The 72,089-nt window shown below is 32.8% G+C and overlaps 6 protein-coding genes and 1 pseudogene across 7 annotated transcripts; 3 read left to right on the top strand and 4 right to left on the bottom strand.

The window, feature by feature from the left end:
* Positions 1 to 26,084: 26,084 nt before the first annotated feature.
* LOC144575596 (protein BUD31 homolog 2) lies at positions 26,085 to 28,243 on the top strand. The gene is made up of 3 exons (XM_078325793.1): positions 26,085 to 26,195; positions 27,505 to 27,643; positions 27,720 to 28,243. The coding sequence occupies exons 2-3, from the start codon at positions 27,550 to 27,552 to the stop codon at positions 28,061 to 28,063; spliced, it is 438 nt and encodes a 145-aa protein (XP_078181919.1). The 5' UTR covers positions 26,085 to 26,195; positions 27,505 to 27,549; the 3' UTR covers positions 28,064 to 28,243.
* Positions 28,244 to 33,273: 5,030 nt separating this feature from the next.
* LOC144575574 (transcriptional regulator ATRX) lies at positions 33,274 to 39,026 on the top strand. The gene is made up of 5 exons (XM_078325766.1): positions 33,274 to 33,523; positions 33,932 to 34,089; positions 34,178 to 34,689; positions 36,951 to 37,212; positions 37,810 to 39,026. Exons 2-5 carry the CDS (start codon positions 33,979 to 33,981, stop codon positions 38,881 to 38,883), a joined length of 1,959 nt encoding a protein of 652 aa, XP_078181892.1. The 5' UTR covers positions 33,274 to 33,523; positions 33,932 to 33,978; the 3' UTR covers positions 38,884 to 39,026.
* Positions 39,027 to 41,493: 2,467 nt separating this feature from the next.
* Positions 41,494 to 43,563, top strand: EDA31 (Homeodomain-like superfamily protein). Its single transcript, XM_078325866.1, has 2 exons — positions 41,494 to 41,905; positions 42,767 to 43,563. Exons 1-2 carry the CDS (start codon positions 41,550 to 41,552, stop codon positions 43,434 to 43,436), a joined length of 1,026 nt encoding a protein of 341 aa, XP_078181992.1. The 5' UTR covers positions 41,494 to 41,549; the 3' UTR covers positions 43,437 to 43,563.
* Positions 43,564 to 44,897: 1,334 nt separating this feature from the next.
* Positions 44,898 to 46,891, bottom strand: LOC144575867 (uncharacterized). Its single transcript, XM_078326117.1, has 4 exons — positions 46,735 to 46,891; positions 46,470 to 46,584; positions 45,801 to 45,915; positions 44,898 to 45,696 (listed from the first exon to the last, which is right to left on the bottom strand). The coding sequence occupies exons 1-4, from the start codon at positions 46,833 to 46,835 to the stop codon at positions 45,101 to 45,103; spliced, it is 927 nt and encodes a 308-aa protein (XP_078182243.1). The 5' UTR covers positions 46,836 to 46,891; the 3' UTR covers positions 44,898 to 45,100.
* A 2,569-nt stretch (positions 46,892 to 49,460) lies between these two features.
* On the bottom strand, positions 49,461 to 50,238 carry LOC144575260 (cysteine proteinase inhibitor 8-like). The gene is made up of 2 exons (XM_078325358.1): positions 49,923 to 50,238; positions 49,461 to 49,465 (listed from the first exon to the last, which is right to left on the bottom strand). The coding sequence occupies exons 1-2, from the start codon at positions 50,236 to 50,238 to the stop codon at positions 49,461 to 49,463; spliced, it is 321 nt and encodes a 106-aa protein (XP_078181484.1).
* A 3,269-nt stretch (positions 50,239 to 53,507) lies between these two features.
* On the bottom strand, positions 53,508 to 56,613 carry LOC144575389 (small COPII coat GTPase SAR1A). Its single transcript, XM_078325502.1, has 3 exons — positions 56,216 to 56,613; positions 55,975 to 56,106; positions 53,508 to 54,023 (listed from the first exon to the last, which is right to left on the bottom strand). The coding sequence occupies exons 1-3, from the start codon at positions 56,342 to 56,344 to the stop codon at positions 53,703 to 53,705; spliced, it is 582 nt and encodes a 193-aa protein (XP_078181628.1). The 5' UTR covers positions 56,345 to 56,613; the 3' UTR covers positions 53,508 to 53,702.
* A 4,741-nt stretch (positions 56,614 to 61,354) lies between these two features.
* LOC144575710 (arogenate dehydratase/prephenate dehydratase 6, chloroplastic pseudogene) lies at positions 61,355 to 62,931 on the bottom strand (annotated as a pseudogene). The gene has a single exon (XR_013518508.1). The product of XR_013518508.1 is annotated as an arogenate dehydratase/prephenate dehydratase 6, chloroplastic pseudogene (transcript).
* Between the last annotated feature and the right edge of the window lie 9,158 nt (positions 62,932 to 72,089).

Genomic DNA, 72,089 nt, shown 5'->3' with positions numbered 1-72,089 from the left:
CAATTTAACACCTTTCGCTTTAATTACTCATAGTGCAATTTTTTGTTTTTATAAAATTAATTAGAAGGAATTTAATAGTACCAACTCGCATGTGGCAAATGATAGACTTTTTCGGTTGTGCCAAACTGCTCCAACAGTTTGACCTTACTTTTGTCTAACTTCTGCTCTCCAATGAGCAACGACGGCTTGGGATTTAAACAAAATACTCTGAGTATTTATTTATTTATTAATTAGAAAGTTTGACGTAATAGACCACCAAATTGGATATAAGCATCAGAATTTTAGGTCTATCTCTCAAAAAAAAAAATCGAAATTATTTATTTCTTCTTAAATTTTAAAATTTTACAAATATACCTAATTTAGTATTTTTTTTTATATAATTTATAAAATTCTCATTTATCCTTAATTAAAAAGTAAATTATATATTGTGTGTAAAAGAAATTCAGTCTTCTAATGATCGGTTTTCAAAATCTGTATGAAAAAACTTTGCATTCCAACGCCTAATTGTTATAAACATTAGAGAGCCGCAGAAGTAATAACCCAAGTCATTAGTAACTAATTAACTAACTTCTAGTTTTAAAACATGGACGAATTGAGAGAGATAGATAAGCAAGGACACAAAATTAAAAATAAACATATTTTTTTCCTCTTTAGATCTTTAAGTATATGTAGATAGATTTAACATAATGTATTAATTCATTTAATCTTAAAAAAATATAGCAATTAATAATTGTATTAAATATTATGAGTCTGATAATTGTATCCCAAACAAAATCTCCGAGCGCGTCCCCCAAATAGTTTAACAGAAAAAACTTTCAATGTTATCTAACTTCCATTTCCAGCATTAATATCCGAACATTTAAAACTATATTTATAACATTTTACAATGCTACTCGCAAGCATTTAAAACCCTATATGCAAGCATTAAAATTCTAAATCTGTATAGTTTTAACTCCTAATTATTTTTATTTTCAAGCCAAAAACGGAAAGATTTATTCTCATCAATTTTCTCGACGATCCATGATGAATTTTGCAAATCTAAAAATACAAACATTTTTATCCGATTTTCTCTTTCAAATGAGATCCATGAAGAATAACTTTTGAGTTATATTTGTGTCGTAATTTTTTTTCACCACTTTAAATCTCTGTCTCTTTCAATTTTTTTTTTTTTGCTTCAAAATAATTTAAACATTTGTTTACAAGCATATAAACCTCATTAATAACACTTTAAATCTCTAGAATAAAACATAAACCTCGTGTACAAAAAATTTAAACCTCAACAATAACACCTCAAAGCGTATAAACCTCAACAATAACACTACATTTACAAAGCTCATGTACAAAGTCTTGAAAATTTTTAATGGTTGTAGACTGAGATTTAAACACTTAAAAATTTAAAGTGCTCATGAGTTTTACTTTAAAAAAACAAATGACTTCAAAAATTACTCAAAAGTATTTATTTATGGATCTTGTTTGAAAGATAAAATTGAATATAAAACGTTCGTATTTTTATATTCGTAAAATTTATCACTAATCATCGGAAAAAATAAATTAGAATGATCAGAGAAAAAATAAAAAAGAATGGGTGAAAAGAATATTTCATTTTTTTGGCTTGAAGACAAAAGTAGTTGAGAGTTAAAACTATCTAGAAATGCTTTTAGACAGATGTTTATATGCTTGCGAGTAACATTTTAAAATGTTATAAACGTAGCCTTACATATTTGGATATTAGCGCTGGAAATGAAAGTGGAAGATTTTTTGTTAAACTACTTGGAGGACTCGCTCAGGTATGATGGCTCGGGGAACCAGAACATTTCTCTAAATATTAAGCATGAACATTTATATATGTCGGCATGTCTCTTAATTGACAAAAGGAATGGGTAAAGCTTAATTTCTTTTAAACTAATTAATTCACTTATTTATATATTTATTATGGTTGAGAACCTGAGAGAGAGCAGGTGATTTTAAATATCTCCATTCTATTATTAAGCACGTTGGGTGTCCGATCTGCCAACGGCTACGATTGAAAGATGAAACTTCGGATTTGATCTCAGCCCTCCAATTACATAATTTGTCTTCTTTTGATTAAATGCATCTGTTTTATGTATAGAAGTCTAAATTTAGTTAAAAACATACTCACCAAATATGCTGCCACACGATACGTTACAATTAAAATTGAACAAATTCTGAATTTTAGCGATATATTTATCTGTTTCCTTATTTCTTTGTTTCCATATTTCTCCTCTTCAATTGAGAAGACTCCACATTCTATTTTTTTATTTCTTTGTTTCCTTACTTCTTCTTCATTTCTATACGGATCACAATGAAATTTTTTTTTTTTTATTTTCTTATTTCTCTTTCTTTGTTTCTATACATATTGGTGTGGGCAATTTAGAATATATCAATGTGTGTGTGTTCTAAACTGAAAACAAAGAAGAAAAAGAATATAAATTGGAACGTGTGTGTGAATATATATTTCTCTTATAATATGTGTGTATATATATATATATATATATCCTATACGTGTGTGTGTATATATATATATCTTATAATATGTGTGTGTATATATATATCCTATACATAACACTTTTTATTTATGTTTTTTGATATCATATTATATGTCGATATTGAATTGTTGTATGATATTTAATATTATATTCGAATTAAGCTATTATTTGATATCATTGGTACTTAAAAATAAAGAATCATCACATCATCAAATTGTTATCAGAGATCACGATTAAAGTTAATTAAAAATACAGAATCATATAAATTTTCTATTAATATGTGTCTTAATTTTTAGATAATTATTATTTTCATTGATATATTTGTTTCTTATAATATGTCCCGTTGCAACGCACCACTGACAAGCCATGCGGCACATAGGCCTTTAGTATTGTATTTTGAGTAAGATGCTTCGGTGCGGCTCAGAGGCTAGCAGGAGAGATAGCTCGGTGAAATAGACATGTCTGTGAAGATGCGATCATATTTAATTATAACGGATGTCATGTTATGCTAGCATAATAAGGACAAAACTTTTGTTTCCATAATAAAAAAAGAAGACAAATACTGTAATTACAATTATTGGTCCACTTGGAGGGTCAGCATCAGAAACTTGATAAATCTTAATGATTTAATCCACACAAAAATTTCTAAAGATGAAACCAATCGTCTCCTCAAATAAAAATAATAATAAATTTAACAATGTATCAGTGAATTTGGCAACTGTTTAGAAATGACGCGTGCAAGTAGCTTGAGAAAAAAACGGAAAGAAATTTTTGATTGGGACCTAATTAATTAATTATTTAATGTTGGACAGATGCATAAGATGCTTTTTGACTCATTATCAATTACCAACAATATCCTTTTAGTATCCATATATATATATATATATCCTAGCTAAGGCCTAGTTAGTGCCAGTCGCCATGTGTAGATTCACTTCCAAATCTTAATTTCAATCATACGCCAATGCTCATGATTGATTTCTTCATACTTCTACAGTCTTCTAGGAAAATGTTCTACTTTCCTCATTTGTTTTTAAAACTAAGCAGCTGAATTGGCTGCCCAATTCTGTTAAATTTTTTTTTTATTGAAAAAAGACAAAAATATCCGTTTCATTGATTAAAACATCTGATTACAACAGATTATAAAAGAAGAAAAGAAAAATACTACCTCTATATTAGCCAGCTCTTTATCATCTAACTCCCCAAAAACACAAAATTCGACACATTTTTGTCCATCACTTCTATTGATCATAATAAATATTTCTGAGCTATGAATTTAACTTCTGATTTTAAAAATTAACAAATTAATCCGAACCGATTAATATAAGCTCTACTGTATAAAAACTATATTCGGATATTAAGTTATATATATTTTTTTTAACTATTTACTATTTTTTAGGTACTATCGAAGGAAATAGTTTCAAAATTTAAACTGTTCGGCAACTCTTTCTTAAAACTCCTTAGACTTCCTTTAGATTCCTTAGAAACTTAATCCGTCCGAACAATCTCTTCTTAATGAAGATTAACTTTTGCTCTTTTTTTCCAAATTCCTAAACTTAAGTCCCTCTTGCTTCAATTTTTAAGGCATCATTTCTCTTGGATTAAGCCTCCTTAGCATCTTTTTAGTCTACTTAGCATCTTTTTTTTTAATCCGATTCTACCAAAAAAGTGCTTCTTAACTCCACTTAAAATTTATTTCCTCATGTAGTGCCGAACACCACCTAAGTATATTTTTGTATAAAGATCATGATAAATAATTTGAATCGTTTTTTTTTTTAACATAAAAACAGCTACAAAAAAAATGTCAGATAAAGAAATGCTACGTGTGTTAGCTTTTTTCTCACATTGAAAAATGCTAGCACATGTATCATTTTGCTAAGATTCGAGATTTCACTAATTGCGTGCTAAGTTTTTATTTTAAAAATGATAAAACTAATAAGAAATCATATTAGCATTATTAGTCATCATTGGGCACCGAGATTTATGACATTTCACGTGGCCAAGGTTGTCACTAACCATCCAACTACATTATGATATCTACAAATAGTCAATAAATATTATGAACACCATTAAGCTTTATGATATCATAATCAGGCCACTAATTGAAGACATTATGAAGCAACTATACTTCTATTATTGTTTTTGTGGAATTTCTTGTACTTATTTACTTTTCCTTTTTCATTTTCTAGAAGTCATTTTTGTCTGTTCGTATTATATTTGATTAAGCATTTATCCCACGCATCTCTATTAATTTCTACCTACACATGACATAATCTCTATTAATTTCTACCTACACATGACATAAAACAACTAAACTTATGGTGTATTTTCAATTAATTAAATAGAATGTGTACCAAATTTGAGTTTTTTAAAAAAAAATTGATTGATCATCCATGATAAAATTATTAAAACTGTTACATACATACATACATACATACATACATACATACATATATAGAGGTTAGCTACTTTACTTACATAAGCATATGAGAGTATATTCTTATAAGTTATTTTTTCGTTTTCAAAACCCAAAAAGTCGATCTGAACCGTTAGATGTGATTCGATATTGAAATGTGCTTGGAGACCAAATTTTACATTTTTCTAAATTTTTTTACTATTTATTAAGCCACTTTGAAAATCGCTGATCCAACGATGGCTTAACAAAACAGTAAAATTAGAAGCCACCGTTGGATCAGTGATTTTCAAAGTGGCTTAACAAACAGTAATTTTTTTTAGAAAAATATAAAATTTGGTCTCCAAGCACATTTCAATATAAAGATCATATCTAACGGTTCAGATCAACTTTTTGGATTTTGAAAACAAAAAATGACTTATAAGCATATACCCCCATATGCTTATGAAAGTAGAGTAGCCAACCTCTACGCTACTCCATGGAGTAAAACGCGTTGGTGCTCCATAGCACTATATTTTTATTTTGAAAATCCAAACGACCGATCCCAACCACTCAACGTGATCTCCATATTGAAATGTGCTTGGAGACCAAATTTAACATTTTTTGAAATTTTTTTACTATTTATTAAGCAATTTTAAAAATCGGTCGTTTCACAGAAAAAAATTCCAAGCCTAGTGCGGACGCACTCACCTCCAGTGCAGCCCGCAGCATCTGTACTGGACTCGCAGACAGCCATAAATACTCATTTTTGACAATTTTTCTATTTCTGATGCAACAAGGACGCGTTTTTACAGCCAAACTTGAACAAGACAGCCTGGGAAACAATTCAAAAATAGCACCCACTAACCCCACTCACCACCAACTATGCCTCTTAATTGGGCATAGTCTTTGGCTATAAAATGGGGGATTCATTCTCATTCAAGATGACTCTCATCTCTCTTTTTCCCCTAGGTGCATGTTCATTTCCATAAATCACACACTTAGCGTAAAATTTTGCAGCCAAGGAAGCTTTTCAAGGAAGGAGAAGAAGAAGATCCGAGCAAAAAGTCGGCAAGATTAAGGGTTTTGATCCAAGAAAGGGTGTAATCATTTCTTTATTTCATTTCTTCTTATTTTTGTCAACTTTTGTAATGGATCTCTCCAAGAGAGAGTAGATCTCTCTCTAGGGGTCTAGGTCAATGCATGAACTTGTTTAATTATATTTTATTTGGATATTTGTTTTTGTTATGATTGTTTTATGGGATTTGATTGTTAATTTCTGTGAATTATCATTTGTGTTAATTACATAATTAGTGCTTGAATTGTAGTTATCCCGTTTTGGATTCGAAAGAACCAAAATTGACTAGGATCAATAGGATAGTATCAAATTATGAATGCAAATACCCTAGGTTTGGATTATGATCTAACCAATTTGAAATATAAGCCGGGACTACAAAAATTAAAGTTAGGGACTTGGTGAATGACCTAACCGTGAAGTCAAACCCTAATTAGGACATCTCAAATCGAATCAGATATTGGTATGATAGACTTAATTGTGAAGTACCAATATTTGAGGAGATGAGAGACTAACAAGAGCTTATGGTCTAGGTAGCTAGGGTGAAGGACCTAACCGTGAAGTCTGAATTACTTAGGCACGTTATTAATTCACGAAAGTGACCCTTAATGGCATATTAGGTTAGAAACCTCATCAAATCATACATGAACTTAAACAAATACCGAATAGATGGAATTATCAAGGGATTGTAGACCGAATACCCCTAGATCTCCTAAACTTGAAAGCAAACCAATCTTTTTTTCTTTGTTTTATTTTCATCTATTGTTTAAATCTCCTTTCTTTCCGGTATTGAACCCAAACTTAGGATTATTAGAACAAACCCCCCAATTCTACTTTATTGCACTTTACTCTCTTTCATTTTCTGAAATTAATTAATAAAGTTTAAGCTAAGTATTTAAACATACTCCCTGTGGTTCGACACCTAAATACTACAATGGTAGGTTGTGCGCTTGCAACTAACTTTTCTTTGAGTGTTGAGGTTAATAAATTTAAAGGCATAAAGAGTATAAAATAATCACAATTCCATATACCAAAAATACTCATCACTCCACAATAAAATGTGCTTCCATATCAAATTTTACATTTTTTGGAATTTTTTTACTATTTATTAAGATGGGTACAAAATTCAATGGTATGAATTTGACTAGTTTTTGTACCCATCTTAATAAATATCAAGGTTCTAAATAGCGTTTAGTGCGTCATAGCAGGAAGCCTACAAAAAAAGCTATAGCGAATAGCATCGCTATAGCGAAAGCTATGCTACATAGCATTTTTTTTTATAAAAATTATATCATATATTTGTACTAAATATCAACATTATCTAAATCTCATAGAACAATAAATAATATCAAATTGATTAAAAAATTATAATATTCATATTGAACCAATACAAAGTCCAAATTGTGACTCAAAATATCCATAGTAATACTAATATCATAAACTATCAATCTTTTTCTATTCAAAATATATTCAGCATCATGACATAATATATCTTTTTTCTATTTAAATTTCAAAATAACCTAGACATCATGACATAATTAACTATCTTAATATATTCAAAATATTCAAACTACTGTATAGTAAGTATCATTTTGTTACTTCAAGAAATATCTTAATATATTCAATCTAAGCCTTTATTTTAAACCCATATAAATTGAAAAAAAAACTCATGTTGCACAGCGCGTTGTAGCTTCCTTATTTTGATTTCGTTTGATGGATCTCTCATTAAATATTTAATAGTTTAATATAAAACTTAGTATGTCAATTGCAAAAAAAAAATTACGGTTAAAATCCAATCTGAGCCTTTATTTAAAGCTCGTATAAATTAAAAAAAAAACATCAAATGTTGCATAGCGGGTGCTATTTGCGTTACACGCTATGCGCTATAGCGGACCGTTATTACCGCTATAGCGTCCGTAGCTCAAATAGCGCATTATTATGCCATAGCTTAGCGTTTAGGGTCCAAAAATGCTATAGCGCGCTATTTAGAACACTGATAAATAGTAAAAAAATTCTAAAAAATGTAAAATTTGGTCTCCAAGCACATTTTATTGTAGAGATCACATCTAACAATTTGGATCGACGATTTGGACTATGAAAATGTAGAAAATAGTTGTGGTAACTTGTTGTAACTTGATCCCTCCTCATAAAATATTTATCATTATGTTTGAGAAGTATTTATTATTGATGTTTTACTGAAAGTTACAATAATGTTTGAGAAGTATTTATCCATGCAGCATAAAGTATTTATTCATATAACATAAAGTATTTATCATTATGTCTGAGAAGTATTTATCACTGGGTGAGGGAATTATTTATTTAATGGTCCCTAGTTGTGCGGGGACAATCCAAAAAAAGAGAAAATTGTGTGCGGGGATAACTGACAAGTATTTATAAGGGAATTGGTTATTTAATGGTCCCCAGTTGTGGGGAACGATTAAAAAAAATGAAATCTTGTGCGGGGACAATTGATGGATTGATTTATTCTTTCATAAATAGAGATCATTGCATAGGAATTAATACTTTGCAATTGAAGATAAATACTTTGATGCTTCAAGTTAAATACTAACAGTTTACGAAACGCTTATTAATGACTGAGCGGTCCCCCCATGATATTTTTGGCAGTTTGTGCGGGATTTTTTTGCGGGAATAAAGCTGCGGAGATTGTTATCAGGATCCTTATTAATTGCAATAGATACAAATATGAATTTACATCGTATAAATTAGGGGTGTCAATGGGTACGATACGGGTAGGGTGGAACTATTTTCATACCCATACCCGCTAAGAATTGACTTTATCCATATCCTACCCATACCCGTTAAGAATTTTCTTTACCCTACCCTACTCATACATGTTAAAATTAGCGGGTAACAAAATGGTAGTGGACGAATAACAAATAATACAAATATAATAGTTTTATTATTTTTACAAATAAACTATCAAAACTTATCATGTCATACATATGCAATCACAATTACTAATATATAAAATTAAAATACAAATATACAATGAATTCTAACTAATAATTTTTTTTAAAGTAAAACAAATCAAAATCACAAATAACTCTTCTAAGAAATTCAATTCATTAACTAAATAACAAAACATTCAAATAAAAAAAATAACATTTTAGCATAATATTCTTCTTATAGTAACATGCATACATTTTCTCATGATGTAATTGATTTTATACAATTGTCTGTTATCTAACGGATATGAAATAACATTTATCTATACTCATACCCGTTTATTTAACGAAAAAAAATATCCTTATTCATATACCTACATACCGAATAAGCTAATTAATGAAAAAAAAAATATTAGTCATACTTATCTTATCGAATGTGATACGGGTAGGGTAAACGGGTATCATTGACACCCCTATTATAAATGTTTCATGGATTCATATCTCCGTAGAATCCGATGTGGATTTGGATGTATAATCAGATGATTAGTGAAAACGCGGTGTATGTGGATCCCTTAATGGGGGCAGCTATTAGTAAATGGGCTAAAGCAGGAGACATTAGTAGAGCCCAGGAAACAAATAAAGACCGCAAGGAAAGATAAAGGGGTCATTTGGTGCAAGGATTGAGACATGCAACTTGTTTAGACATGGACACCAACGTGATCAACCACTGATCACTGATCACCGATCACTGGTAGAGTGGTAGTTGTGTTTCTGTAATCTGTCATTTTTTGCTCCCCATTTTAGATATGTCCCTTTATTTGCTATCTTCTCTTATCTGGCACCGAAAGGCAAAAGAAAGGAAAAATATATATTTGATACAACTTCCACAGTAGTGTTGGTTTATTAATGCTTAGCATTAAATGACGTGCATGATAAGCATTAAAATTGTTAGATTTCTAATAGAGGAAAAAGGGGATCCGTATCCTCCCAGGTACCTGACTCAACATAATTGAGACGGACGGTTCAGATTTACTCTCAGCCGGTAGGGATTAGGGATGACAAAGGGGCAGGATTATTTGTGCTTTGAGATTCGTGCCAAGTTAAATAGAACAATTTTGGGCCATCTGATTCAATTGTACTCAGTCCGGTAAGGGGATGTGAATTCGGAAAAAGGTCGCAAAGGATACAAATAATACAATTGCAAAAGAAGGCATGTTCTCCTATTAATTTTATGAATAATTATTTCAATCCCCACACTTCAGTACCCGCATTGTACTCCCATCTCTTAAATAGATTTTAACTTCCTATAAACTAACTTAACTAACTAGTTTAATTAAATTTATTCACAACACTGTGATCTTCCAAATTTAATTAAATTCATGGGTATAAATACTTGGAAGATAATAAATTAATACTTACAAATTAACATATTAATACTTGTATGTCTAACTTGATATAACTATATAGAGGAACCACTCAAACTACATGGGAGAAGAATCATACACGTTTTTAGAGGTGGGTTTTTTTTTTCAATATCTTCCACATTTCTCACGTTCTATGAGGAATTTTGCGAATCTAAAACCATGAACATATTCTACGCAATTTTATCTTTCAAATGAGATCCATAATGACGTACTTTCGGATTCATCGTCACACAAGTATTTATACCTCATTGTGCAAGTATTTATACCTATATTTGTAAGTATTTTATCCTAATCGTGGACCCCGCATCTCCGCATCACATTTCTCTAATCGTCCCTGCGTCAACCTTTCTCTAACAAAAATAGTTGACCACATAGGTATAAATACTTCCGTGCATAGGTATAAATACTTGATATTAATACTTTTAAATGTCAGCAGTGTCATATGTGAAAAATACTAGGTATAAATACTTAAATGACGAGGTATAAATACTTGTGTGATGACGAGCTCGAAAGTATGTCATCATGGATCTTATTTGAAAGATAAAATTGTGTAGAAGACGTTCTTGGTTTTAGATTCGCAAAATTCCTTATAGATCATGAGAAATGTGGATGAAATTGAACAAATAAAATTGAGAGAATAATAGAGGGATGAGAGTGCGGGTACTCATATCACGTCCCTAATTTTATTAATTTGCACATGAAGCAATCCCTGAAAAAGATGGTGCTTACCTACAGGATACAGAAGAGAAGCTCACTCTGACACAACATCAAGAGGCATCACATTAGCAGAGATACTGTTAACTGTAACTGATGAGTGTGACTAATGTCAGTTTTTATTTAATGGAAAAATAATGGTACATAATATAATTTTTCTCGATAAAATATGATAATATATGTCCATCTAATGTACTTTCTAACACAAAGAAGAAAACATTTGTCTACTATGTTTATTATGTCAAGGGGGGAAATTAAAATTGATCTGTGAAGGAAACAAGTTATTTACCATGTTTTATAAAATTGATTTAGTATCAATGAAATATGATTTAAAGTGAAAACGGAGCGAATAGTGGTAAAATCATATCTATATCTCTTTTTCTTTCTCCGGATACGGATACGGATCGAATATTTATTAAAATAATATAAAAAATATTAAAAAAAATACTAAAGTTCGTAATATTTATTTAATTATAATGGTAAATAACGTAATTTTTTATAATATATATTAAAATATATGTTATACGTTTACTATTCAGATACAGATAATTGAAACGTAAAACTATATCAATATTCTTATCCATACGGATATTTAAATATCGGATATCTACATCTACTTTTTCAAATATAGATCGAATACGGATTGAATATTATCCATACCGTTTTCACCCCTTAATATGAAACAATTAATTTTTGTTCGTTTATTCAACAAACATGTGTACTGTTCAAACTGCCAAATGCCGATCTCTTAACTTTTTATATAAAGCAACTAACTGTTAAACTTTATAGAATGGTAGTACCATGCTGCACATATAGTACGTAGAAGCATGTGTTGATTCCTGATATTACCAAAACCACGAGAATCGATCATGTGAACTCTCTCCTTTTTCTCTTACACATTTCCTAAGAGAGACACGTGAACCTGCATCTTTCGGGTGCCTTGTACGAATCTGACAAGGATCCAGATATTAACTTATCGGTAAGTGGGTCTACATCTTGTTAAAAATGTCTACGGTACCGACAGCCAACCGATAAATCTTTTTTTTCTTTTTTTTTAATGATGAAATGCCCTTAACCAACCGATAAATCCGTACCAACGCATAAGTGATAAACAGTCGTGCAACATGTTTTTTCTTGTTTTTTTTTGGAAAGAGAGAGAGAGGTAGCTCAGTTGGTAAGAAAAAAGTCTTCTAATTATTGGTTATTTAGAAGTTGAGAGTTAAAGTGTTTTTTTACACTTTTTTGAAAGAAAGACCGGTCCTATGAAACGTTTTTAACACAATACAAAAAATGAGGGTCAAAAGTATGGATCTATATATTATAGTCAAACTTACTATGAGGGTCAAAAGTAAAAAAAGGGTTAATCATATTAAATTTTTATGCTGTGAACAGAGATCAATTGAATAGATCTACAACATTAACTCAAAAATAACTATAAAATTATGTATAAATATAAAAAATTAGAAATAAATTAGGGTCATTTAACCCCTTAAACCTTGATTATCTTTCTGCCTCTGGATCTATATCTCTAGTTTCAAATAGTTAATCTGAATTGTTTAACATGATCTTCATATGAAAATTTATTTGCATACAAAAATTTATATTTTTTAAGACATTTGTATAATTTTTTTAGTTAGGTAGAAAAGCAGTGCTTTGAATGGTCCATATTTTTTAAATCAAGTGATTTTCTATCTATTTAGAAAATAATAAATAAATTTAAAAAATATGATATGCATGTACATTTTCATATGATATATTCATATTGAATGGTTCATATTGAATGTTTGAATTTTAAAAATAGAGATATAAATCTATATATAGCACGAATCATTATGTAATATTCATATTACATATTCTTGCTCTTTATTTATTATTTCATAAAAAAATAGAGTCCACGGGTATATATTTTTCAACTTCTAAATACAGAATGAAATCGGATGCGATTTTTTTGGAAAAAAAATGTTTCTGTTTTTTGCTAACCATTAATTTTTATCGAAATTCGCATATAAAAAAAATTGCTAAAAGAGGAAAAACTGTTTCTTGTTTTACAAAAGAATCACAGCAGACTCTTCGAATATATCTATAGATGTAGAGACGGAAACACTTGGTTTATCGTATATCACGGTTTAATTATAAAGTTTAATCATAAAAATAAAATAAAAGTATAAACTATACTCGCCAGAAATCAATGTCATACATCAAACAAAACTCTGGAGGGTTAAAATGCATTAATATTGATTTTGTGTCTCAACTATATTTCATATCTTTATTTATATTTTCAAAATTCAAACAGTTGATTCAATCTGCTTAACATGATATACATATTATAATATATTTAGAGATCAAATTTTATAACTTTTGAAAAAATTTTACTTTTTTTTAGATAAGTACAAAATCACTGCTTCTTACCATCCAAAAAATAATAATTTTGCACCTGTATATAAACAAATAGTAAAAAAAATTCTGAAAAATATAAAATTTGATCACTAAGCACATTTTAATATGGATATTATGTTCAACAGTTCAGATTGAAAAATATGACTGAGACACAAAACCAATGTTGTATCTTAATCCTACTCAATAAAGTTACTTTAATTTTAATTTTAAATGCCACAAAACCTGAAATTTGTAAGGTTTTTGAAGAAAAATAATAGCCTTTGACCGATACGTAATTTTCTTTTTACTGAAATACAGTTATCAATAAAACATAAATATGACTAATTCATCGCACAAGTCATAAATAATAAACAAACTTCGAAATTATTAGTAAACCAACGATCAAACTAGAGAAATGCAACTTTTTTTTTTTCCCATAACAATGCATCTTAAATACTAATAAAATTGCAAGGTCCTTTTTCTCAAATGACTTGGTACCTCGCGATCTTCTCACTGCTCGGGTGACTGACTCTCTTTGATAATAGTTTTTCTGACCAGCGGGTTAAATGTTATATGTCGCCAACTTTAATTTTTATTTGGTGGTTTCACAGCTTTTGACATCGTCCTGCTAGTGCTAGTGTGAACATAGATTAAGTGTGAACACTGAGCATGAGACCATGAGTTCAATAAATGTGAACACTATTTTTTTTTTTGCAAATATGAAACGGACACCAACAAAATGAACAGAGGTATTGTTTTCAAGGCTCATGCTAATTTCAGATTTGAGTGTCACATACCAAATGCGGTCAGTCAATCTGAACAGTGCAGGTTTCAAATTATTTATTATTGTTCTTTAATTCACCTATATTAAGCAGAAAGAAAATCAAGTGGTCCGCTTAATTAGTTTATATGTTGTTAATGTGTATTTTTACTTCTTCTTTTTTCTGTATATATAAATATATATACACTATATCGTTGTTTGAATAAAAGTTTACGGGATAGTTTTACCAAAAATAAAAAATGGTAGAAGCATAAACGATTCTTTTATATCTATTGTACGGTGAATATCAAATCTGACATCATAGAATTTCTCATTTTCCCAAATAGATTAGGTCCGATAGTTCGAAACGCGAACATTTCTTTATTAATTGTTCGGTGTTTAGAATTATATAATCAAGTGCTTATATCCGATACCTATTAATTATCAAGTAGGGCTAAAAACATTATATCTTATACGTCCTTATTATATTCTGCATCTTTATTTTTATTTTTAAAATCAAAATAATTAATTAGAACTGCTCAAAATAATCTCTTTATTAAAATATTCTTGAAAGATAAGATTTTGTATTTTTAATTTTTCTTTACTAATTTCTTAGATAGGTATGAAATAATTGATTTTTATGATTCATAATCATGTAGTTTTGTTCTTATCTAAATTCTTTTTTTCCAAAAACATATATATAAAATTTAGTCTTGAAACACATATTAATTATATGGAGATCATGTTAAACGGTTAAAATTGATTGTTTGAATCTTGAAAATAAAGATAATGATATGAAACATGATTGGAACAAGAAACAATGGAGCATTTTAACCATACTCTAATTATCCTATCCAATCACTTAATAGTGTAATGCTAGATAATTAAGTGTCTGTACCTTAATCGTCTGGTGATTAAACTAGACTAGCCTGATTAAAATTGTTGGATTAATTAAATAATACGCCCGTTATAGGAAACCCGAATCCAAAACCTGACCTGTTATGAAAAGGTGCTGATCCATAATGAAGAGGTGCATTGGTTTTTACTTTATATATAAACCCAATCCCTCTCTCTCTCTCTCTCTCTCTCTGTTACTTAACATAAATAATAGAACCACTATTTTTGTAATACACCAAGAAGTACTCTGTTAATACAAGAAGGTCTTAGGTCGTGGAAAACGCAGGGCTTCCGGCTTCGGCTTGTGATTCCTTGCAGAACCAGTGATACTGCTATGCTCGCAAGATCCGCACGAATATTAACGGAGTAATTTGTAAGTTCTATCTGTTAATTAACATTGGTATCAGAGCTTTTATAGCATGTGTTCTGGTTTTAATAAATAACACGAATTGTTCCGAAAATTAATTTCATGTTTCAGAAAAAGCGCATAATTTGAAATTATAAAATTATTTTTTCTGTATCATGATTCATTTTCAGATTTAATTTACAATTTTTTTTTGTAAATTTGATAGATATAAATACGATTTTTAGTTTTATAAAACGTATTTAATTGAGTGAGATTCATTGTTTTGGAGATTTTTTAAATGTATCTTTTGGAGATGCATTGCAAAACAATAATCTTATATAGTGGAAATGGGAGATGCAAAGCAAAACCATGCATCTTTAATTGATTACGGATCTTATACAACTGGGTTGGACAGTTGTTTATCCAAATGAATCACAACAATTCAAAGAACTATTTTTTCGGATTTGATGGTTCATGATCGGTGTGCACAATTTTTATACTTCTGAATTGTACAGAATCCATTTTTAGTTCAAACGGCGCTAATGGATGTGTCCATTACAGTGAGAAATGGAGAGGTCTGTCGCACCGGTTCAGACTAAATGAACTTGGTCCATATATTCCTCATGAACCCCGAAAAAAATAGATTTTGTGGATACTGGGGCTTAAACCCGCACCTCTTGAGTCACACCCAAATATACTTATCACTACACTAAATCAATTTCATGTTCTTCTCTTGTTTTTTTTATATATAAACTAGTACTTGACTGTTTTTCTGAAAAGTACTATATATGTTCTATATACTTTGTACAATTAGTTCTATATATTTTCTGGAAATTATATTACTTTGCTGTTATTCTGGAAATTCAGTTCTTATATTTTTTGATGAAATTAATGAATTTTTTTTCAGTACGGTACATAAGTATTAAAAAAAAATTATATATTTTTTTAAAATTATGAATTTTAAGTGGGAGTTTTGCACAGTGAAATAATTAATAATAATAAGAGTTATAGAATTAAATGATGACTGTGAAACTTAGTGATCTTTCGATTTTAATCTATAGGTACTGTTATTATTAAATTATTTCACAGTTGTTGTAAAACTAGAAGTGTTATGCTAGGTATTAAATAATTTATATTAAGCCATCAAAACTGTGATATGTCCTAACTTAGTTTAATTGTAAATTCTTAGTGAAATGGCATCTGCATCTAGGAATATTGTGGCAGAACTCAATAAGGGTGAAAAACTGAATGACGATAATTATGAGATTTGGGCCATGAAAATTCAGTATGTCCTGGAAGAACAAGAGGTTCTTTCGGTCCTGGATCATATTTTAACCGAACCAGAAAAATGTACAACTGAAAAACACATTGCTGATAGTGCTGCATATGAGTCCTGGAAAAAGTAGAACTTCATTGCTCGTATTACATTGCTGAGCAGTATGGATAATGATGTGATGCGTGAGTTTAGACAATATGAGATTGCAAAAGAGATGTGGCTTGCTTTGAAGCAGAAGTTTGGTGGAACTTCTGTTACAAAACTGAGATAACTCATCATCAAGTTTGACACTTACAAGAAGCATCCTAATCATAGCATGCGGCAACATCTCAGGGAGATGTCAAATATGATTAGTGAGTTGAAGGACGCTGGCCATGTTTTGACTGATGAGCAACAACTTCAAGTAGTGATTCATTAACTTCCTCATACTTGGGAACACATGAAGGTGAATCTGACCCACAATGAGAGTATTACAACCCTCAATGATGCAGCAAGGCATCTGGAACTTGAGGAAGATCGTATAGAGGCATCAAAGCCTCAAGAAACTGAATTTGCTGTGCATTTGGCTAGTTCAAGCTCTTATGGAGGGCAAGGCCAGAAGCGTAAGTCAAATTTTGGTCACAAGGGCAAACAAGAGAAAAAGCATAAGGGGCAGGATCGTGGTAAGGGAAAGGCTTCTCAGAATAATTTTAAGAAGCATAATAAAGCCAAGATCAAGTGTTTTAATTGTGGCGAGAAGGGTCACTATGCTTGTGAATGCAAAGAGCCCCGCAAGGTACAAATTATAGAAAAACTATCATATTTTTTATATGTTTCCAGTTCTGTTTTTATTGTTGATTCTCATCGTTTGTGGACTGTAAACTCAGGGGCAAGAGACTATGTAGACAAAGACCGTGATTTGTTTGTGGATTTTTGTTGAATTCCGCAAGGTTCAAAATGGCTTTATGTAGGAAACAACTCTCGTGTACCAGTCAAGGGTATAGGCACATGCAAGTTGGATATGCGTGATGGTCGAACCCTCCTCTTACATAATGTTCTCTTTGCACCTAACATTCGACGAAATCTTGTATCTGTAGTAGTTCTTCTTAGATTTGGATTTACTTTGAACATGTGTGGTACTAGTATTAAGTTGTATCTGGATGATGTGTGTTATGGTTATGGATATGTATCGAATGGTTTTATTATTCTGGATGTTATTAATGTGATGACTTCTTCTAATACCCATTTTTCTTTAATTACATCATATGCTGATGAAAATGTTGATGTGAATGTATGGCATATGAGATTAGGCCATATTGGACAGTAACAGATGGATAGATTAGCCAAGGAAGGCATGTTAGGCCAAATTGAAAGGGTTAGTCTACCAACATGTGAAAATTGTTTAAAAGGAAAAATGGCAAGAAAACCATTTGGAATAGGAACCAGATCTGAATTTCCATTGCAATTAATTCATTCTGACATTTGTGGACCAATAAATGTGAGGGCACGACATGGAGGTAGATACTTTATCACCTTCATTGATGATTATACGAGATATGGTCATGTCTATTTTATATCTCATAAATCTGAAGCTCTTGCTTGTTTCACGAAATTTATAACTTTATGTGAAAATCAATTAGACAGAAAGGTTAAGGCCTTAAGAACGGATCGCGGTCGCGAATATTTGTCTAATGAGTTCAAACAAATGTGCGAAGAAAAAAGAATACTAAGGCAACTAAACATGTCATATACTCCACAGCAAAACAGAGTGGCTGAAAGGAGAAATCAGACTATTTTGGAAATGGTTAGGTCAATGATGACTCAAGCAAATCTGCTAATTAATTTTTGGGGTGATGCATTATTGAATGCTGCCTATATTCTAAATCGTGTACATTCTAAATCTGTTTCTTCAACTCCATACGAACTTTGGACTAATAGAAAACCAGATCTTAGTAATCTGAGACCTTGGGGATGCGCTGTCTTTGTTCATGATTCGTCTCATCAACATGGTAAATTGGGTCCACGAGGTAAAAAGAGTATATTTATACGATACTCCGAAATTCCAAAGGTTATGTATTTATTGGTGAACAATCGAGTGGGAGTGTAACAGAATTTGAGTCCCGAGATGTCATTTTCTTAGAAAATGAATTTCCAAGAAAGGGTGAGATAGGTCAGGAATTTTCTCTATATGAAGTAGAGGAGCAAGATGATTTGATTGTTGCAAATCGTTTGGTGCATATTCCTGAACCTCCAACAGTATCTCATCCAAGTGGGAGCAAGTCAGTAGATGATGCTGAGCCAAGTTCAGCACAATCACAAATTAGGCATAGCAATCGTGCTAGAGTTCCTAAACATCATTTTCCAATCGAAAATGAATCTTACATGATTGTCATGCAAGATGAAGAAGAGCCAAGAAATATTCGAGAGGCTCTCACTTGTCCTGCTAAAGAGAAATGAATGAAAGCAATGGAAGAATAAATGGAGTCAATGAGATCAAATAATGTTTGGAAATTAGTTGATCTCCCTGAAGGACGCAAGGCAATTGGGAACAAATGGGTTCTCAAGATTAAACGTCTAGCTGACGGCTCAATTGAGAGGTATAAGGCACGACTTGTTGCTAAGGGGTATACACAGCAAGAAGTGATAGACTACGAAGAGACTTTCTCTCATGTTGTAAGATTTACTTCCATATGGTTGATACTAGCTATCGTTGCCAGTTTAGATCTGGAATTGCATCAAATGGATGCTAAAACTGCATTTCTAAATGGCAATCTGGAAGAAGAGATATATATGGAACAACCTGTCGGTTTTGTTTCCGAAGGACAAGAGCACAAAGTGTGCAAATTGTTGAGATCCATTTATGGTCTCAAGCAATCTTCCAGACAATGGTACATTCGATTTCATCAAGCAATCATATCATTTGATTTTGGAATGATTGATGAAGACCATTGTGTGTATGTCAAAAGGTCCAAAGACAAATTTGTGATTCTATCGCTTTATGTGGATGACATACTGTTGGCTAGTAACAATAAAGAGTATGTACAAATCATTAAAGAATGATTATCCTCCAATTTTGATATGAAGGATATGGGTGAAGCAGCATACATTCTTGGAGTGAAGATTGAAAGAGATTGTTCCAAGAAGATGTTAGCTTTATCGCAAGAGCATTACATCAAGAAAGTACTTGAAAAATTCCATATGCAAGATTGTAAACCCATTGATACTCCTATAGCAAAAGGCGAAGGTCTTAGTTTAAGAATGTGTCCAAAGACTCCAGATGAAAAAGCTCAAATGGAAAAAGTTCCTTACTCAAGTGCAGTTGGCAGCATCATGTATGTTATGATGTGTACTAGGCCGGATATCAGTTTCGCCGTTGGGATGGTGAGTAGATATCAAGCCAATCCATGACAGTCACATTGGAAAGCAGTAAAAAGAATACTTAGATATCTGAAAGGTACTGCAGATTATTCATTGTGTTTTCAAGGAGAAAATCTGCAACTCATGGGTTACGCAGATGCTGATTGGGGAGGAGATTTAGATGAAAGAAAATCTACTTCAGGCTATGTTTTCTTACTTAGTAATGGAGCTATCTCTTGGAGTAGTAAGAAACAGAGTTGCATATCTTTATCCACAATGGAAACTGAATTTGTAGCATTTTCAGCAGCAATACAAGAAGCAGTTTGGCTTAAAAGATTTTTGAATCACTTGGGTTTCGGTGAGAATGAAACTAACTCAGTGTTGGTATACAGCGATAGTCAAGCAGCAATCGCTTATACTAAAGATACCAAGTATCACTCAAAGACCAAACACATTGATACTAAGTATAACTTCGTTAGAGACATGGTGGCGAGAAAGCAAGTTTGCATGCAGTACATATCTACACACAAAATGATGGCAGATCCTTTTACAAAGGCAATACCTAGAGATGTGTTTATTGGCCATGTGAAATCTCTAGGGTTACATAGATTGTAGTTATATTTTTAATTGAACAATATATATTATGTATATTTGTATTTGTGGGATAAATGCAATGAATATTTTTTACTTATACATTTATGTTATAATTGTTACAAATTATTTAATACCATTATATTTAGCATAACACATGAGATATAAAATGAAAGGTATGTCAGACAGTTGATTGGCCTTCTTACACAGGCAATCGCTTCTATGTCTTGGTAGGACATAGAAATGAGATTGATTTTAAGCTAGACATGATACAAAATGTGAGAGCAAGTGCTTAAAATATACATCGCCTTGATAGAGAATCAAGATGAGGTCATATGAATATATTATTATCAAGGTTCTAAATAGCGATTATAGCGGCATAGCGGGGAGACAAAAAAAAAAGCAATTGCGAATAGCATAGCTATAGCGGAAGCTATCACACATAGCGATTTTCCCTTTTCAAACTTTATATTCTATATTTCTACTAATTATCAACATAATCAATATTAGAGAATTTATGTAACAACTAAATGACAACTAATCTAAGTTTATACTTTTTATCAATTACGCAAATAAGAATGAAAAAAAATCTAAAAAGTAACATTATTTAATAGTTTATACTTCATGGTATTACATATTATAATAGACAAAGAGCAATTAATTTTATAAGGTAAATGAAGTCAATATACATATTTAAACATTTTATAATTATAATAATAATCAAAATCAGCTTTCAATTGAAACGAACGATAATAATTTTACAAACGAATATTATAAAAAGAGTAATCAAAATGAATAATTAGTATTTGAATATTTCTCGATATAGAATGATAGAATAAATCACAAATAAAAATAGAAGCATATAGTTTGGTTTAGTATACTTATTGTAGAAGACCATGTAGCATTAGAAATAAGAATAGAAGTACAGAAGTCCATATAAATTGCAAAAAAAAAACCATGTAGCATAGCGGTAGCTATAGCGGGTCTCATATAGCGGTAATAGCGGTCAGCTATTATAGCTATAGCGGTCGTAGCTGAGTTAGCGCAATTTTATCTCATGGCTTAGCGTTTATGGTCCGGAAAAGCTATAGCTAGCTATTTAGAAGCCTGATTATTATGACTGAAGGTGAGATACCCACTATTCACCTTAACTGTCTTATGCCAAGTGGGAGTCCTGTTATTGAATTTATATGATAAGTAGAGTTGTGGACTCAAGTTAGATATTATGTATATCTGAACTATCACTTGTACGGTATTGGATTTTATTTTAGACATACTCTCCATAGGAAATGGAGAATAATACCGTAACATATGTTTCATACCATATGTGCAATTGACCAACAGGGTAACAGAAGATGTGATCTCTTCTTCTTTGTTGTGTGAGACCCGCGAGATCAAAAGGATCTCAGAGTACTCTTTGATTTTTTTACTAAATACTTGAAGTTTCTTTTCAATTAGTTATTTTGGAATGCTACCAATGATCATGTATGATACGATCTAATGGAACATATCTGAATAGCAATTGATTTGGAATGAAGAGATTCTAGATAAAAGAAAAAGATTATTTGAGTGTTACATTAGGTTATATTCACTGGTGCACCAATTATGTTTATGTAACATAATTGTGAATATATAAGTATGGTTGTATCAATAATTAAAAGAGATCCCGTAATACTTAAAAATGTAACTTGATGATCTGGGGTACTGCATATTTACTCTACTTAGATGTTGTTATACATACCTAACAGTTGGATAACAACATAGACTCTCAAATTAAAATATGCTGGTCATGGCCTATTTCCTTGTATGAATTTTAACAGAGATTAGAGATTACGTTCGCTTAGTTTATAGCGGGTATCCCATTTTGTGCGAGTGGGAGATGTTGGATTAATTAAATAATACGCCCGTTATGGGAAACCCGAATCCAAAACCTGACCTGTTATGAAAATGTGTTGACCCGTTATGAAAAGGTGCTGATCCATAATGAAGAGGTGCATTGGTTTTTATATAAACCCAATCCCTCTCTCTCTCTCTGTTACTTAACAGAAATAACAGAACCACTATTTTTGTAATACACCAAAAAGTACTCTGTTAATACAAGGTCTTAGGTCGTGGAAAACGCAGGGCTTCCGGCTTCGGCTTGTGATTGCTTGCAGAACCAGTGACACTGCTACGCTCGCAAGATCCGCTTCCGCACGAATATTAACGGAATAATTTGTAATTTCTATCCGTTAATTAACAAAAATTATATAATCACGTTTTTATACTTGCATGATCGTAATCATCAGATGTTGAAACTTGTATAGTTAGGTGTTTAAATTTACAAATATATATATATATATATATATATATATATATATATATATATATATATATATATGTGTGTGTGTGTGTGTGTGTTTGTGTAAAATCTAGACAATAAAGAATAAAGGTAAAGAATTTAAATTTTTTTCAAAAAAGGAAATTAAGGACGAGATAAGGGTCACCCTAGAAAGATGAATCTAGAGGAATCAGGAATGTTACAAAAAAAAGAAAAAATTTCTGTGTCAAGACACGTGTTGATGAATTTAACAGGTTAGAAGATTAATTTGACGCAACAACCAACTGAGCTGCTACAACCAACTTGGTCCCTATCAAACTTATGGATCAATTTGATCCACATGCATGCATATAATTTATTTTTATTTATTCTGTAAATACAAAGTGAATAACATAAATATTTTCATTTTTAAAAGTTCAACAAAATTATATTCAATTTTGAGTACTTATTTTACTAGTTTGATAAAATCCATCCTTCCAGAAGTTGAGAAATAATTGAAAAAACAATAATTAAGTGCAAGATGAAGGAGCAGCCTTAAAGCATGCTTTCAGTTTGCTTCTTCATCTTATACTTATAAAAATAAAAATAAAATAGTTGTCCGAAAGTATGAATTCAACGTAAATTGTTAATTGCTACCAAAAACAAAATATAATTCTGTCGAACTTTTAAAATCCGAAAGAGTCATTTTGTTTGCTAAAATAAAAAAGAAAAAAAAAACTAAAATAGTCGTCCTATTATTTAAAAGTATGAGATAGACAAAACAAAAATTCATATATGTATTTCTAATAATAAATTTACTCACTATAAAAGTGGAGAAGGAGAATTGATATTTGATTTAGTAGCAAATATAATGCTCTCTGTGTGGGAGGTTGTCAGGTTGTAGATTTGAAACCGAATGAGAGTTATTTGTGGGTATTAAATAATTTGATAGCTTAATTTTTAAACTTTGCTAAAAAAGAACGTGGAAGAGCATTCTCACAGGTGCTTGAGTTAATCATGAGTTTAACATAGTGATTTTTTCGGACCTGCCTTGCATATATAGAGGTCTTTCAAATTCATCTCAGATTTAAATAAATAGATCGAAGAATCAGTCTTTAATTTAGTGACATAATACAACAACATCAGTGTGAAAGATCGTCAGTTCGAAACTCAAATGAAGAGTTTTTTATGAACATTAAATAAATTTGTATCCTCTGTATTACTACAGAGACACTATTATATTATGTAGAGTAAGTTGATTCGGACCGTTCTTTTAATTTTGTACGAATCTCAAAGTACAAATAATACTGACATGGTGTTATCCCGAATAGGCAGTTAATATGAAGCAATAAAGTAGTGGGCTCTGTCTAAGTACTGCTAGCAGGTGAGGTAGCTGACTGGATCTGAATTCATAAAAGTGGTCCAGTCCAGTGGTAAAAGTGGTCCAGTCCAGTGGTGTTTCGTACGAGACGGATGCGCCGACGCTGTCACGCCTTTTTCGTTAACTGAAGCCTGCCTTCGTTCGGGTCCGCAGTCGGCTGCTAAATTGCCACGTTTAAGATCATATCATGACGAAAGTAATACTAAGCTATCTGCTATGATGACAATTATTAAAACAATAATTTAATGAAACATTTTAGGTAATGGTCGTATACCAAATTATTGCCCCGCCAGGGTCTACTTTGTTTTCCAACTGTTGTTTTGTATCCATCAACAGCGATGGTTTCAGCACGTGCTGATTTTTTTTCTAAGTTTCGCAGAAGGTGCGAAGGGGTGAGCAGATTCGAATTCTCGGTGTTTAAATATTTAATAGTTTTAGGATTTAATTTTAACCGATTGTGTACTAACCCATTCTTAGTATGTGTTAATTTAAATTTAAATTTTTTAAAATTATAACGGAGGTGATTGATATTATGGTCGAAACTCGGAATCAAATTTAACAAGTGCAATTTAATAAAATAAATTAAGAAATTGTTTTTCTTTGTTTTATCAAAAATTAAAATATGATGAATTTTTTTGTGTCTGATAACAAAGAAATTTTTTCAATAATTCACTTGTGTCAAATAGACATTCTTCTGTGACAGGAGTTATATTTGCTTAATTTAATTTATCCAGGAAAAAAGACAAGTTTAGAAAATAAAAGATATAAGACATTAAAATTCTTAACAAGAAATATAATTCAATTTGACACCCCTTTATTCCCCTCAAAATAAAGTCTTATGGCTTATAAAAAGGAAATGTATAAACAAGTGATTAATTAGTTGGCCAAGAGAACGTGACACGTGAGGATTTACCAATGTATATATAGAGGAAGAAAAATGAAATGCACCAACGGGAGCTGATAGAGGGAATTTAGTTCCAGTCAAGTACCTGACATGGTAAAACGAGATATAAACCGTTTATTTTAAATCTGAGACATTTTTTTTTTTTTGAAGGTTAGTGGCTTTTAAAAGTCTGAAATAAATCTTAGTTCTTCATGCATCTTAAGATATATCCGAAAAAAGTTCGTTCGGCTGGAACTTTGTCAGATATGTATTGTTCTGGACCATATATTAGTTTTCAGTATCTAATAAAACCGGTGGCTTTGTTAAATTTTTAGAAAAACCAATGCTAATTTGTGATGCTTGGGTAAATTTAACAAGCACATGTGGCAAGATATGTATTAGGTTGACATTTTGGATAAATTAGTCGATACTCGGAAGGTGCGTGGTTTGGTTATCAGTGGTGGTAGCCATGATGTAGGTTATCTCAAATATTTTGGTCTTGTTTTGTAGTTTGCAAGTAGAAATCAGTGGCTTTGTCATTTTTTTTCCAAAGAAAAAAAAAAGACATGTGCAAACTATGCTTACAATTATTGCAAGCAAATTTACCAACTGAGCCACAAGAATGCATAAATCCTCTATCAAGCTTGTGAATATTGGAGATGCACAATTTCATATACAAAGAGCTAATACACAACAAAGAAAAGACATGGTTTATCCGTCTACAGTAGTCCAGCCCAGTTGGCCAGTTGTCTATAATCCAAGCCCATGTATAATTGTTGCAAATTTTACCTATTCCAGAGACGGCCCAATAATTTTCGAAGCTCAGCCCAATTTGTTTATTTCTTTTTCTACAGCCCACAGCTCTGTCCTCGCTCGCCTTTGCTGCTTCCTCTAGGGCCCTACCCGCTACGGCGTACCCGATACGCGAACTGCCAAAAGCAACAGCCAGAGAGAAAAAGAGAACAGCAATCAAAAATCGAGAGAAGAAAAAAGAAAAGTGCGAGCTCAGGCGGGACGGAAGGCTCAGCGGCTCAGGTAACCCTATTTTATTTTATTTTTTTCACACCAGCTCCACGGCTCGTGCATGGCTCTGGTGCTCTGCCGTAAACCCTAACCTGCGAACCTTCTTCCCATTAGCACTACCCTGTGTATTCAATTTTACAATTTCTCACTGACTAAGAAAGAAAATTGTGAGTTGCGGCTGCGGAACTGTGCGGAGGCGAATAGGGTTTAGTAGTTAAAATATAGTAATTTTTTTATTTAGAATTTAATTTGTAGTACTGTAATTAATAGTTAAAATAGTGATTTTTTGCCAAACCCTGATGGAAATCCTGACTATGACTACCTCTGTGTGTGTGTGGTGGGGTGGGGTGGGGTGGGGGGGGGGGGGGGGGGGGGTTGGTTTGGTTTGTCCAGAACAAATTCGGTAAATCAAACCAAAAGACTGATTGGTTCCCTGAGCCAAAGAACCATCAAATTTATCTTCATCCTTCTATAGTACTAATTTCATAAATTTAATAATGGATTATAAATTGTGCATACATGCGTCGGAAGAAATATGTAGCAAGTTTCTGTAAAAAAAACTTATAAAGATGGAGATCTCAACTAAATTCGAACTGGCCTCACCATTTAGACTCTCACTTGAAAACAAATGCACAATCATTGAAAATTATAATCCTAGGGTTTCATCAGAGTGAATTTACCCACATGAGCAGCAAAGACAAGTATCAATTAAGAACCTCGTATTGAGTCACCCTTAATAGCGTGAGGAGACAGTTGCAGGAAAGTGAAATAAAGGAAGTCGAAGAAAGACATGCCTGGAAATGAAAATGTGAAATTATGAGATGCTCAGAAAAAAAATGAAATTAACATAGATATAGATGGAGCAATGGAGGGACACCTTCCTCCTATTTTTAAAGAGACTGCAATAACATGTGCTCACTAAAAATGGGAAGTTGTCTAAAATTGTGGACAAGAGATTGGGGATGTTATTGATTAAACTAAACTCAGTTACATATGCTTTGCAGAGTAAACATTGTCTGTGCACACCAAACTATCTTAGTCTTCATTTTGTGGGACTTCAAGTTGACTTAGATCTGTGTTGACTTTTCATTACAATCATAAATTGAAAACACTCGCAACTAGTTGGGTTTGCAAATAGCTCAAAGTTTACGTTTTGTAACAATACTCTTACCATAAGTGCTCTGTGCAAATATAATTAAGTTGTATATTATTTGATTTACTTCTAATGCATTTTTACCTTCTTAAATCATTCAAAGCTTGATACCAACAAGTTGGGTACCATTTTTACATTTATTTAGCTTTTTTATTTATTCTTTGACAGATATTTAGGTTATAGATCGAATTAGTGTGTGTTTGGTAGAGTGAAATGCCGAAGATAAAGACAAGCCGAGTAAAGTACCCAGAAGGATGGGAGCTTATCGAGCCCACTCTGCGTGACCTAGATGCCAAGATGAGAGAAGGTGAGTAATCCTTTTACTTCGTCACTTAATTAATGTGAATAGTGATAGTTTACATAACTGAAATGTAAAAATGCAGCTGAAAATGACCCTCATGACGGGAAGCGTAAGTGTGAGGCATTATGGCCTATCTTTCGCATCTCTCACCAAAAGAGCCGCTACATTTATGATCTCTATTATCGTAGAAAAGAGATCTCCAAGGAATTGTACGAGTTTTGCCTCGACCAAGGCTATGCTGATGGCAATCTGATCGCAAAATGGAAGAAGCCGGGATATGAGAAACTCTGCTGCCTGAGATGCATGCAGACTAGGGATCACAATTTTGCTACAACTTGTGTTTGTCGGGTCCCAAAACACCTCAGAGAAGAGAAGGTCATAGAGTGTGTTCACTGTGGTTGCCGTGGCTGTGCCAGTGGTGACTGATTCTGTTCTTGCTTTTCTTTCTAGACCTAATTTTGTGGATTTGATAAAAGACTGGGAATTCTATGTGACTTGTCCACTGTATGAGTGATGATGAATTGTAGTGTGTTTATTTCTCTTGTTGCACTGATATCGATAAAATGACAATTTGGTGATGAATTGTAGCGTGTTTATTTGATAAAATGACAACTTTTTTAGAACAGATAAACTGATATGGATATCTCTATCGAAACCTCAGAGAAGGTGGAAAGATTAATGTTTCATACAGTTGTTATTCTGCAAATCAAATAGTATTTGCAACCTTAATTTTTGTTTTGGTGTGAAAATTTGAAAGAGTTTTTTTTTTTTTTATATATATATATATTTGTACCTGTATCTTTATTGTCGATCTCCATAAATTGTTTAGTTCATGACGTTAGCTATATATTAATTGACAAATTATTTAATAGTTATTTAGTTATGTTTTTATTTTACAGGTATGGAGGTCCAAATGAAGAATTTCAATACAAATAAAATATGAGAAACTGGATACGGATAGAATTTTTTTCTTCGAAATTAACCAAATATACGAATTTAATATTCTATTTTCACACGTAAACGAATTGAGTTTAACTAGGACATAGTAAAGATATATTCCTTGGTTCTTTTTTTTTTGTCTTTCCATGAAAACAATATATGGATAGAAACTCACTATGTTTATATGGTCCAAAAATAATATTTAGATCATATGATTTTCTACCGATCTATAAAATAGTAAAAAAAAAGGTTGGTATACAAGTACATTTTCATATAATCATATTAAAAATTTGTAAGTAAAAACATTATCAACAGTACAGATCGTTCTGCACTTGACAAAGTACCGTAACCTGGTTCAACTTATTTTTGTTTGGTCAAGAGGCAAAACACGTGGTTGGCAACAATAATCAACAAACCAGCCATGTTATGAGAGTCGTTAGCTGTTAAAAGCCGGACAGACTGGACTACTAAGTCCAACCAACAAAACATGCTTAGCAGTTAATAATTACACTGGCACTCACTACCCTTCGGCCTTCGGTCCACCGTCCCAACTATAATTAACATGAATACAATTTGGAAAACTGTGGGGTCGAGAATAGCATGCGACATGTGATCTGCACGAGCTTGCTGTCCTGTCAAATTAAAACTGTGTTACAAAACATATGTTAAAAGACAGAGTTCAAATACCTTTTTTTTTTTTTTTATCACTATCATATTTTTTTTAATAACATAAATTATAATATGTATATGTCAAGATAAAATAACTACATGTGATTTATCTCTATATGTACATAGAATTATTACTTTTCCATCTTATCTTTACATAAATCAAATAGGTTAAAAAATTAACTTGCAAAAATCATTCACCTCTCTTGATATTAATTAAAATAAAGTTAAAATATTATAGTATTTTACGTGTACACTTAAGAAATAAAGATACGATTTTTCTTTTTAAATTCAAGTAGTGACTACAGGTGTAAAATAAAAAGAGTAATTATATTGTCCCTCCAGCTTCTGTCCTCTAAGTGTTTCCCATATCCAGTCAATGACTCCTATAGCAACAATAACTAGAAGCATTCAGTACACTCTATTCTCCACCTTCGCGATTCTCTTCCTTGATCCAACCTCTCTTATCTCTTGTGATTTTTCCTCCCGTCACTCTCTCAATCAACGTTCCAGGCCACCCACCTAGTTCTCTCCCTTCTCTCTCTCTCTCTCTCTCTCAGCGTTTCAGAGTCATTTACTCTCTTCTCTTGCATCAACACGCCACCGCACCACCGCCTCTCCTCTCTCTCGCTCCAAGACCTCTCCCATTGTTAGCTCGCTCGACCCCCTTCCTTTCTCTTTATGCCTAGATCAGCCTCGGACTTTCCAGATCCGATCTGCCTGGAGAGCGCGGTGCACCGTTGAGATCCGACGGGGAGAGCGTGGTGCACCATTGGAGGTGGTCCATGCTAGCCCAGCGAAGGTTGTCAGAGTGCAACATATGAATACTTCATTAGTTAGATATGCATACTTCATGTTGTTAGATATGAATACTTCATATTTACATTAATTAGTTGTAAATACTTCATTAGTTAGATATGAATACTTTATTAGTTAGATATGAATACAATATACTTACTATAAAAAAAGACTTTTTAAGTGAATTGAATATGTGTCTTGGAAGAGGTATCTGATTTTGATTTGTATAAATTATTTCGTACATTTATGAATACTTCGTAATCTTCAGTATGAATATTGTTAGTGTCAGATGTGAATACTTCATGTATTACTAGGCTGTTGGGAATACTTCCTAGTCCCCAATTTGGGCAGGTGTGAATATTGTTAGTGTCAGATGTGAATATTTGTTAGTGTCAGGTGTGAATACTTCATTAGTTGGATTTGAATACTTCATGTTGTCAACATATGAATACTTCATGTTGTTAACATATGAATACTTCATTAGTTACATATGAATACTTCATTGTATAGATTCGCTGTAGTGGTCCCCAATCTTGGCAAATGTCTCTTTCAGACGGTTGCAGTCCCCAATCCAGGCTGTCAGAGGTCGTCAGCTGTCCCCCTGGTCATTACTGGTTTTCAAGATTAATGGTCCCCTCTAGTTTGTGTTTACATATGACGAATATTATAGATAATAAGTATGAATACTATAAATTCGTAAGTATGAATACTATACATTTTGACGATGAATAAAATCGCGTTAACCCTACTCATTGGTAGTAGTTACCACGTGCGCGTCAGTTAGTGGTCCCCCGTTGTACTTTTTTTTGTCTTTTAGCGCGGGGGACAGATAGGGGTAGGGCTGCTAATGAGTTGAGCCGGTTCGCGAATCAATGAGTTGAGCGGCTCAATATTTCATAATGAATTGGACTCGAAACTAAAAAAAGTCCAAACTCGTTTCGGCTTGCTTTTGAAAAAAAAAGCTCGGCTCATGTAAACACTTAGCTCGACTCAACTTGGCTCGTGAGCTCGTGAGTCAGCTTGCGAGCCGGCTCATATTTTTACTTAATTATTAACAAAAAATTATGTCAAACATTTAATTCTGTTGCAATACATAAACATCAGTTATGTTACTATTCCAGTGAGGTCTTCATATTATACAAATATTAAAAAAATAAGTTAACAATAATATCATCTAAAGTAGCAGAAGCATACAAGTTTAATAAAATAAAGACAATAACAGCGAAAATATAACTAATAGAATACAATAGAACTATGGATATGTGAAAAGTTAAATAAATTAATAAATAAGGTAATAAACTAACTATATCATGTAAATAACATAGAACACAATATACATTTTTTTTACGATTTCAAATTTCAAATATCAATTTTTTTTTCAAATTTCAAGTTTTTTAAATTTCAAATTTCAAATTTTTTTTCAAATTTCAAACTTTTTCAAATTTCAAAATTTTCCAAATTTAAAATCATTTCAATTTTTTTTTGTTTTCAAATTTCAAAAATTTGAAATTTGAAAATATTTGAATTTTAAAAAACTTGAAATTTGAAAAAAGTTTGATAGTTGAAAAAATTTGAAATCGGTGAAAAAAATGTTTATTGTATTCTATGTTTGATATATATGAATGTTATTTATATGATATAGTTAGTTTATTACCTTATTTATTAATTTATTTAACTTTTCACATATCCATAGTTCTATTGTATTCTATTAGTTATACTTTTCGCTGTTATTGTCTTTATTTTATTAAACTTGTATACTTATGCTACTTTAGATGATATCAGTGTTCTAAATAGCGCTATAGCGCTATAGCGCCGCTATAGCGTTTTTGGACCCTAAACGCTACGCTATGGTATCAAAATGCGCTATTTGAGCTATAGGCGCTATAATGGTAATAACGGTCCACTATAGTGCAAATAGCGCGCGCTACGCAACATGAGCTGTTTTTTTTTCTTTTCAATTTATATTCGTTTTAAATAAAGGCTCATATTGGATTTTAACCGTGATTTTTTTTTTTGCAATTGACGTACTAAGTTTTATAGTAAACTATTAATTATTAAATGAGAGATCCATCAAACGAAATCAAATAAGGAAGCTACAGGGCGTTATGCAACATGAGCTGTTTTTTTTCTTTTCTTTTCAATTTATATGAGTTTTAAATAAAGGCTCAGATTGAATATATTAAGATATTTCTTGAAGTAACAAAATGATACTTACTATATGGTAGTTTGAATATTTTGAATAGATTAAGATAATTAATTATGCCATGATGTCTAGGTTATTTTAAAATTTAAATAGAAAAAAGATAGATTATGTCATAATGCTGAATATATTTTGAATAGAAAAAGATCGGCAATTTATGATATTAGTATTACTATGAATATTTTGAGTCGCAATTTGGATTTTGTATTGGTTCAATATGAATATTATAATTTTTTAATCAATTTGATGTTATTTACTGTTATATGAGACTTATATAATGTTGATATTTAGTACAAATATATGATATAATTTTTATAAAAATAAAAAAAAACGCTATGTGGTATAGCTTTCGCTATAGCGACGCTATAGCGACGCTATTTGCTATAGCTTTTTTTTTTCGGCTTCCCGCTATGACGCGATAAACGCTATTTATAACCTTGGATGATATTATTGTTAACTTATTTTTTTAATATTTGTATAATATGAAGACCTCACTGTTGAATAGTAACGAAAATGATGTTTATGTATTGCAATAGAATTAAATGTTGGACACAATTTTTTGTTAATAATTAAGTAAAAATATGAGTCGACTCGCAAGCTGAGTCGAGTCGAGCTGAGTGTTTACATGATCGAGCCAAGCTTTTTCTTTTAAAAGCGAGCTGAGTTAGAGCCAAATCATTTTACTTCTTTCATTAAACGGAGCAAAATTTGAGCCAAATCTTAATCATTAGCGGCAACAAAGGACTGAATTGGGAGTATTAGTGGTTCCCAAATAAAAATATGATTGAGGAGATATTTGAACCACCCTCCACGTTAAATTATGATAAAAATAGAGATATTTTTCCGAATTCTCATCCTCTGAAATATCTCAAACTTTGAGTGGTTTTCTGGAAAATCCCAACCATTCAAATACGTTCTGCACGAATCTCGAAGCACAAATAATACTGGCCCGTACACGTCGGTCACGCAAAAGTTGAGGTACCTCAGAGGTTACGCACTCTATTTTTCCCGTGCTATTTGTTTCCACAAAGAGAGATTGAGAGCTCAGTAGCGCTCTGACCGAGTGCTTTCTTCTAATCTTATAATCTCTACTGTCGTCGTTGCGCCATTGACACTGCCATTGACAATTTATTCAATTAGAATTGCAACCGACACAAGTAACGTAAGAAACTGTAGAGGCGACCTTTCGTGTTTTTCCTCAAATCCAACCAAATCTCTACGCTAACCACTATCTAAAGTTTTTCGCTACCTCGCCACAAACACACCTTGAAACTGCATCTCAGGTAAAATTTGATTTACATGTGCTGTTTCTCTTCCATTGCTTCCTTTATAAGCGTAATCTCTCCCCAGGAATCCAGGATGCGCTTTCTACGGGGGAAATGCAACTTGTAAATTTTATTTTTGTATTTTCAGGGTGGTTTTCGATGTTGGTTTTGACATTTTGTTAATTTTTTGATAAAAGACATTGCATTAATTTGGCTCATGGCTATTTTTGATTTTCGATATGCTTTGGATCTCGTGCATGATGTGTGATTAGCTTATAACCCAGTTATTCGGCCATTATACTAGAAAGTGCAAAATTAGAGATTGAAATTGGGGATGGTTAAAGATGCTTTTCTTACCCTTTGATTTGGTACCTGTTTCTAACTTGTTCTCATTTTACTTGCTATGCTTCATATCCAATGAAATAGCTGCTTTTTGGGGTTTTGAAGAAGAAGAAGAAGATTAGTTTGAGGCCATGGCTACCGATTCTACTGGAATGACTATTGATTTCCTGCGGGCCAGGCTTCTTTCAGAGCGATCTGTTTCAAGAGCTTCTAGAGAGAGAGCTGACCAATTAGCACAAAGAGTTAGTTCATTAAATTCTTGATGCAAGTTACTTTCAAGTAATTAACTTATATTTTTGATATAAATTGGGTTGTTGCATTTGATTTTAGGTAGTGGAGTTAGAGGAACAACTTAGAATTGTAACAACTCAGAGAAAGAAAGCTGAGAAGGCCACTGCTGAGGTGCTTGCTATTCTTGAATCGCAAGGGGTGGGGTACATCACTGAACCAGAGGGGATTGATTCCAGTTCTGATCAAGATGAGGTGGAGGGAGGTGGACCCACCACGAGTGTCACTAAAGAATGGGAATGTGATGGCAATTCCGTCTCCTCTAACTCAAATTCGAAAGGAAAAGACGAGACCTCGAACTCAAATAGATCAACTGTGGAGAGAAGTGAGGTAGAGGACGAAATGTCAGGTTCAGAGTTAGATGCGCAGGCTGTAGCAGGAAGTTTGTCGTGGAAAGGGCGTAGCAAAAGTCCCGACTCGAATAAAAAGCATAGAGCAGCGAAGCACTTGAGGCAAATTAGACCGAGACACATATTCTACTTTACCAGCCCGGACCCATCTCCAAAGTACCAGAGGGGGAAATCATGTCGCAGAATCAAACCTAAGGATTTAAGGTACTACAATTTTAGTTAAGTTGCATTAGAATTTGTAATACACCGGTAAGGTTTGACGCATTGCAACCCAAGAACAAAGCTTGTTTTGGTCAGTTTGGGATCTTTCCGATTCACAACTAAAGTGTGCAAACCAGTATACTGCAGGCCATTAGGCATGAATTCACATCCCCTAAAATATCTGAAATTTTGAGTTGATGCGTACAAAATTTGAAGTCTGAACCGTTCAGCACGAATTTTAAGGCAACCCATTTTATATTAAGGGGGAATTTCATGTATCCCCCTAAAAAACTTCAATATTACGTATTTCCCCTTCAAAAGTTCATAATATCGTATTTACCCTTCAAAAGTGTAGAAACTCACATATTTACCCAAAAATAATAAAACAATAAAATTTAACACTTAAAATTTACTAAACAATATTGATTAATAAAACATGACTATTATACCCTTCCCTCTCTTCTCTCCACTCTCTCTCCCCACTCCAATTATCTGCCATAAAACAAAAAATCACTCCAAAGAGTACCATAGTGAAAGGTAACCCACAGAAGACTACAGTGGTTTAAATTGTTTGTACAATCTTCTAGATGTGGCTCCAATTTTGCCGTCTTATCATCTTCATTTACTGTAATTAATCAATTCCAAGCAGAGCTACAATGATGGATAGGATTCGATAACAGATCACAAAAGACAGGCACGACAATGGGTCTTGATTCAAACAGTCTTGACTGACAGTAGCTCAGTGCCATCCATATCACCTTTTTTATACCTCTTTGCCTAGATTTCCATTGGTTTCAAATTGGTGCTGAATGTGAATCGATGCATAACTGAGGCTCACAAACTGAGTTTTGGTTGAATACACAAGAAATAAATTTAGCATCAGTACAATCAGAGCTTGGAACCATACCAGTTTAGTGAAATTTATTAAATAAAAGAAAGTGGCTCTAGTGCACATCCTTTTTTAATGTGTATGCGTGACATCTTTGATGGCAGCGTGTAAAAATTATCCAAATAAAAAAATTCAAATTTTCAATGGGTCTCATCCATTTAGATAGGGTGTGTATCAAATTAGACCAATTTAATCTTAAACTATTTGAAATTTTAGTGTTTAAGGTTTATCAGCTTTGTGATGCAATCATACAAGACCACCAAATTGGAACAAAATTGATACACACCAGATCAAACTGATCGAGGACATATCTGCAATTTTAGTTCAGTTATATTTCTACAATTTGTGTGACGTTTGACAGAGATTTCAAATGGATGTATTTAGAATAACTCGATAATAATCCTCGTACCTTATTTTTCCTTTTCACCCTAAATTTCTGCCACACCTAAGCTTTCCTTTATGTTTTTCTTAATGGAGGATATACCTTCATCAACTCCATTTGGTTTCTTTCTCCTCTTCTTACAGATGCAAACCCTATCAACTAAATTGTTCTCTCGTCTCTGACAATGTCGCATCACGCTCATTTGTAACCCTATTTACCACCGCATCCTGCAATTTTTCCAATATTCTGTGGACAACTTCTAATCAAAACATTGCAATAGTTCTAAATTTTGGAGTGATTTGATGTTCTTTGGAGTGATTTTTTCGGCAGCAGTGAATTAAAGAGGTCACACGGAGAGAGAGAGAGAGGAGAGAAAGGAGGGAGGGTATAATGGTCATGTTTTTTTAATTAATATCGTTTAGTAAATTTTAATTGTTAAATTTAGTTGTTTTATTAGTTTTGGGTAAATATGTGAGTTTCTATACTTTTGAAGGGTAAATACGATATTATGAACTTTTGAGGGGGAAATACGTAATATTGAAGTTTTTGAGGGGGATTCATGAAATTCCCCCTTATATTAATACTGTCCGTGCATCTGTAGGCACTGGAAATACTTTTTGGTCTGGTTTTGACATCAACTGAAAAGTTGAGATAACTCACAAAAGGATATGGACCCGTGTCCTGGAGGTTCAATGGACTTCATGCACCTAATTTATACAATTTCAATGGAAGGAAGGAATATGAAGTTTTATTTCTCAGATTGTATGCCTTTGTAGTAAGCAAACAAAGGACAAATTTGTAAATGAAAATGGAAGTTAAGGTGAGATAGAGTTAATGAGGTTGGGTTTACATTTTCCAGATCTGTCACCACAATTTATAAGTTTTCAATTTGGTTGGGCTGGTTGGACAAATTACAGTTGCTTATTCGTACTAATTTTATGGTTTAATTTTATTGATCTTTTTGTGCCTCATATTATATTGTATTGTATTTAGGTGTGGGACTGAGGATGAAGAAGATAAAAGGTGTTCAGATGGGAATGACAAAGGAGAAGGTGAAATTGATAAAACTGAGGATGAGAGAACTGGCTTTTATGTTGATGTTTCTAGAGAAGAAGATGAAATGAGAAGGGATGTGAATGGGAATGAGGGACAGATGGAAAGAGCGCTAGAAGAGCAAGCTCAGCTTATAGACCAATTCCAAGCAGAGGAAAATGCTCAGAGAGAATGGGAAAAAATGTACAGCCAGAATAGAAATGTATGCATCCTTTTTCTTCTTATTTTGTTATTAGTTTGCAATTCTATTTTGAGTAAGGCTATAGTACTGTGCAAAGCACGGATTGGCCCGTACTATGGATTCATATCTATGTTTTCGATGTTCAAACAGTCAATCTGAGTCGCTCAATATGAACTCTATATGAAAATGTAGTTGGAGACCCGATTTTACTTCTTTTGGAATTTTTTTACTATTTTTTTGATAGATTGAAAATCACTACTTTTGGATGGTATAGAACTTTTAAATTAGGTGATTTTCTACTTATTTTAGAAGATAGTAAAAAATTATAATTTTTTTTTTTGATCTCCAAGTACATTTTCATATGAAGATCATATTGAATGGTTCGGATCGACTATTTGGACTTTGAAAACGAAGATATGGATCCATAGTACGGATTGATGTGCGCTTTGCGAAGTACCATAGCCTCTTCTATTTTTCAAATATATATTATGTTACTGTTCAATTTGAGTCCTTTAGATGTATGTCTAGTTCACAAGGACATTTTTGTCTTGCCTTTTGTACCTAAATTGTAATTAGTTGTTTCTATTAATTATTCTTTTTTTTTTTTGTGAATGATAGGACGATTTCGAATCAGAGAACAAGGGATGCATAGGTGAAAGTGTATGTGAAGATAAGGAGGAAATCGTGGATTGTGGAAGTAACAAAACTGAAACCCTAGAGGAAGCAAATGCAAGCCCTGAAATTTTATTTAGCACAGAATTTGCCTCACTTACCAGCACAGCTCAAGAAAGCACAGACACAACATATGAAAAAGCAATTGCAATTCTTTCAGATGGTAATGCGCATACAAATGCACCTTCTGACGAGGATCATTTGTTCGAGGAAAATAATAGCAGTGAAATAGAATGCCCAAAAGAGGCGGAGTCTGTTTTTGATGATTCCACTGCCGGAGCAGTGAAAGAAAACACTGATAAGGGTTCTAGTTGTACCCATGATTCAGATTTTGCAGATCAATTCAACAAAAATATGATTATTACTATCCCTAATTCACCATCCAGCCAACACTCACTGAGCAACAGCGATCAAACCCATGAAGAAAATCCTCTTGCATTGCAATTATACGAACCACCACCAGAGAGTTGCAATAGAAACAGTTGCGGTGCAGTAGAAGATGTTCTAGAAGCATTGAGGCGTGCTAAGATGTCACTAAGGGAAAATCTCAGCAAGAAGTTGTGTTTACGTGACAATCAATTACTGACAATTACAGATCGTGCGCATGATGAGATGGATTCTTATTCTTCTTCTATGATATGCAGCACACCTCTTCTTGATACATACTCTATGAACATTCCTGTTGGTTCTTCCTCGGGACTGTTCAGGTTGCCTACTGATGACACATTTACCAGGCCCCGTAATTCAGAAAATTCTCTCAGTTTGGGGTATTCAAGTGATCTAACAAATGTTGCAAGGGAAGATTATTTTCGAATGAAACTGCTTCATGATATACCTAGTGCCTTTTCTGGTAGCAGTAGGTATACCTTCGGTTCTTCCTCAAATTTTACAGCCGAGATGCCTTCATTGCACACGAGTGTGCCTAGATTCTATGAGGAGTCGACGAGGGCATTGCCAGCAGGCGATCGACTCTTCTTTGATGGCGGTGATTCTTCTTTTTCTGACTTGCGTATGTTGTAGATTCTCGACACGGGCTATTTCTTTATTATTTTTTTATTTTATTTTCATGTGTATTTGGGTGAAATTGTTGATTTCCTGTCAACTTGTGTTGTGCCATCTCTTGTATGCTTGCTAAATCAAGGTTGAAATTGTTATTTTCCTAGCAATTCCCTTTTGAAGCCCCAGGAAACTGACCCTTTTCAAAGAATAAAAGAAGAAAATTATGAAATAAAATGGAAATACATTGACCTAAAATGAAGAAATCAAAAGTTTATTGCCTATGCCTATAGCCCTATACTGTAGATAAGTAACTGTGTTCTAATTTACTATTTTTTGTAACAAAAGCTGCTTTTATTACGACAGGTCGGATTGTGGGTGCCATCTATTAATTAAAAATTCATGCTTTGGTAAAAAGTAATACTAGTTTTTTTGCCTTTTGGCTAATTATCCGAGGTTTTTTTTTTTTTTGAGTAAAGAATTATCCGAGGTATTTAAACCCTTGTTTGTAGGTTTCTAGTGTGTTTGAATGGAATAGTGCTACTTTCAATCAGTAGAGTTATTTTGAAATATATTTTGGGTTTTGATGAGTGATCAATTGTTCGGATTATTCCGTTGTTTTACTATTTTAATTAAAAATTAAATTAAGAGAGAAAGTAGGGTTGGACGGATATCGGACTTAAATTTGTCTGATGTTTTGTCTAAATCTTCCAAGGAAGATTTATATTGAGATTCGTACGGACAATTTAAATTTATCAGTTAAAATTAATACATATTCTCCGAAAAAAAAAATTTAATACATATTTAAATCTGCTCGCATAAATCTTGGGTTGGCCAATTGGCTCTAGACAACAGACAAAATTTGATTTGATGTTCGATGGAACCCCCATGCGCTCTTAAATATAGAATCGAAGGCAAGTCGATGCCAAACCAGAGCTGTTTAATAGACATTAATATTCATGTGGATAGCTTTAAATTCATACAGATGAAATACATATGAATTTTGATGCGGATCGTACGGACCGCCACAGCCATGGAAACAAATCTGCTGTGATTAGGACCCTACTTTTTCAAATCTACCCATTCATTTGTTTTGAGATTTGTGCATTTAAAAAAAATAGAGGAGTGGATTTGGAAAAGCAGAATTCTGTGATTCTTTTGAGAATCACAGCAGATTTATTTCCCACATCCATACCCCTCCCTTAAGCAGCTGAAGTAACACGCTTAAATTTACTAATCCCACCTCCCAATTAACACGCTTAAGAGTTAAGATTACTAATCCCACCCCCTATTCAAATATACCTACGGGGGAAACCTATTGCCAAGCCTAGTGAAGTGGGGCTGTGGATGAATTATGTTGGCGTGAAGGACAATCTGACGCTCATTATGTTGTCTCCTCTTAATTATTATACTGTCTTCTCAATAGCATATCCAATCCAATATCAATATCAATATCAATATCAAATTATCAATATGTCAATGCACTGTAATAGCATGGTGCGATTTAATGCCCATTTTGTTCTTTCGTCCAGAAAAACAATAAAATATGTGTAATCATAAAAGTATGTTTCTTTTACTATTGCTAAACTATTTTACAGTGATTAATTTATTACTTCTTTACCATTCTTTTCTATGTAAATTTACACAAGCTTGCTTTCTTGTCTTGACAGCTGAGTCTAAACCTAGGGTAGCTCCTGGAGTCAGACAAAGGCACTACTGTGCACAAATCATGTCTTGCATGGGCTGATCGGCCCCACCCATCAATCTAACATAAATATTTGGAATTCGTTCCATACGTGCACGTGCCACATCGTCATCGGCTCTATATGCACGTCATGTCACTTGTAATGTGTAACGTGTGAGCTATCCATGTTGATTTCAGCACAGAATCTGAATACCAAGGTACGTACGAACTCAACCTTCCCTAGCTTCTGAAATTAAATCAATAGGAGGAGGGCACGACCAGATCCGGTTATCTCGGTCCAGTTGTTTTTGTTTTTAATAATACACAAGCTTCTTTTTTAGTACCAGATATGATGGTACATTTTTTCATGCAGTAGAAGATTATAAGATTGTTGTAGTTTCTTACAAATATTCTAAAAAAAATATGACAATGTTGCATTCTTAAAAATTATCATCTATTTTTTTTAATCATGTCACAAAAAGTAAGTTAAAGAAATCATAAAATTGTCACAGTTATTTTTAAGTCCAAAATTGTAACAATGTTACAATTTCGGTGCCCTGTCTATGGTTCCTTTTAGCACATAAAAAAACATCGTAATCTTGAGCATCTTTATCCTTATTTAGAAATTATTAGGCAAAATCTTTTATTAAGAAACCGTTTCTAAATGTCATGCTGGTCAAATGATTTGTTCAAATTAATTTTATTTATAATTTATTGCTGATATGGTTTAATAAAAATTTTAAAATTACTTTCAGAAATGTGAATATTTAGAAATTTTAGAGACTTTGATTTTTGAAAGGTGAATAACAGTTATTTAGAAATTCATTTTAATTCATGAGATGGAGAAGCTTTACTCTTTATTTATAAGTTAATATTCGGATTACTAAAAGTAAAAAAAATGGGCTCTCGGTCCCCTTCATTTAATGTATTTGTCTCAACCTATTGCGTGTATATATTCCCTCTCAGTTTCATCTCAGTCCAAATCAAGTAAAACTGCCTTTCTTCAATGAATTACAGCAGTGATAAATTTTGCTCGCAACATCAGCAAACAATGGCCGGCGAGATATGCATGCCAACTGTCAGTGATGTCTCCGACTACTTCGCAAACACTAACAACAATCTTACACTGCTCAAGATGTTGCCTTGCTCAGGTGGTTATAATTCTGAGAGGATGATGGAGCAACAACAAGCAGTTCCAATTGCTATGAACAGTGCGATGTTTGTAGGAGATGTCGATGGGGATGGAGACGGTGCGCGGTGGCCGAGACAGGAGACACTGACATTGCTCGAAGTCAGAACCAGGTTAAATACACGATTCAAACAGTCTACACAGAAAACACCCCTTTGGAACGAGGTTTCCAGGTACTCAACTTCTTCATTTTTTTTATTAAACGGCTTCAGTACACCCAACATCTTTTAGATGCTTTTTGTAAGAATTGAACATGGATCTCTCTACATATTTTTTCTAATAGCATGACAATAGGTAAGTGCCATAATGCAGCGTGTGGCATGGGAGATCTCTGCATTAATTGACCTTGAATGCTGCCCAAATGCAAGTTTTCACTTAAACAGAACATATCCATTTGAAGCACCCGTGTAAAGATCAGATTCCTGATAACAGAATGAATGTCTGATAGTTCCTGTATGTACCAGTGCTGCTAAAATGGCGTTGCTAAATAGATGACCTTAGGAAGAGAAAACCAGAAGAACTATATTAGGAATCCAAGTACCAAAACAAGAGACAAAAACTGCTTTTTTTAAAAAAAAAAATCTGATAAACAGAGTTAGTACTATATTTATATATGATATATATGATATAACAATTATCTAAATTGAGAGCTTAATTGTTAACAATACAATCTTTATGGGTAATATCTGTTAAACAAAATTACTATATTTATGGGGTAAGCATGAAAAAACTGTCATTGGCTTAGTAACGTAATCTGTCCCACATATTACCACCTCATACTAAATTGCCATATATCATATACTACATCTCATTGTAGACAAGCATTGGTGAAAAAAACCATTCAACATTGAGATTTGAGATTATACAATCCTCAAAGCAATCATCATCTGCTGCTCCATTAAAATTAGCTCCATTTCATGCAAATAGCCTCTTTAATTTGTTTATCGAATTTTATTACCGTCAATGATTTTTATATCAAAATTTTCTAGCGTCATTTCAATAAATAATCACTCTACTTGGTGTTGTAACGGTAGGATTATGGCAGAGGAATATGGATACAACAGGAGCGGAAAGAAATGCAAAGAAAAGCTGGAAAATTTGTACAAATATTACAAGAAAACCAAACAAGGCAAGGTTGGCAAACATGAAGGGCGCCATTACCGGTTCTTCAAGCAACTTGAGGCACTTTATGGAGACCAAAGCAATAATGATTTGGCATCCGTTGCTACACAAACAAAAGGAAATTCTAAAATTCTCATTTCGGGACAAAATCACAGTATGCACAAGGTCAGAACATCAGCATTTAATACCCTTAAATCCTCTTTGATACGTGATGGCCTCGAATTTAGTTTGTCTATCTCAACCGACTTAGACGACTCATCTACTGAAGAAGAATTCGAAGATGATCAAGACCTATGTATAAAAGAATCGAGTTTCAGAGAATTGATAGAATTGCAGATAAGAAGGTTGGTTGAGATGCAGGAGACATGGTTGGATAAGATATTGAAGAGAATAGAGCAATTGGAACAAGAGAGGATATCCCGAGAGGAGGAGTGGCAGAGACAGGAGGATTCTCGGTTCGAGCTAGATCAGCAAATGTGGAACACTGAACAAGCTCGAATCAAAGCCCGAGATGACATACTCAAACAAGTGCTTGAGCGAATCAGCAGGGATAGGGAGGGTATGGAATTATTTAGAGATTGAAAGATATGTTATGTCATAGGACAGCTATAGCCCTATTAAAATTAGGTGTTTACACCAATATTTAATTCTTAGAATTTTTTTTTTCTCTTTTGGTGGGAAGATAAGGCCCTTTTTTTTTCATTTAGGGCTGTTCGGCAACATGAGAATTTTTAATGTGGGAATGAGAATTTGAATTTGTCAAAACCAAAGTTATTTAACTTACGGAAAATTTTAGAATATAAGTGTTCGGCAAATACATTGGAAATTTGTTAGGATGTTGGTTTTTATTTTTATTTTTATAGAAGATATAATACTACAATTAAACTATATTAAATGTATTAATACTAATCACTGATTATGATCAATATAATTGTATATATCAGATTCTAAAAAAAAATTAAATATTTAATTAACTAATAATTTGTAAATCACTGCTAATTAAAACATTTAGTTAATTAAAGAATGAATTAAATTATGAAGACATACATTAAACTAACACAAAAAATATTAAATTAAATATGAAAGGTAAATCGAGACGTTAGATCCGAAATAAACAAGGGGTAACGATATAATGTTAAATGTTTACGTAATTTAAAATACAAATTTTGCGACACATTTAGAATTATGGAAATCAATTTTAGTTAATTAAAAATATAAATTAAATATATAATGTTTTTTATTAAATTGTGTTTGTTTAATTAAGTGCTTGATTATACAAGTTAATTTCATTTTGATTAATCAAACAAGTATTCATTAGTATAATTCCTCTTTTAATTAATTAGTATTAGAAACAAAATTACAACTAAATTTGAAGTCATGTTCGCCTAACACATTGCAACCTGCGCCATTTGGGAAAAAAAACGGAGCTTAGAGTCAATTTTTTTTTTCAAAAATTTTGAGTGCTAGAAGGGAAATGTTCCTCTCTTGAGAATTGATTTAGGCAAAAATACATGGCTGCCGAACGGAAGCAAGGTAAAATTACCTATAAGTTGCTTTTTTCCCTTGAAACCCATGGGTATATGAGGTGCCGAACAGGCCCTATAAAGTCCGGTTTGTAAAGTTAGTGCAACCACAGTACATACCACACAATACTGGTAAATGGTTGTTTAGTGTATCTTTTTTTTTTTTTGAAAGGTGTTTAGAGTATCTTTTAATTTCTGAGAATTTGTTGTAATCTCCAACTTCCTTGAATTATAGTTGAAACAATGGAGAAACCACTACACTTCTTGTATGTAATGACCTCAATTTTATCTGCTCGATTAAGTTACTTTTAATATATACTAGAAAATGCTCGAGTAGATTTACAGTAAAAACGAGAAGCTAAAGAGTGTTTATCTATTTACTCGGCAATTTATAAGAAAGAAGCACAGTGACAAAATTTATACGGAACAGGATGTAAAAGCAATGCTCTATGAATGTTTCGGTATTTTACTATTTTTGGTTCCTACCAACTACTAAGCAAAACAATAGACTCTTGTATAGAAAACATTTAAAGGATAATGCTTGATATGCCACAATAAAAAACAATGGAAATCTTGCAAGACCTTTGCTTTAACACATTACGAAGAGATACAACAACCATCTTAAATAACATATACACATAAATAAGTTACTCTAAAAGGCTGCATAATTCTAAATGAAGCTAAATTGATTGAGAATAATCTAAGAACACTCAAAGAAAACCGCTATACTGGAAACAGCTTGTATGTGTCATCATATGAACTAGTCGAAGCTGCATCCTCCAGTTCGTCAGAGGATGAACTGTCGAACCAAGTCGGTGTCGGAGGTGGCACGCCCAAACCCAAACTCAAGCGTAGAGACAGATCGCATGATTTATTTGAAGAAGCCTCTATTTGCCTCTTTTGAACCATGCTCAACTGTTGCACTTGCTCATATGAAGGATTCTCTGAACCACCACTGTAGTGTCGTAATTGATTATATGATGAAGAGCAAGGGAGGGTACCATTTGGAGTGGATGGGCCCGGTTTCAAAAGGACTGGATAAGTTGGTGCACAAACTCCTCCATTCGAATTTGAATTCTGATTGAAATTTGGATTTGGATTGGAATAATACTTGGAACTGGGGGCAAGGTCGAGAGGAGGAGGTGCTGGACATTGCAATAAGAGTGGAGGGGAAGAAACCGAGTTTGATTTGCTAGTGTTCTCTAGGGTTTCTTTTGCACTCAACCCAACAGGAGTAGAACCATTAAGATAGCATCCGGGATTGCTGTACCGCTGACTTCTCGAAGCCCTTCTTGGTACACATCCAAGTATCAGTGCCGCTGCAACCCCCCGACATAATTGCAACAAAAAAGGTTCCCTCTTTATATTTATTTCACCATATCTGCTGCAAATAAAATCAAAATTAATTAAGGATGCATATTACCTTCAATGCAGGGCTGCAAGAGTGCTCCAGTCTCAGTGCTATCATCCTTGCGAATGATGGTGTCAATGGCATCATTGGCTCGTTCGCTTAGTGTATTTTCATCCATGTACTCGGCCTGAAGCATGACAAGGCTAGATGGTTAGCTGACATCAATATGAGGCATTTAAAAAGGGGGCACAAAAGAAAAATCATGGTCCCAAAAATCGGCCAAGTTGGACCGGAATCGACCAGCACCAATCTGAGTTAAGCCCAAATTATGCGGTGGGTGACTTTTTCATTGAAAATTGGTTGAATCGGTAAAAATGGACCGAGTTTTTATTCAAATCGGACCGATTCTCATAATATGGGCCAAGTCGATTGCCTCCTACGATGCATTACTATGTGATCTGAGCCGATACTTCTACAAATTACAAGCTATTGGCCACTACTAAACTTCTATTTATTAAGAAAATAAGAAAACTAGAGCTAAATGATTTTATACATATAGGATTTCTATTTGACTCAGCCTTAACATTATTTTTAGGTCTAATTTTTTTACATATCTATTTGACTCGGCCGGTTCCTACCAACTCACCCGATTACAGTTCCATGTCCAACTAACCAATTCTACTTCTGATTCCCAATTTCAGAACCATGAGAAAAATGGAACAGAAAAGGAAGAAAATGAACCTCAGAATTGGCCTTAGAGTAGATGATCTCCTCGGCCTTGAGCACGACAAACGGGAGCTTCTCCTGCCATTCCTGGTTCTTGCGGGTTGCTGGGCTGTGTACTTGGTTCGCCATTCTGATAAATTAATGAGTGAACTAGACCAATTTTTAGTAACCAAATAAAAATGCAAATACAAGTAATAAGATAGTCAATTGGACCAATCTAGTCACCAATTCAACTAACAAATTAATTAACAAATTGAAATAGAAGAACTGAGAAAGAGACCTAAAGAGGCGCTGGATGAGGGAAGCGCGCATGGGCTGGTGGCGGTCACTGTGCCACGCTCTTCTCACACACTCGTACGGTCTTGGCCCTGGCCGAGGCATTTTTCGCTCTACTTACCTCTCCTCCCCACAGCTCTTCAGTCGCAATAGAAGTGTGCGGGGAATCGATCCTGCGGTCCCTGAATTCATATCACCTAAAATAACTCAAATTTTAAGTTTAGATCTAGACCGTTAGATATGTTTTGGCACGAATATTAAGGCCTGATTAGCCCGGATTCTGATCGGGCGGTTTGATCTAAACTTATCCGGACTCGATCAGCTGGCTGAACGGATCAGATTCTCGTAGGACCCAGCTCACGGAAACTGGAGGCTTTGTTTCCGAAGGAAGGGGAGGGGAGGGGACAAAGATCGTAAGATTGTTCAAATTTCATAGTCATGGTTATTTGCAATTTGCAATTAAGATTGTTCAAATTTCATAGTCATAGTTATTTGCAAATTGCAATTTATAAAGGTCTCTGGGACAGAAAATTTGTTGCCTTAAAAATATTTAGGAACGGAAAGATCCGTTCTCTTTTCAAAATTTCCGGCCATTTTTATTAATACCCTCCAAATTTTTTTTTTTTTTTAAAATAACCTCGCATCTCTTTTTTTTTTAAAATAACTTAACCGCCTGGGCCTGAAGCAGCCCAAAAATCAAACGGACAGTCGGGCCGTGAGACGGGCCAAAACAAGCAGACCGCCCCTTCATGGGGCGGGCCACGCCCTGATCAGACCGCCCCTTCGCGGGGCGGGTCATTATGCATAGCAAACCGCTCCCCTCCCCCGGGCGGTCCGCTATAGGTGTATTTAAATGTTTTTTTTCTCTCTCCTGCCTCCATTATCAATTTTTCAGAGCCTGCTGCGAGAGACTATTTTACTGTTTGAGAGAGGCGATTTTTTGAGCGATTATACTGTAGCAACAAGTATTTTTTTGAAGTTTATTTTTATTTATTAGTAGTCATTACTATTCTATTATCTGTAACTATTGCAAGTACTATACAATTGCTGTAACTATTGCAATTACTGTTACTGTGTAATTACTGTAGCAACATGTTTTTTTTTAAAAATTATTTTCAAATTAGATTACTGTACCCGTTATAATAGTAGCAACATGTATTTTTTTTAATTATTTTAATTGAAATACTTGTTTTCTTTTGAGGTATTTTTTTTGTAATCTCATTGTAATATATATTTCGTTGTTTTCTTATGTGTTGTGTATTTATTGAATAAGATATGAGATGGAAAAAAATGGGCAATGTTATTTTGAGAGCACTATTTTGATTAAGCTAAAATAATTTTTTTCTCTCTCTTTGTATCCATATGGTCTTTCTTTCCATCTCATATCCCACTCAATAAATACACAACATAAAACAAAATAACAATATATATTACAATGAGATAAAATGGGCACCTCAAAAGGAAACATTATTTAATTCACCTCAAAATGAAACAACCTTATGAAAATAATTTACAATGCAAAATAAAAATACACAAAAATAATTATATTGAATTTTGGTCGGATAGAGAATTGACGCTAATCATCACTAAAATTATTTCAAAACAACTATTATATGCTATATTTATGTCAAAACAACTATTATATCACACACATGGAGAGAGAGAAGAACCGAAAGCTCATGAATACAATAATATAGAGTAAAACTGGGTGCTCTTAAGCTCACCAAGTCTCTTGATAAACTCAAGTCTAAAACTCATCGAATCGGCTTTAAACGATGAATCCGAACCGTTGAAACCCGCTTACTATACGAGTGATGCGTCTACATGTAAAAAAATTTAATTTTGAAAATAATTTTGCATAGAGTCAAGTGGTCAAAATACATTAAAAAAATGAAGGCATTAAAATTAAATTCTGAACCTTCTAATTTTGACCGACTTTAAACTAAATTAATTTGAATGTTTAAAAGTTTCACATGTAGACGCATCACTCGTAAGGTAGGTGGGTTTCAACAGTTCAGATTCATTATTTGAAACCGATTTAACGAGTTTTAGACTTGAAGGGGCTTGGTGAACTTAAGAACACCCTAGTTCTACTCCAATAATATATATATATATATATATATATATATAGAGGTTGGCTAAGATCAAAGTGGTAGTTCCTGAGCTTTGGTGCTACCAATTCATTTTTCAATTTTCAAAGTTCCAAACGTCGATCCGAACCGTTCAAGTTGTTCTCCATATTAAATTGTGCTTGGAGACCAAATTTTACATTTTTCTGAATTTTTTTACTATTTATTAAGCCACTTTGAAAACAGCTGATCCAACGGTGGCTTCTGATTTTACTGTTTTGTTAAGCCACCGTTGGATCAGCGATTTTCAAAGTGGCTTAATAAATAGTAAAAAAATTCAGAAAAATGTAAAATTTGGTCTCCAAGCACAATTTAATATGGAGAACAATTTGAACGGTTCGGATCGACGTTTGGAACTTTAAAAATTGAAAAATGAATTGGTAGCACCAAAGCTCAGGAACTACCACTTTGATCTTAACCAACCTCTATATATATATATATATCTTTTAGCTCATTAGAGTATTTTTCTTATATATTTTTTATTGATTAGGTATTTATTAAATTGATTGAGCAAAAATAAAAAATCTAAAGACAAATTTAATATAAAGAAAGAAAAATTTCTCTCAACTCTTAATAAACAAAATTATACTCTCAAAATAGCTCATTCTAGAAAAATTCAAAATAATAATATAGATATAAATAGAGAAAATTTTCCCGAATTTTTTAATAATAGAAAATAAATTATTAAAATATCGAGATTCAATACCGTTTGCATTTTTTTTTTAAAACTAAGAAGAACGGGGTGACAGAATCCGTCCCTGCGGACGGACCAACTGAACCCGTCCGGTTAACAAACAATTAACCAAACTAACCAACTAAACTAAAACCAAACTAACCGAAAAAAACAAAAAAAAAAAGCTGGACGGGAAAGTCCAACCCGTCCGAGAGAATTGAAAAACGACAAAGCCGCGGTGCGCGAAAAAAGAAAAAAAAAAAAAAAAAAAACTGGACGGGGAAGTCCAACCCGTCCCAGAGAATTGAAAAACGCCAAAGGCGCCGCGCGAAAAAAAAAAAAAAAGGACGGGAAAGTTCAACCCGTCCGATCCCGTCCAGCGCCAAATACTTTGCCACCACCTCCAAGGCTGCTCCCACACCACCGCCAAATACTTTGCCACCACCTCCTTTTCATCTTTCGCCTCTAGCACCAGCCGATAGTTCATCCCTGATACAACCTGTTGATCTCCCTTCACCACTTGCACGAACACCAAGCTGTCTTTAGTGACCTCATCGTGCTTCGACACGGCGAAGACTCCGAGATCCTTCACGTGCTGATCTTTCAAGTTCTTGATCGGAGACCAACCGTCGGGCATTGGCTTCGAGGTGACAAGGTTAGAAGCGGCGAGGAGAAAGAAGATGAGGAGGAACAAGGACTTCGCCATTTGCGAGAATTCTGATTTTGGTTTGAATTCGGCCTTTTTGGTTAATTTTGTTTTAGAATTTGGGAATTGGATGTCAAATATATATATAGATAACGTTTAGCAAATCGGACTTTATATTTGGAAGAGAGGAAGGGTAAAGATTTTAACAGAGCAGTTTTGCTTTATGAAGCTTACGGACTAGATAATAAGAAAGTGCTGCGTATGATTCTTGGCGTTTTTCAATTCTCTGGGACGGGTTGGACTTCTCCGTCCAGTTTTTTTTTTTTTTTTTTTTTTTTCGCGCACCGCGGCTTTGTCGTTTTTCAATTCTCTCGGACGGGTTGGACTTTCCCGTCCAGCTTTTTTTTTTTTTTTTTTTTCGGTTAGTTTGATTTTAGTTTAGTTGGTTAGTTTGATTAATTGTTTAATTGTTTGTTAACCGGACGGGTTCAGTTGGTCCGTCCGCAGGGACGGGTTCTGTCACCCCGTTCTTCTTAGTTTTAAAAAAAAAATGCAAACAGTATTGAATCTCGATATTTTAATAATTTATTTTCTATTATTAAAAAATTCGGGAAAATTTTCTCTTCAACTCCCGATAATAGAAATAATAAAAATAGTAGTCTCAAAATAGATTTGGTCCATCTTATAAACCTCCCTAGCTACGTACAATTTATTTGTTATCCTCAATTCGCTAAAGACTTGTGCTCTTTTTCTCATCTCTTGCTTCGCCATGGAAAATTACAGTGAACAACAAGCTCAGCTTCAGCTCGACCTAGAGGAGCTCGAGTACGTCGTATCCATCGTCAAGATGCCACGTGTTATCTTTCTCCTCTCCTTTCAGATTCACTGGATCAAGTTGAAGGTAATCTCTAATGCTGTTTGTATCTTCTTTCTTCAATTTATTGGATGTTTTATTTTATTGTTAATCGAATTTATGATACTTTGTAGCTATTGAAGCTTGCGAGGCAATCTTTGATTCCAGGGGAGAAGGCTCCTCCGGTGACTACTAAAATCCTTTTAAGTACAACTAATAGGGGGTACATATAATTTTTTTTATATATACAATATATATCTAAAATTCAAATTAATTATGTTTAAGATTTTTAAAACTATAAATAATCAAAGATTAATTAGTTAGTTCTCCAATTCTTTTACTTGGTACAGGGAATAAATAATTTGGAGAAATTAGCTGAAGGAAGAACACGCCATAGGCCAATTCTTCATAGCTCATCCTTATAGTATTCTTACATTTTTGTTGTTTAGTCTTATATGAGAACTTTTTTTTGTTGACTATTAAATAGTTGTTTTAGAAGTAATGTTGATGAAATTTTATTTTGTAGCTTGCAATGTATTAGTGATTTTGTACTAGTAAGACATTGTAAAGGAATTTATAATAGAAATTGGTCTGCATCATTCTACTTATCTCAAAAAAATAATAATCAAGGATTAACCAATACTGAACCTATTCTCTTTCCACACACACTATTCATATTTATGTTATACTTTTCAAGAGATCGTACTCTTTTCTCCAATACCATACTCTTAATGTACCATACAATTCTATCATAATCTTTCTAGTATGGCTCTCATTTTCTTGGTCTAATAAAGCAAATCTAGATCTTTAGACATTATATGAAACAGAAACAGAAATAAAGAAAATCTAACTGATAACCTTAGATACTCAATCAAAAATGTGGTATTCAGTAATATAACGGCAGAAAATTCCAAAATGTTGAAATTCAAACAAATCAACTTCTAATATTTGAAAGGGACATAGAAATCAAGCCAACTAAGTAGAAAAAAAATTACGGAGAAAAGAAAGTCAGCTGATTCATATAAAATAATTAAAGAAAAAAGACGCAGTCTGATTCAGTACTCCACTTAGAAAAATCACTGATTCACCAGAAGAAAAAAAAAATGTGATCCTAAGGATCTAAATATATATCGTCCTAACTAGTCATGCCATGACTTACATCACATGACGTGTCGTGACTAAATTTGGAAGAATAGTCATGGCACATGAATAGTCACAAATCATAACCAAGACATGTTGTGACCACACGTGATGTATAAAAATGTAACCGGTCATGTTTAACTATTTTTTGTTCATAATTTAGGTTAGTTTATTCAATATTCACCATTTGATCAAGATCTAACAGTCCTAATTACAAGTGACTCACATAATCATGTGCCGTGACCAAATCTTTTGCGTGACGTGCCGTGTCGTGTCAAATTTTCAAAAGATGACCACGTCGCGTGAATGGTCATTGCACGGGACACATGAATCACAACACGTGATCGGTACACGTGTAATGTCATGCTGTGATGGAACCGTGTTGTGCTGTGATTGAACCGTGTCATGTCATGACGTATTTGATTACATCGTGAATTTTTTAGATCATTATCTATTTTTCTGCTCTAATTCGTGAGGAAAAAAAATTAATACTATTTTGTGCATATCCCTAATCAGAATCCTAGATCCGCTGATCTGAGATCGGTAAAGGAGAAAATTTTGTTTTCTAAAGAGAGAAGAGAGATCGCGAATGAACAGATCGGGAAAAGAAAAAATTTCGTTTTCTAAAAGGAGAAGAGAGATCGCGAATGAACGGATCGGAAAAGTTTATAAACAGAAGGTCGGTAGTTAGAGTTCGACAATTGAAAAACTTATCCAAACGACTAGGTAAAAATCGAATACTATAGATTGAGTACAAAAACTTTTTCTCAAATAAAACTACTAAATATGATTTATATTATTTTCATATAAAATTTTATTATTTTGTTTTTATACAAATTAATAAGTTGAAAAATTATCATTAAAAAATTATCAATATTAATATATTTTTGTAAGTTATTGATGATAAACAAAGCTAAAATTTCATAATACATTACGTGTGAATAAAAAAATGATAAAAATCAAAACTAGAGACATGAATTCTCCTTAAATTCAATTTAACCAAAAAGTTGACTTAAAACGTTTTGGACATTACGATAGAGTGACTTTACTGGAACATATTGAGGGTCGGCTAGATCTGAACAAATTATGCTAAATAACTTTACAAAGCCACATTTAATGTCATTTTTTTTATCTGTACCATAAAAAAAAATTTTAACTTGTACCACATTATTTTGAAAATTTATTTCAATCTTATAACGGGGACGCCAGCGTTCCAGAGGGTCGAAAATATCAGCAAACCATAACATGAAATTAGAACTCCACCCAGTGTAACGGAAAAATTATTGCTAGCTAATCCAGAGTCCAGACTCCAGACAACAAAAAAATAACAGATACATTTAACTTAAAAAGTAATACTTTTTTAACTCCAAGTTATTAGAGAAAATCATTACATCACATTGAAAACATAAAGAAACCTATAGTAAATAGACAAAAAAAAAGGTTCTAAAATCATTCATTAGCCCCATGCGATCACTACCATGTCCATTCCATGACATGCACACAAAAACTCCTCGAATACCACTAAACAGCTTTACTTGATATATTGAGAGAGCCACTTGAAGCCGTCACCGTAGCCCATCTTGCGCACAACACTGCACATGAACACCTCCATGGGGCGCACGTTGGAGTCGGCAAGATTGACCTTGCCTTTGCCGGTCGTGAAATTGGTGAGGCCCAAATAGTAGCGCAATTCTTCCTCTGAGGCAGCGTATGGGATGTCAATCTTGTTGCCTAGGATCAAAAAGGGCACTGTTGCAAGTGACTCGTCAGAGAGAAGGGCATCCAGCTCTTTCTTTGCCTCGGCAAAGCGTTCCTTGTCAAAAGCATCCACCAGATACACCACGGCATCCACCTATTGGAGGTACAATGAGTATAGACAGGTTAACTTTTTGCCAATCAGTGAGTAATGGAACTTAAAGTTACAATTTTGTGTATGGTTATGATTATTTACGGGTGCTATTATGGGTGCCTATGCATTGGCTCGTCCTGATAAACCAGCCTAAACTCAAACCCAATGCAACCTTTCCTCTCTTTTTTTGGGCCAAATGGAGGCCCATAACGAACCGAAATCAATTTAAAACTTAACCTAATTGGCACGAATACAGAAAAAGGACAATCTGAGAAACACAATTAACCCAAACACAAAAATAGACCAACTCAACACCCAAGACTAGAACCAGATATTTGACCTAAAAAGATGTTAGTTCTGGTTAGTTACCTTAATTTTCTACTTTATTTCCTTTTTTTGGCAGTTGATCTAGGAATTCTACACTCTTCATATCAATATTAGTATGTAAAACATTTGGGTTAAAAACATAAAAGATTCTGTTGGCAATATTTATACACCAATAAAGAGGGTCAGATGAACTCATCCTGCAGATGCATCTCTGACATCAGTTTGTTTTGAATATAAACCTAAACTAAACATACAGGAGTCTGGCTACCAACTCCAAAACTAATCAGATAGGCTTCAAACGACAAATCCAATTCGTTCAAACCGATTACTTTATGAGTGACATGTTTCCATGCAAAATTTATAATTTTTCGAATTATTTTAGTAACAAGTCAAGCGGTCAAAACATGATGAAAAATGAATGCATTAAAATTAACTTAAAAAAATCCCACATTTGACCGCTTGACTTGATACTAAAAAATTTGAAAAATTATAAATTTGTCATGTAAACACATCATTCATGAAGTAGGTCGGTTTGAATGGCTTGGCTTTGTCATTTGAAGTCGATTCAATAGGTTTTGGAGTTGATGGTATTTTGGCTGAAGTACCACCATGTCACAGTAGCCGGACTCAACATACAGATAAAAATAAATATGAAATAAAACAGAAGCAATACATGAAGATGGAACCCATAGAAATCTTTTAAAAAAATGAAGCAAAGTAAAACAGCAGATAGCTTTGCAAAACAAACTTGATGAAGAGGTAATCCGTTATCATAGGGGAAAAAAAAATGAACTCATGTACAACTACTTTATAACACGTGTATGCAAAGCAGGTATCACGCACAATTACATCTATCATTAAGTAACGGTCAAATCATAGTACCAGGAATAATATCCATCAAACTAAAACTGTCATGATTAGAATTAATTTTCAAATTCCTGAAATGGACCACAAATAGTTCCTAAAGAAGCAACAGTCACTTAGCATTTACGAAGGCACACAAAAGCTTCCAAGAAAAATGAAACTAAGACTAGGAAGCAACATGTAACTCAGTGTCAGGACAAGCATTTTCATCATAAAATGACAGGCTCTACCCACCAAAAAAAAAAAAAAAAAAAAATTCTATTTTAGATTATTAGCCATTTTGTCCAGACTCAAGGGAACATGGAGAAACTGATTACCAAAATTCTTTCCAAACTAGTGCATCCTATAAGATATTGAATTTATGTTAAATGACTGTATTTGCATATCAAAACATTTTTTTTATCAGTGACACCATCAAAACAATTATAGGCTTAAAAGAATTAAGAACCTCAAGTTGTGGAATTCAAAACGCGCATGCAAGTGCACTCAAACCATCAAAACAGTTTGTGCATCTATGGTGTGCTCATGAGTTGATAACAGAGGGGTGAGAGCAGAGATAGGGAGAGGAATGGAAAGAAACTTCTCCATTTACCCTCATTCTCAAGTTCAAATTTGTTTATTGGAGATTGACATATGAGAATAGGCTGAGCAATTACACCTCGCCAAAGACATAGAGTGTAACATATCCCTCTCAAATTCAATATTGGAAAACTGAAGCTAATTAGCACAAACAAAATTTCAGACAGCGGAAAAGGAATTAAACCTTGGCATAATAATCCTTCCAAACACGGCGTGCAATTGAATGGCCACCTAGATCAAAAGCCTTGAACTTGATTTTACCGATGCTCAGCTCCTCCGAGGTAGGATGTTGCGTTGGCTGGTGCTGGACCAATCTCTGCACACGAATCAATTTCACTATCAAAGGGACGCGAATCCACAAATTTGCACGATATACCGCAATATTTGCTGTAAAATAACATAAAATTGCAAAAAAAGAAAAGTACCTCGTCTTTGAGCATATGAAGAAGCGTTGTTTTCCCGGCGTTGTCGAGACCGAGAAAAAGAATCTTAGCCTCCTTCTGCCAGAGTCCGAGCGACGCCAAGACGCCATAGAACCAATCTACGAGAAACATTCTTCTCAGATCCGACCCGATCCGATCCTAACCCGATCGAATCCACAAAATTTAGAACGCCGCCGGATCCCGATTAGGTGCCACGAGCGCCTATGGACAGAGAAGGAAGAGAAAGAGAGAGAAGAGGTAACAGATCTAAAGAAGGGAAGAGATCGATATTATTCGTGGGATAAAAGAGCCACCTACTCGCCTCCTTCAACAATCTCTCTCCTGACTCCTGAGTCCTGACAGAGGAAAATTGGAATTCAGCAATTTTACAAACTGCCACCGGGCCCCGGTTTTTAAAATCTTAAGAGCCCGTTTACTTATTATCTGATTTTTCCTCAAAAAAAAACTTATTATCTGATCAGAGAGAATTCATTTCCTCTGAGGTAAGAAAAATATTTCTGTTTAAATCTGGACCGTCCGTTCAGTATCCAGGTTAATTCGGTCCAAAGTAAAATACAGTGAATTTTTTAATATTCGTGCAGATTCTGATCGGACGGTTTGGATCTAAACAGAACTATTATGTTGCCTTAGGTGATTTGAATTCTATGGAGACTCGGACCCAGCTTGCATTAGCGCACGGCCAATAAAAACAAAATAATAAATATATATGTAATTAATACACTGCGTGAAATCAAAATAACTTTATTGATGTTTTTATCTTTTTACGGACTTGCACAAAAATAATAATTCTATGAATAAAATATTAACAGAGTAATTTTAACTTTGCATAGCGCACGGTCAATAAAAACAAAATAATAAATATATATGTAATTAATACACTGCGTGAGATCAAAATAACTTTATTGATGTTTTGATCTTTTTACGGACTTGCTAAAATAAAAAATTTACGTTCGACTTCAATGTTTATTACTTTGGAACGGATAATTATATACTAAATAGATGTAATAATTATACGAGGAGAGTTTAAATGCTTTTATTTTTTGTCTCTATTATATTTTTATTTTTAAAAACTTTAATAATTCAAAATTTAAAAATTAAAAGTCAAAATAAACCATTGGATACTTGGATAGATAGGTGTCTATGTACTCATAAAAAACTATCATATTTTATTTTTATTTTTATACAAATTAAAAAATCAATGTCTCTAAATTATCCACATTAGTATATTTTTTACAAGCTCTTGATGACAACTAAAATAAGGTTAGAATGTCATTATTTTTTACACGTGTATAGATAAAATGATTTAGATCATATCTAATGGTTTTATTTTGACTCTTCAGTTTTAAATTTTGAGTTATTTAAAGTTTTAAAAAATAGAGGCACGATGAAGGCACAAAAAAGAAGACATTTGAACCCTCCTCTAATTATATAATATATACTAATTAATGTAAATAATTATATAATTGAATATCTAGTACATGTTCAAAATTCACTAGTCCTCAGATTCTCATATTAGACATTTGTAATTCTTGTTTAAGAAAATATTGCTAATGTGTGTAATGTCTCCTCTAAAAAAAATAGACAAATCCACAATAAAATATGACATTTTCTATACAAAAAATAGAAAATATCCAAACAATTTCATTAAAATGAGAGTTAATGCCCGATATACCCATCTATACTTCCAAAATTGCTATGTTATCATGAGGAGGGTTCAAATGCCTCCATTTTTTGTGCCTCCACCATGCCTCCATTTTTTTAAACTTTAATAACTCAAAATTTAAAACTTAAAACTCAAAATAAAACCGTTAGATGTGATCTATGTTATTTTCTCTATGTGCTTATAAAAAAATTATCACATTTCAATTTTGTTTTTATGTGAATCAATAAGTTCAAAAATCAACGACTATAAATCATCCACATTAGTGTGTTTTTTACAAGCTATTGATGACAATCAAAATAAAATTGAAATGCCATAATTTTTTACACATGCGTAAATAAAATAATGTAGATCATATCCAACGGTTTTATTTTAACTTTTAAGTTCTAAATTTTGAATAATTAAAGTTTTTAAAAATGGAGGCATAGTGGAGGCACAAAAAATGGAGGCATTTGAACCCTTCTCTGTTATCATTAATTAAACATAGTATTAACGAAATTGGATCGTGCGGTTCAAAAAAACTTTGGACAATAATTAATTCCAAATGTTTTATGACATGCTCCCAACATTTTGTAGAGTATATGTATATATCGCGTTAGAACTTGGAGTATGGATGGTTTAAATATATTTTTTGTGTTTTATTATGTTTTTACTTTTAAATTTTAAATAGTAAAAATTTAAAAACTAATATATTAAAATAAAGGAAGTTGATAATTGTACCCCAAACAAAGTACCCGTGCGCGTCCTCCAACCTTCTAGAATATCAGCGACAAAAAGATCATGTTTTACTTCATACAGCGCAATAACAATACCAATCTTTCTTTATTGTATAGAATTTCGCTGCATGAAGAGAAAAACGCTATGTTAAACAAATTTAACAAAAGTACCGTCAAATACAGCGAAACAATCGTATAATTTAAACATATAAAGGAAAGCGTTTAATCTACTACGTTCAAGTGTTTACCTTTCATTGTAAATGAGTTAAATTTTTATTTTTAAAAACAAAAATAAATCCCTGAATTCGTTTCCGAGCAAAAATTTACAGATCTAAACTGGAACCAATCCCCAAGCGCGTCCCCGAGCGCGAAATTTACACCTCTAAATTTGTACTAATCCCCGAGGGCGTCCCCCAGCACAAATTTTCTTCATTTGTGCAGAATGTGTCAGGAACAGTACATGTGAACAAGTAAAGCATGTAAACCAATATGTACTGGCAAGCAAACAACATAAACAAAGCATTGAAAATTTGTGCATATAAACCTGTGTTTACAAACACATTTTAAAGTATATAAACATGTGTTTACAAACATTGAAGAATCTGTTACAAACATATAAACCTGTGTTTACAAACACATTTTAAAGCATATAAACCTGTGTTTACAAAAATTAAAAAATATGTGTTACAAACATATAAACCTATGTTTACAAACACATTTTAAAGCTTATTCTTCAAATACATTTTAAAGCATATAAACATGTGTGTAAAGCAAGTAAACCAATATATATTGGCAAGAAAACAACATAAACAAAGCAATGAAAATTTGTGCATGTAAACCTGTGTTTACAAACATATTTTAAAGCATATAAACATGTATTTACAAACATTGGAAAATTCGTTGTAAACATATAAACCTGTGTTTACAAACACATTTTAAAGCATATAACATGTGTTTACAAAAATTAAAAAATCCGTGTTACAAACATATAAACATGTGTTTACAAACACATTTTAAAACTTATTCTTCAAACACATTTTAAAGCATATAAACATGTGTTTACAAACATTGAAAAATCTTCATTTAATGGATTACTTGTTCAAAATGGAGACTGTATTTTTAGTTATTAAATATCAAAAGCTGTTAATTTACATAATTAAAATTAGAACCAATTCCTCATCGCGTCCCCGAGCTAACTGGGTTTAAATTGTACTTTAAAGTACATTCAAGTAAGTAGTTAATTAATGATTACATGACTGATAATAAGCTAGGAGACTAGCTCGGGGATTAGTGATTACAACTAGTGGTTTGCTAAACCCCTAACGGGTTCAACCCGTTTTGCCCGGCCCGTACCCGTTACCCGAGCTACCCGTACCCATTGCCCGGGTACAAACGGGTATACGGGTACGGGTAATAAACGGACCGGACAACCTAATTTGAAAAAAAACCCGTTATACCCGTACCCGTCTACCCGCCTACCCGTACCCGCCTACCCGTACCCGCCTACCCGTACCCATCTACCCGTACCCGTTACCCGTACCCGACCCGTTTCACTTCAAAAAAATTTGAATTTTTTGAAAAAAACAGAAAAAAAGGGAAAAACCAGAAAAAAAAAAAAACCGGCGGACCGGACCCGTACCCGGATACCCGGATCCGTACCCGCGGTACCCGTACCCGTCAACCCGCAACGGGTACGGGTAATAAACGGACCGGATAGAGGTTTTGGAAAAATTACCCGTCTACCCGTTACGGGTTTTACCCGTACCCGACCTACCCCTTTACCCGTCCTACCCGTTACCCCTAACGGGTAACCCGTTAGCAAACCACTAATTACAACTCCTCCTAAAAGTCTGTCCACAAAATTAAAGCGCAAGACAAAACCGTGCAAAGCTAACATTTAAAGCAATCAATGTAAAATAGCAATGCGTTAAAACATCGATGCGTTAATTAATGGCAAATTAATATGGTGGTAATAAGTAATGAAGTAACGAATTAGATTTAAGTAGTTAATAATATTTAAATTCATTAGCTTTCAGGAGAAATTATTCAGTGATTAAAATCTGTATCTTGAGATAACTTATCTTTTTGTTTAAAATGATAATGCATATTTGAACCGGTAAATTATTCAGCTTAGTAATTCAAATTGCAATTTGCCAGGAATTTTTGAAAACATTAGTCAATAGTCATTGATCGTGCAAAACTTTTTCTTTTTCAAATTTCAACAGCGGAAAGCGTTAAGAAGTAAATTAATTTGACGGAAAATATCTAAATAAGTCACCGCAACCTAACACAAATAGGTCCGACCAACAAACAGGGGGCGGAAGATAAGGTAATCTAGGGGTGGCTAAACCACCCTCAATATTTTCAAAAAAATTTATTAAGTATAGAAAATATTGACTTAAAACTTGTATTTTATGTGTATGAGCCTCCTATATGATAATACAAAAAATTTAAAGAACATGAATGTAAGATGGCATATTTTTTTATATGTCTAAATTTATATAAAAAAAATATGAATATGTTATGTTTTTTATTTTGATAAACATGTTATTTTATTAGTATTAGTTATTTAGTTATTGTGTTTTTTTGATGAAATTAAATAGTGAATATTTTATGTTATATAGATTTTAATATTTTTCAAATATGATATTTATTCAGTTAGCCATCTCTATATTCAAAGTCGAGTTCTACCTTGTGGCAATAAGGTCACAACAGGCAAATTAATTACAAAAAATAAAAATAGATAATTTAGCCTTTTATTCATTAGTTAAGATCGAAAATGAAAAATAAGATTATATACATTCAAACTAATGTGAAATTATTTTATTCGCTATTACGAGTTTCATTTCTCAACAACCTTCTAACATAATATTGTAACAATATTAACAACTCTAATATTAATCAAGAGCCCTTAATTGGAAGAGGAAACAGAACCGGAGCCGGAAGAGGTGGTGGGCCATGGAGTCATGTCCATGGGGTAACTACCGAGAACCCGAAGGAACGACGTGTACTCCTGTATCTCCTTCAGCGCATTTTGAGCCCGGACGTCGGCCATGGATGCTTGAAAGTCGAGATAGAACATGTACTCGAAGTGTTTTGCCGTACCGAAGTTGGTATCGTCAACCATCCTGATCGGGCTGTACCGGTGTGGCCGGCTTTCTATCTTGCTCAAACTGATATCTCTGAATGCAAAAGCTGATAGCACCTTGAACAGAATAGAGGTCCCTTCCTTGTCGTGTGCGAAAACAATACTGGTTTTGAACGGCCGGTCCATACGTGGAATCACCGGCTCCCGTGCTAACATCAGAAATCGGGTAACGTTTCTTGGGTCATCCTGGATGTCTTGGTCCATTATTTGTAACCCGTACAGCTCTGCGGCACGTGCTGATGCAATAACTGCCGTGTCACGGAGCCCGTTGCTTGCCACGTATTCAGCGGCAGCAGCCGTGTCATCGAAAGATTCGAGCACAACGTTTAGGCCGAGAGCGGTAAGGGTGTGTTCGCACTGTGCCAGCGCTTGAGGGTGACTGATGACACGTGTCAGGCAATCCTTACGCACACCGGGAAGGGTGAGAAGGCAATGGTGCACCGATGTCTGGATTTCACCGACTATATGGAGTCGGTGACGTAGGAAGAGGTCATAGTTGCGATGAATACTGCCACCGAGGGAATTCTCCACGGGAAGAACAGCACGATCAGCAAGCCAAAGCTCGACGGCTCTGAAGGCGACATCAAACTGGTCACACGGGACCCCATCACAATTCGGATAGGCCGTGGTAGCAGCCCCTTCGCTGTATGCACCTGGCATGCCCTGGTACGCCACACGTAGCTGTGAACCATGAGTAGGAGAAGAAGAAAGATCGGAGATTGTATTACTTAGAGGCCGAGGGAGGTTAGAGACTGGGACCAGGCCTAAGGATGGCGAAGATGATTTTTTGTTGTTGTCGGATGATGACGGCATTACCGGTAATAATTCAAGGTGTTTGCTACTATCCTGTGATTGTAACCGGTGATTGCTGGAGAGGATGGCACAGGAGGTTTGCCAATCATTACGGGCGAAGCCCGAAGTAAAGATGCCGGGCTTGCCAGTATAGGTGGATTGGTTGGTGCAACATGTTCGCATGGTGTTTGTTCGGCTTCTGGTCAGGTAGATCCTCTGGCATGGGTCGGCCAATGCCGGCGATGATGATGGAAGCATGGCCATGGATGATGGAGGCAAAGAGATGTACTATGCTTGATTTTATATTTTTGATGTCTTTTGTTTTGGTTTTCCTGAAATGTTAGGTGTCAGAACTCAGAAGAGAGGTTGCTCTTTTAAGCTAAAGAACAATTGGGGCAGGGGACCCTCTTATATAGTTATATGCTCTGCTGACTGCTGCTAGCCGAGACCGACCCATCAGAATTTCTCTATAATAAAACAAAATTCACGGTCAAAAGTTTTTCATCTATAACCTCTATAAAACGTAATTCACACAAATATACCTGGAGATTAAATTTTTTTTATATATATATTTTTTAGATAGATAGAAAATTACTTGATCTAAAAAATTTAGACCATCTGAAACCAGTAAATTTTTATCTATCTAAAAAATAGTAAAATAATAAATAAATAAACTTAAAATTTGATTTATAAGTACATTTTTATATGAAGATCATGTTTGACGGTTCAGATCGACTATTTGAACAATAGAAATAGAGATATAGATCCATAGAAATATTTATAATCATTGATAATAGTGAGGATTATTTGTTTGAAAACATCCTGATTTGATAACTTTTCATTATAAGTACCCTGAATTACAGAACAGTCTTTTATTTTAAAATGACAAGGGTACAAGTGCTGTCAGTTATTCACAAAATCTCAATTATTATATCAAATTTTGATCATCGGAAGGAATTGGTAATAACTAGAAATTAAGTGCGGGGGTATGGAGATTTTTGTTTTTAAATTAGAATTAAACATAAATCTTTAAATGGAAGGAGCATCAGACGTCGGAGCAATTTTACAAAAACCAGCTCCACCGAATCTACGGTTCAGTGGACTCCTGAATAAAATTTTTGTAGCAGCTAGTTTGATCGGGTGGAAAAAATTAATTTTTTACCTTCACTGAACCGTTGCTTCAGTAGAGTTTTTTTTTTTTTTTTTTTTTTAAATTCAACCAACCTCCCCTTGAATAATTTTGCAATAACTCTTTTCATTAATTTGAATAATTTTGTTTAATTCTAATTTTAAATAAGAATCGGGTATGGATGCTATTATTACAACCTCCCCTCATAGTCGTAGTTCTAAAAGATTATTGACTCCGTAGGAATAAAAAGATTGAGGATTCAGACTGAGAACAGGACTTTAAGAGCATACTTTGCTGCTTACTACACATTTATGGTGCCAAACTCATGTTTTTTTTTTTTTTTTGAAAACTTGGTAGTAGCTATCAAGGTTCGTGAGAGGAAATCGAACTCTCGACCTTTGGGTATAACAACTCTAAAACATTTTCCTAGCCAATTGTGCTACCTCCCCTTTCTCAATGCCAAACTCATGTTGATTAGTGCAATTATAATATATTTTTTCTTAGAAGTAGCTCGCCCCTGGTTTCGATTCATTTTCTCCGTAATTAACACTTCTAAAAAGAAGAGTTGGCACTTGTGGATATAATGATTAACTTTCCAAACAACAAGATCCGCATTTACGGATGAACTACATAGAAGTCAAGATTTTGTCAAACGGTTATTAGCAATAGCATTGCCTTTTTTTTTTTTTTTTTTCCATTAATACTTTATTTTAGTATGCATGTTGCTTTATATGTTCTTTCCCTTCACCAAAGAGAGAGGAGGTTGGAGCATTTTAAATAGAAGTTTCAAATTCTGTTAAAACAATACTGGAAATGCATCATAAAATAGAAGATTGCAGTTCAATTAATAAATCATATTTTCCATTTTTTAGAATAGATTGATATATAGATATCATTATTGTGATGTGTTCTTTTAAATTTTAAATAAAAAGAAAAAAAAACTTTCGTTAATAAATACATGCTTCCTAGTAAATGTATGGGCATTTGTTGTCTTATTTATTTATTTATTTTTACAAAAGATATAAACATGTACGTTTCATTAGAAAAACATAGATAAAAGTGTAAAAAAAAAATGTGAACTAAACTATTCTAACTTAATTTGAGGTGTACGGATAAAAAAAAATTTTGTTGTAAATATTAAAAAAAAATAACACAAATGTCCAATCCTATATCTTATTTATATAATTCTCATACATGTTTTTTGTCACAATCTTACAACAGCTACAAATTTCTCATTAACCTTCTAACTTTAATCAACCAAATATGAAATAAGACGAAAAGAAAAATTAAATTTATTTTCCCTCATTAATCATCTAAACACGAAGATATTAAATATGTTAATCTTCATTTTTATTCCATTCTATTCCCTTCTATCTTTCACCTCTCCTTTCTTTCCGTACTCTCCATTCAAACAGGGTGTAAATAAAAATTCCTTTTGGAAATTATTGACCTAAGCACGCAAGCATCCACTTCCTTGAAAGAACATGCAACTATAGTAATAAGATTTGTAAATAATTCATGAATTATTTGAATTTGAACAGTTGGCGAATCAATCCGTGTATTATTTGATATACCCAAATTATTCTCAAATTATTTGCGAATTTTTATGAATTATATCCAAATTATTCTTCGGACCAAAAAATGTTCTCGTATATATATTTTTTGGCTCTCTTGTGGGACTAAAATATCCGGTATAGACTCAATGTATAATTTCGAATTATTTTTTATCCCACCAAATCTTTTTCGAATCAATAAATTGTGACTATGCATGCAACTTCTAACTAAAAATTGTACTATAAACAAATAAAAATCACACGTCTCATTCCCACATAACATTTTTCCTCTTAATTATAAACAGACATTACTGGAGATTGGTAGTATATAGCTGCAATTTTCTGTTTAGCAACACGATTTAGCAAATTGTTTGAGCATAATGGCAACCATAGTGACAAGGTACCCGAATTATACCCGTTTAATTCTTTTTTGGGGTGATGCCGAACCAAACACCGAATTATTCGGTTGACCGAACTTTGACCGAATTAAACCCGAATAATCCCCGAATTTTACGAATTATTCACGAATTTTTCCTGAATTTTTCCAAGAACAATTATTTTTTTGGTTTTTTATTTTTTTGCTCCCTTGCAGGACTGAGATTTCTGGTCCGGATAATTCCGAATCATTCCCGAATTATACCCGAATCACGAATTTTTGATCTCGCCGAACCGAACCCGAATAATTCATTTGTCAGGCAACAAGCTAAACTATGCACAGATATGATAAGTGTGTTGCCACACCAAATCCCAATGCAATAGAGAAACAATTAATTGATCATGGGCTGTGACTGTGTGAGGTAGGTGCGGAGAGAGAGAGGGTTGTTAGGTGCACAAGGTCAAGTTAATAGCTGGTAGGTCTAATACACTTACGAAGTAATTAAGCAACAAATATATCTACCTACCTTGTTTTGTTGACCTCAGTCCTGACCGTCTCTTTTTCTATTTAATTTCTTATAACTTGTTACAAACGGCAGCAGAAAAATATCACCAGCCGATCACAAAACACATTTTGTAATATTTTGCTGAGATAGGGACCGCTGGATAGATAATTATTCTGTAATTTATTATGGTGAAGACATTAATTAATGGTATTTCAAATTTTTGAAAGACAAAACTAAAATTATTTAATTATTTAATTAACAGTATCCTTTCTTTAGAAGTACAAAAAAAAAAAAATAAGACTTAGGTTATGGCATAAGAACTTCTGTGCTACGGCCTAAAAAACTTATTGTATAAATTTCAAACTTTGATTTATGTAGCTAATTTACTTATCTACTTAAATCAAAGTTTTTTAGAAGTAATTTACTTATAATCGAAGTAGCCAAGTAGCTAAGTTTTTTAGATTTTTTGTCTACCAAACTTCGATCTCAAAAAAAAAAATTATTTTATTTATGAAATATGACAAAAAATGGCTTAAAAATAAAATAAATTTGTTAATATTTTAGATTATTTTTTGTCATCTTTCATAAATCATAAATAATAGTAAAAACAAATCTAAAAATAATAAAAACTGGTATTCTACAAGTTCATTATATAACCAATTTATTGAGCTACTTAGATTGAAGATTAAAGTTTATTCAACAGATTTTTTAGCCCATAGCACAGAATGTCTTATGCTATCCATAGCACCTAAGCCTTACTAAAAAAAAAAAAAAATTTAAAATATGTGCTAAGAAATAATGAAGGATTTTACTTTAGAAGCCGGGACACAGATTTTGGTTCGGATTTCTTAATTTGGCGACATTTTTTTTAATTCTTTTTTTTTATATTTGTTTTGTTATATATTTTTCACAATAATTTATTTCTAAGTTAGTGTATTTTATTTGTTGGGATGGACCCTACAAATTTACATAATATATTTGGTGTTTTAGAAATATGATTTAATTAATTCTCTATATATTGGAAACTGATCGTTTGCTTTCATGTGTGTGTTAAAATCATTTAATATTCTTAAATTTAGTTAAATAACTTTATGCCTTATATCCATCATTTTCAAATTCCTTATCATTATTCTTTTATTTCCCACCTCTTCATGGAAATATATGATTTCTGTATGACACGTTTAGTATATATCTGTACTTCTTAATATCAAGAGATAAGCAAGTCTTTATCAGAAATTAATGTATACATAAATTATGTATGAGTAATGATAGAGAGGGTGGATAGTTTTGTATGATCTTTCATGAAAGTGTTATTCTCAATTCTTATTTAATATAAAGAAAAAATGTTATCGTGTGATCTATCGTTGTTTAAATGATGTTGCATATCACTTGTACAATATATAAAAAAAAAAAACAATTAACAAAAAGCACTATCATATAAATCTAATTTTATTTATTGATTAGAAAAATCTAATAAAAATATATTATACTAATTCTATTTATAAATTTGTACATATTTATGAATTATATAATAAGAAATCAGAGAAATCAACAAAGAAAAAAAATGAGAAATAAGAGAAATTATGCATGAGTAATAATAGAGAGGGCGGATAATTTTGTACTTTTGTATGATATATCATGAAAGTGTTATCCTCAATTCTTATTTAATATAAAGGAAAAATGTTTTCGTGTGATATATGTTATTATCTTTTCATTTATTATTTTAACTAGATTAATAGTATTTAAAATAATATTAGTTTTTATTTAATTATGTGGTCTATGTTATTATTGTGTACCAATTTCATTTACAAAATCAATGAAAAGACATGAGTAATTTTCGTTGGAAAAAATTCAGATTGCTATTTATAAAATCTGAAAACTCCGTTCATAAAATATTTTATAGAAGCAGAGAAGTAAAAGAAAAATGCCTAAAGTTTCTATTATCACGTCTGAGAAACTGTCAAAAATCGATATTTATGATTCCACTTAACGATGTCGTCACTCTAAAACTGTAAGATTTAAATTACATTTGCTATTTTATTTTAGATTCATGAATTCTAAATTATTTGTCTTCTAATTATAAAACACGTTTCCATTTTATTATATCTATCAATAATCATTATGCGAAATATTGATATAACTATTATGCCTTACTGCAAAATCATATAAATATTCACACTTAAATATATTTTTTCCTCTTACTGCTTTTTAGATGGAAAATCATATCTATATTTTAGACTTACGCGAGTTGTGCTTCTATATTTGAATTTTAAGAAAATTATTCATATATATATGGTTGGAATTTGGAAAAGAGCTGAGCCAAAGTTTTCTTAATAGCCTCAAAATCAATTTTTTTTTTTTTTGGATAATTTAGTTATAAATGTCTTTTTACTTCTGTCTCAAGCAATTTTCTTTTCGCTGACGCAATGGCAATGAAAAATTAGAGCAATTGATGGAATCAAAAGTGGACTTCTTTTTATTTATTCTCTTTGCTTTTCACCGATATTTTATTGTTTTGTGAAAGAAAAAAAGTATTATTTTTAAGTTAAACATTGACCGACAATTATTGTAGAGAAAAAATATCCGAGAAACTAACCAACAACATTTTTTTTTACCTAAAAACAAATATGTTAAAATGGAATTTTTTTTCTAACAAAATAGCATTCTTCTAATATGCTTTTACTATTTCATTATAAAAAATCACTTCGCCAAATAATCTCAGAAAAAATAAATCCTGTGCACTAAAATGTTGCGCTTCCATTGATTGGCGAGTCTCATGATATTTTTTTCCCAAACTAATAAAATGATTTTCTTTTTTAATAAAGATAATCCCGTGTCAACAAATAGAGTATGAATCAAATAAAGTATGTACTTGTTAAGAATAAACTTTATTTTATAATTTAAGTTTATATGTACTTTACTCATACATTAGAGTTAATATATGACAAATATATATAGCAGATAATTGTAAAGTTGATAGAGTCAAAAGTGTTGATTGCTAATGATATAATACTATACAACAAATAAATCTTCCAATCGCTATAAACATCATATATGCGATTAAATAAATGACTTAAAAAGTTATCATGCATTTTTTATCTGTCAACTATACATGTGGTAAGGAGTGTGAATTAAATAAATAATTCATATCCTTACCGACAAATTAACAAAATCTATTTTCTTCCGCATCATTAATTGATAAGCTAAGAAAAATTTCTGGCCCGTATACATTTATTAGGTGCTATGCAAATAAGAAAATCGGATATATATTTTTATCGCCACAAGTTTTGAGGGCCACCATAAATATAAATAATCGGGTTATATCATAGGCTCATAGCAGATCCGAGTCCGACCCACAGTTTTTGGTTCAGCGATGTAAAATTTGGCGCGGTTCGCTAGCAGAGACTTGAGATAAGAGCTGAAAAAAATAAGTATTTTTTTAATTTTATACCAAGAGAGGGGCTAATAATATATCTACTTCCGCTCTTACTTCTAAAGTAAAATTCTTCCTTATGTTTTTATTAAAAAATAATAAATATATATATATATATAGAGAGAGATAGGCTAATATCAAAACGTTTGCACTAACCCCTCCCGTGCAACCAAGTCATTTTCCGATTTGCAAAGTCCAAACGACCGATCCGAACCGTTAGATGTTTAATCCATATTGAAATGTGCTTGGAGACCAAATTTTACATTTTTTGGAATTTTTTTGCTATTTATTAAGATGGTTTGAAAATCGCTGTTTTTATTAAAATTCTGCACCACTGGAAAACAGCGATTTAAAACCATCTTAATAAATAGCAAAAAAATTCCAAAAAATGTAAAATTTGGTCTCCAAGCACATTTCAATATGGATTAAACATCTAACGGTTCGGATAGGTCGTTTGGACTTTGCAAATCGGAAAATGACTTGGTTGCACCGGAGGGGTTGGTGCAAACGTTTTGATATTAGCCTATCTCTATATATATATATCAACGTGTCTAGGTGTGTCCTAATTCCTAAACACGTATTTTGATTTTTTTTACTACATTAAAACACAAATTTTGGTTCGGATTTCCAATTTGGCGACATTATTTGAATCATTTTCCTTTTTTAAAATATTTGTTTTTTTTAAGAGAAGGGTTCAAATGCCTCTATTATTTGTGCCTCCACCATGCTTTCATTTTTAAAAACTCTAATAATTCAAAATTTAAAACTTAAAAGTCAAAATAAAACCGTTAAATATGATCTACATCATTTTATCTATGCGCTTGTAAGAAATTATGATATTTTAATTTTATTTTGGTTATCATCAAGAGCTTGTAAAAAACATATTAATGTGGATAATTTCTAGACGTTGACTTTTCAATTTATTGATTCACATAAAAACAAAATTGAAATATCATAATTTTTTATAAGCACATAGAGAAAATAACATAGATCACATCTAATGGTTTCATTTTGACTTTTAATTTTAGAATTTTGAGTTATTAAAGTTTTAAAAAATGGAGGCATGGTGAAGACACAAAAAATGGAGGTATTTGAACCCTCCTCTTTTTTTTAAATATATTTCAAAAAGCATTTCGATAACTATGTATTTTGTTTTTCATATTGGACACTAAAAATTCACAAAATTCATTTGGTTTTGAAATAAATTTACAAAATTGACAATTATATATCTCCCACTAGTATGAATTGTTCACAATTTTGAAATTAAATTTAATGATATTATGTTGGAGTATTATAAATTTTGTAAATAATGTGTATTAGTATTTATAAAATGGCTTAGTTCTTGAAAATCTTTTTCATTGAATACATCCATTAATTTAACCATATAAATTGATTATTTATTATTGGAAAATAAGCATAATTTTATATCATGATAATAAAATTAAAATATCTATATATTCTTAACTTCTAGTTATGTCCAATATATATTGGGGTCTGATGTTTCACATTCATATGGATATTGAGGTTATCTCTTATTTTTAAATTTAATTAAAATAATTTACGCCTTATATTCATCATTTCCAAAAAGTTTAATTTCCAAATTCTTTACTGTTGTTCAAAGTTCTTTTCTTTTTCTACTTCTCATTGGAGGCATATGATTTGTTTATGACACGTTTAGTATATGTGCGCTTAAATTTTAATATCAAGATAGAAACAAGTCTTCGCTAAAAATTAATCTACAAAATTAGTTATGCATGTGTTTAAGAGAGGAGGTCACTTTTGAATGATCTATCATGAAAGTGCTGCTCAATTTTTATCTAATTATAAAAGAAAAAGTTATCATGTGAGTGATACTACCTATAACCTATCACTTGTTATATATATGAAAAGAATTAAAACAAAATATTATATGAATTTTATTTATTAACAATATGTATGTTTTCTAAATTTTATAACGAGAGATTAGAGAAAATCAACTAATGTAATTAATACCTTCAATCATATAATTTTAGTTTCATTGTTGCATATAGTGAATTAAAAAGAAGTACATATAGGTGTCACACCCCGGAACAGGGGGTCGCGCAGTTTTGTTTTAAAATGCGGTTTTGTTCATGCATGCGGAAGACCACTGCATACCGCATATGCAGATTTATATATATATATATATATATTGTTATGTTTATGTATGTGGGCCTGATTCTAGGAGTATGCGGGGGGCGGCAGCCCCCTGCGAGCGTTGTCTGAGGTTACGAAGCACCGCTCAATAGAGCCCGGAAAATTTTATTCCGGAGAAGTCAAATTTCATGAAAATCCTTTAACCGACGGCCCAGATTAGTCAAATTATCATATGATTTGATTTAAAACAAGTTTGGTTCAAATCCGATTTAGTTTGGCTAAGTTATACCCAAAACAACATTTTTCAGAACCCATTGCGGCCCGCAATAGGGCTGTTGCGGCCCGCAACAAATTCCAAAATTTCCAGCCTCTGCAAATCGCCTCTGCCTCCATTCATTGCGGCCCGCAATGAATTTATTGCGGCCCGCA

This window comes from Carex rostrata, chromosome 24 (genome assembly GCF_964058835.1).
Source record: "Carex rostrata chromosome 24, lpCarRost1.2, whole genome shotgun sequence".
In the NCBI taxonomy this organism is placed as follows: domain Eukaryota; kingdom Viridiplantae; phylum Streptophyta; class Magnoliopsida; order Poales; family Cyperaceae; genus Carex; species Carex rostrata.
Note: the sequence above shows the minus strand (reverse complement) of the source record. Positions and strands in the feature narration are given on the sequence as shown.

Excerpts from the sequence above, each read along its gene's own strand:
- LOC144575596 (XM_078325793.1), top strand. The coding sequence starts at position 27,550 with ATGCCGAAGATAAAGACAAGCCGAGTAAAGTACCCAGAAGGATGGGAG. Across the intron at positions 27,644-27,719 it reads AGATGCCAAGATGAGAGAAG|CTGAAAATGACCCTCATGAC; the intron begins GTGAGTAATCCT and ends GTAAAAATGCAG.
- LOC144575574 (XM_078325766.1), top strand. The coding sequence starts at position 33,979 with ATGGCTACCGATTCTACTGGAATGACTATTGATTTCCTGCGGGCCAGG. Across the intron at positions 34,090-34,177 it reads CTGACCAATTAGCACAAAGA|GTAGTGGAGTTAGAGGAACA; the intron begins GTTAGTTCATTA and ends ATTTGATTTTAG. Across the intron at positions 34,690-36,950 it reads ATCAAACCTAAGGATTTAAG|GTGTGGGACTGAGGATGAAG; the intron begins GTACTACAATTT and ends TATTGTATTTAG.
- EDA31 (XM_078325866.1), top strand. The coding sequence starts at position 41,550 with ATGAATTACAGCAGTGATAAATTTTGCTCGCAACATCAGCAAACAATG. Across the intron at positions 41,906-42,766 it reads CTTTGGAACGAGGTTTCCAG|GATTATGGCAGAGGAATATG; the intron begins GTACTCAACTTC and ends TTGTAACGGTAG.
- LOC144575867 (XM_078326117.1), bottom strand. The coding sequence starts at position 46,835 with ATGCCTCGGCCAGGGCCAAGACCGTACGAGTGTGTGAGAAGAGCGTGG. Across the intron at positions 46,585-46,734 it reads CTCATCCAGCGCCTCTTTAG|AATGGCGAACCAAGTACACA; the intron begins GTCTCTTTCTCA and ends TTAATTTATCAG. Across the intron at positions 45,697-45,800 it reads CTTGCAGCCCTGCATTGAAG|CGGCACTGATACTTGGATGT; the intron begins GTAATATGCATC and ends GGGGGGTTGCAG.
- LOC144575260 (XM_078325358.1), bottom strand. The coding sequence starts at position 50,238 with ATGGCGAAGTCCTTGTTCCTCCTCATCTTCTTTCTCCTCGCCGCTTCT.
- LOC144575389 (XM_078325502.1), bottom strand. The coding sequence starts at position 56,344 with ATGTTTCTCGTAGATTGGTTCTATGGCGTCTTGGCGTCGCTCGGACTC. Across the intron at positions 56,107-56,215 it reads TTCATATGCTCAAAGACGAG|AGATTGGTCCAGCACCAGCC; the intron begins GTACTTTTCTTT and ends ATTCGTGTGCAG. Across the intron at positions 54,024-55,974 it reads GGAAGGATTATTATGCCAAG|GTGGATGCCGTGGTGTATCT; the intron begins GTTTAATTCCTT and ends TACCTCCAATAG.